Source organism: Apteryx mantelli, chromosome 1 (genome assembly GCF_036417845.1).
Source record: "Apteryx mantelli isolate bAptMan1 chromosome 1, bAptMan1.hap1, whole genome shotgun sequence".
NCBI classification, from domain to species: domain Eukaryota; kingdom Metazoa; phylum Chordata; class Aves; order Apterygiformes; family Apterygidae; genus Apteryx; species Apteryx mantelli.
Genome location: NC_089978.1, coordinates 195448676 through 195520764, shown reverse-complemented (window position 1 = coordinate 195520764; position 72089 = coordinate 195448676). Strand labels below are relative to the sequence as shown.

Below are 72089 nucleotides of genomic sequence, written 5' to 3'. Positions count from 1 at the left end.
GTGGACAGTGAGGTGGATTGAGAACTGGCTGAATGGCAGAGCTCAGAAAGCTGTGATCAGTGATGCAGAGTCTAGTTGGAGGCCTGTAGCTAGCGGTGTCCCCCAGGGGTCAGTACAGGGTCCAGTCTTGTTCAACTTATCCATCAATGACCTGGATGAAGGGACAGAGTGCACCCTCAGCAAGTTTGCTGATGATACAAAACTGGGAGGAGTGGCTGATTCACCAGAGGTCTGTGCTGCCATTCAGAGAGACCTGGACAGGCTGGAGAGCTGGGCAGAGAGGAACCTCATGAAGTTCAACAAAGGCAAGTGCAGGGTCCTGCACCTAGGCAGGAATAACCCCATGCACCAGTACAGGTTGGGGGTTGACCCGCTGGAAAGCAGCTCTGCAGAGAAGGACCTGGGAGTGCTGGTGGACACCAAGTTAAGCATGAGGCAGCAATGTGCCCTTGTGGCCGAGAAGGCCAATGGTATCCTGGGGTGCATCAGGAAGAGTGTTGCCAGCAGGTCGAGGGAGGTGATCCTCCCCCTCTCCTCAGCCCTGGTGAGGCCACATCTGGAGTACTGCGTCCAGTTCTGGGCTCCCCAGTCCAAGAGGGATGTGGCAGTACTGGAGCAAGTCCAGCAAAGGGCTACAAAGATGATGAGGGGACTGGAGCATCTCTCTTATGAGGAAAGACTGAGAGAGCTGGGCCTGTTTAGCCTGGAGAAGAGAAGGCTGAGAGGAGATCTTATTAACGTGTACAAGTATCTGAAGGGAGGGTGTCGAGAGGGTGGGGCCAGACTCTTTTCAGTGGTGCCGAGCGACAGGACGCAAGGCAACGGGCACAAACTGAAACACAGACAGTTCCATCTGAACATGAGAAAAAACTTCTTCACTGTGAGGGTGACAGAGCACTGGAACAGGTTGCCCAGAGAGGTTGTGGAGTCTCCTTCTCTGGAGATTTTCAAAACCCGCCTGGACGCGATCCTGTGCAACGTGTTCTAGGTGACCCTGCTTGAGCAGGGTGACTGGACTAGATGATCTCCAGAGGTCCCTTCCAACCTCAACCATTCTGTGATTCTGTGATTCTTCATTGGCTCAATTTTCAGGAACATGTATATCCCTCCTGTATTGATCAGCTAGATATGAACCATGCTTGCAGTAATGTGGGCTCTCCTCTATTTAGGCACCAGTCATAACAAAATTTATAGGAATCTGAACATACTCAGGACCTCAATTCTCCTCTGAAATGTGAACACTGATCAAATGATTAGGAGGGCAGAGAAGGACAGATAGACAAGACAGATGTATATACTTTTTTCTTCAGGAAATCATGCTGAAAATAATACAGGTTTTATGTATATTCTACCGTATGTTCTAAATAAAAAAGACTGGATTTAGAAAGATAACTACATTTTTCCATGCCAGCTGGACCATCAGGTTTCTAGCATGAGCATGCCAGTGACAGCACTGAAGTTTTGCTATTGCTTTCAGTGGGAGCAGAATCCAGATGGAAGTGGGCAAATACAGTGAACGCCAAGAAGTCAGATTGCTCAGGGGTATGTCTGGCTTTGATTACACTTTGTGTGCAATATATGCACCTTTGGGGGGCTTATATGCTATTAATAACCAGAGAGGTCAATTTCATGAATGGACAAATGGACTCCATAGGAAAATATTCTTGGTTATACCAACAAAAGCTAAGAGCATAACTGTGAGAAAAGTTGTCATACTACATTTAAAGTGACCATATATTTATTAAGCAAATAGAGTAGTCAGTTTTTTGTCACTGTGAACAATAGGAACAGATTGGACAATGCTTTTGTATAGTTTTTAGAATGAACTCCGGGCATATCTCACACTCTCATTCATTCATTCTGCCTGAAGCACTCAGGATGTCTCCACCATGTTTAACAGCAAATAGGCTGCGTAATGTGATTCTGCTGGAACCTGCTAAACCTGGGATCTGATTTATCAAAGCAAAGTGCTTATTACTAGTCTGAAGTTAAAGTTATTGGTTCTATTCTCAACGGAGATGTTATAAATCCTCAGATAACACTGAATTTTGTAGGTCACACAGGTCCCTTCTGAAGAAAAAATTCATAATCTTGCAGTCCCCATCAGAGTCCAATTTCTAGAAACAATTGTTCAGACAGGAGGAGACATTAATAAAGAGTAGTATCCCATCCAAGAGATACTAAATGGCACAGGGCCACAAGCACATGGAAAAGCACAAGAAACATTGTAATCATCCATTTTCATTTTGCAGAAGACATAATTTGCTATTATATGTTATATATGATAATAATAATGTAAAAATAGTGACAAAGAAAAATACTACAGAAGAAAAGTTCTTTCAGTGATTATGAACATGAAGACGACAGTGGATATGAGAACCAGTATAGAGTCATCTTTGCAAAGGGGTTTCTAGAGCTGAAATCAAATAGGCGAGGAAATTACTTTTTTAGAGATGTTTTCTGTGCTCTATTTTAGAATCAGCACTGATCAAGATTTAAACAAAACCTCAGGGTGTTTCACAATTATTGCCATGCAAAGAATGGAAAATTGTTAATGCTTCAATAGGAAAAATCTCAGTGCAGAGGAAGAGGGAGGGAGACACAGCCCTTCTTAAAATAGGAACTTCTGGGTTGCACCAAGTTCTGAAACAATTATCACACCACTGAGGCCCATGTTAGACCCTTATAGCTCCCAATATAATTGAAAAGGTTTATCTTCCTAAAAGAAGACAACCTTCACTGCACTACTGTATACAGCACTTCTTGTCATTCCCTCTGGGTTCTTCTTGGCTACTGTCCAAGAGATCACAGATAGCTGATGTGCTGCAGTACTCAGTAGAGTTTTAAGCCTTTTCTTCAGAGACCAGTGGCACGTACAGTTTTACCATTGCATTGTATCATTAAAAGGAGAATAAGCTTTGATGCACATTGCACTGGCATATCTTAGACAGGAAAAAGGTGTTTATTACAAAGTTGTTTTTATGATCCATTCAGCTCCTCAGAGATTCACCTGGTATTAGCCTCACACAGTTACCTTAATCTCTATTTTTGCTTGCAGAATACAGGCTGTATTCATAGCTGTAATATACTGTGCTAAATGCCATATGGTACAGGTCTACAAGGGGAATATACACTTGCTCATAAAGTGCTCTGGGAGATTTAAGCAATCAGCATGGATGCAGAGGACTGCCTGTTGGCTTTATGCATGTTCTTGTGGTTCCCTTTGGGTTTACTGACTCACACAAAACAATAACGAAAAACTATCTCCAGCTATTTTCAGATGGAAATGTGCTTTACAATTAGGGAGCATGTTAACATTTAGATTTGGATTTGAGGCCAATTCAGGCTTAAAGATCAAGTTAAAAATCAGACTCTAGAAAATTTTAACATGGATCTAGTGGTATTGAAACAAGATGCTATAAAATTTCGCTACAAAATAGCTAAAGTCTCGTGAGATCACCTGTAAAAGCAGCACTCCTTCCAAGTCAATTCAAACCCCGCAACAGAGAGCATTTCAAGAGCCTCAGATACCAGATTTCGGTGGTGGTTCAGGTGTTTCTTCCTCCTGCCAGAACCAGAGAGGCAGATGGGTGACATGCGCTCTGGCTTCCCAATGCAGCTTAGTAGTTTTCAGGAGAATGGTTGTTGCTTCTTTAAATGAAGTCAAAGAAAATCTTTTAAAAATAAGTAAGTACAGAAGGTTATTTGTTTTGATATATGTAAACAGCAACACTGCCATGAAAATAGCTTTAAGACACAAAAGATTAGAAAGGGCAGGTGCATAGAATGAAATAGATGAGGCGATAAATCATGTTACTGTCTCTGCTGCAGAAGAACTAAGCATGCCAAAGAAATCACAAGCGAGTGAAGTATTTCTTGTGGATGATGCAGCATGGCACCAGCTCACCATGCTCACATATGAGCAAAAAACTGTATTTAAACTCTTTCCCTAGATCAGCTTTTTCTCACAGGGTGCATCTACTTAAGCACCACCATAATTAAAATAAAATGAACTGATGAGTTAACTCAGCTATTTTTTCTCAAGGCTGTGAAAGAAAGACAATCATTGCCATTTCTATTTTTAAATTCCAGGGAGGCACTCTGATACTGCAATGACAGGACTACTACATAAAATCTGAGGCAGGTAAATGAATTTTGTAATTGAGTTCTAAAATATTATTATCAGGTCCTCCAGAAGATGTTATGTTAGTCCCATGTGATGGAGGCATGTTGCTTCATGTTACAAACCCCATATAATCTTACCATTTCTGTCCCTTCATCCCCTTGCAACATTTCCCCCTCCCACATGCAGGAACTGAAGTGAAAGGACTATTTACCAGGAAGATTTGTGCCTGGAAGGACTAAACTGCATTTTCTGCATTAGTGCTGTAAAAAAAGGGTGATAGTCCCCTTTTCCTACCACAATGTCTAACTGGGTACTACTGAATCCTGACATTAATTCATGAAGATTTCACAGCATTTTCAGAAACAAGTAGGCATAGGGGCCAGAAACTTTGGGGGCAAATGACATCACACTGTACCTTCTGTGTCAATTAGATACTAACTGAAGGTCCGAAAACACATATAAATTTTGTTCCTGTTATATAAAATAGGAGGAAAAAAAAGTCTCAAAAGGGGAATTTTGTCCTGCTAGTACATGTCATAGGTTTTCCTCAACTGCCTAAATTACTTCCTCAAAAATAAATGTCCTCAAAGCCCATATTATACAGATTTGGAGTCAGAACTAATTTTAGTATGAAGCTTTAACATCACTCTTTGAGCATTTATCATACATCCTTGATGTACCAACAATGCAAGTTAAAATTCTTAATTTTAAAGGATTAAATAAAAATATATATATAAAACAAGGCAAGTTTCATGTCTCCCTGGTTTGCAAAACCTAGCTGGTTTGCAAAGAGAAAAATATCTAGCATATTTAAATCCTATAATCTGTTGTCATAAGGATCCACATAAGGATCCACATTCATCTCAAGGTAAACAGTGAGGTGTCTTTTTGTCTCATAGCTTCCAAATCTGAAAAATTTTAGCTATACAAAGATTTTTTTAAAGTAAACTTCTTATGTATTTATATATCTCTAATTTGATTACTATAGAAATAGAGATATGATGGGTAGAATTAACTCACCATATACACCAGCAGAATGAAATTGTGTAATTAAAGTACTTTTTAAAAGCCACTTTTGAGTAGGGATCATGCCTGGAAAATTCTACCACACTGAGTTAAAGTCTCAGAAATCTGTGGGCATCTAAACAACATGAACTTTTAATGGAAATTGTTGTTCAGCCTTTACTACGCATCCGATCCAGCATGGCATTTAAACACAAAAGTTTTATCTTCATGAAAAACCAGTACAAGGAGTGCTGAATAGGAGTCGACTTGATGGTTCTTTAGAATATACAGACCGAAGAATCACAGCTGAATATTAAGTCATCAGTATACTGTTTGCACAACGCTTTGAAAAACTAACAGTAAATCATCCTGTTATGTAATAGACTATGTACATGCTGACAGGAAGGCTGTTTCTTAATAAAAGCCAGCTTCATGGTGGGAAACACCAAGCAGTTAACTTCTCTTTTAAAGACAACAGGTTGAAATAAACTCCATTAATATTAATGTTTTTAATGGAAGATTATGAATTGAATCCATTCAATAAATTGAATTTTGCAATTAATTATGTATTTTTTTTAATTGTCCACTACACTGAACAAGTCTAAAGCCAAACTTACAAGCATTAATGGTGAAAGCTTACTGAGCTACAAGCTGGCCATGAAATATACTGACAACTTAAAAGACACTTATTTTGGTCAAGAAAGTCTTGACTATAACAAACATTCACCCTTAATCGTAACACTGCTGAGATCACAATATATTTCATTACCTCAATGTCGCGGTCCGCGGGAGTAGCGGGAAAGAATCATACGCAGTCACAGAATGCAGATTCAATTCCCACTTTATTCAGCAATGTGCCCATCTTATATATGTTTGTGCAGTCGTGGCATGCAGGCACGCGGCGCCTTGGCCGCTATGATTGGTTAGCTGCTAAGAAGCACGCGGCGTTTGCCTTAACATGATTGGTTTACAGTTCCTGTTCACGCGCCTAAAGCGAATACACGATCGGTGCAAAGTTGCTGTTCACGTGGAGGGGCTTATCAGCCCCCTCCTTTTCTTATTTACCACTACTTATCTTCCCCTTCCGTAATGGTCTAGGAATGCTCAAGGACAATTCACATAGCCGCAGGGATCCTCACAGATCATTGTTGTGAAGCACTGCAAGGGCCCCAACACCTCAAGAGTCGAGCTGAGGATCTATCTGCGTTATAACTCACTGGCTTGTAGTATTAAACTGAATATACTTGAAGTACAATCTATGACAGGCAATAATGGAGTATATTTAAACTACAAACTGTGACAGGCAACTGTGACCTTTTCCTGGTTGTCAGGGAAGCATTGTACTCTTAGAAAGCCTGAAACATTGGTGAGACAGATCAACACAAGTCTATAAATCTAGTGAAGATGTCTGCATTAGTCTTTCCTCATATGATAGTGACAAGACAAGTTGCAGGCAGCAGTTGTCATAAACTTAATTTCTGACAATTTTCCTGTTAGGATGCATCAACTAGTAGACAGTCTGTTTAAGGTCTACTGATTCAGGCGTCAGAGGAAGACAAGATGGTGAGTTCTCAGGAAAAAAGTAGAAATGCTAGAAACAGAAGTAATACAACCCATAAAATATCTTCATATAGCTTTAAGTATATGAATATCTAATATAATCAAAGCTCCTTTCATAGCCTTCCACTTCAAAAGTTCAGAATGTCATGACCCATAAAATAACATTGCATGGGAAAAATTACATGGCAACATTTGTGGATGTTTTTTCAAGGAATATTTAATTTCTGAATCTACAAGCAACTCTTCCTGGAAACTTAGACATTTTATAATATTTAACCTTAACTACCTTGGAAAGAGATTGCAAACTCTAACCTGATTGTCCTTCAAGCCAAAGAAGCCCAAGAGCCCAAGAAAGCCCAAGAAAGGAATGACTGTGCTGAGGTAAAACTTTCAAACATGCTAAAGATCAGACTTTGCTGTCAATCCAGGGGAGCAGATGCTAAATAAGAAATGGACAGTCTGACCACTGAGTGTATCACACACAAACCTGCATCTGCCTGGTGACACCTTGATTCCAGTGGGGCTCTCCTATAAGTGTGTTTGCTGTATGTTTGGTAGCTCTGGGACAAAAGTGAAGAATGAGAGAAGATGAGACACCAAACAGAGATTTTTCAGCATGTCCAGGTATATTTTGTGACAGCTTTACACAAGGATAAAACAATTCTCAGAAACCAAACACCCTCTGGAAAAAAGCACTTTCAGTTTAGTACAGTGCTTTCCTGAAGAAGAGATTCACTCTCTGGATAGTGTTTTCCATTTAGTCATCTGAATTTAAGATTTATTCTAGTTAAGTTTTTTCCAACATAGAAAAAATATAATTTCTTAAATAAAGATTATTATAATTTTCTTACAATATTATAATATATAATTATTATAATTTTCTTTAAATACCTACTTTTTGGATCAAGGCCATAAACCTCATCTACACATGTTAGCAAAAAAATAAATGCACAAACACTAAAATTATACTAAAATGTAAAAAACAAATTAACATGAATAAACACAATTATATAAAGACTCATTTTTATATCTTTTAAATTTAAGCTATTATGCTAAGAGAATACATCTGCATATTGCAAGGTTTTTATCGCTTCCTTTGAAGCATCTCATTCCAGGCCCTCTCCACAATGGGACAGAGAGCTAGGACTCCTGGTCTGTTCCAGCAGGATAATTTCTGAATTTCTGGGAAATGTAATGAAATGTAAAAGGGGTTTACAGTCTTTTGTGGCAGATGACATTAAGATAAAGGAATGCATGTTACCAAGCACTTTTCATGTATTACATGCTGCTTCATCTCTCCAGCTGCTCAATATTTCCACTAAACTGTAAAACAAGTACCAGATGAAAAGGAAAATAGTAAAAGGGATTTGATGAAAACTAAGCAAAACCAATCATTCCTTAGAATCATGGCAGTGTGTGACACTAAGTGCTTTTTGTGCATGTGAGTTGCTTTTTCTTTTTCTTGTCAAAGGGCAAGTAATTGATTCCTTTTATAAAGGCTTTTTAATGCATTCCTGTCATTAAGATTGCTATTTATGACTCATTCAGGTTCATCTACTGCATTCTTCTTTCTTATTGCTACCTGGTATTTTATATGCAACAATTTCTGCAACTACTAGATTTGCAGTATTAAAAAAAAAAAAAAATCTTTCTCCTTTCATCCACTTTTCTTTTCATTCCATATCTTTCTGCATCATCCAGTATCACTCCTATCACTTTTTTGCTAGCCAGAGAGGAAAATAGCATCTGGTAATGTGATACATGTACCACTTTTCACAAATACGTGTTTTCTGCATATGGATGGGGAAATGAGCTTCAGTGTAATGAATTTTTTTTTAATACATTTATTCATTGATCCAAAGTGAAATCCTAGGTCTTTGTAAAAGAGAGAACATAAAAAATGGGGGAAAAATACTAAAAATCCAAACCAAATTATTTCGGGGCAGGTTAGGTTCTATCTGCTTTCAGCTGTTTTTTGAAGGAATGGGGAAAGGAGAAAGGGGGTGGTTTAGCCCTTAAAAACAATTTCAAAGCCAAAAGATTGTCTGAAACACAAAAAAATCAGAGTAATATGAGCAAAGAAACAGGTTTCAAAAAGTGAAGAATTTTAAGAACAAAAACATATGAGAGAAAACAGATCTTAAAAGACCAAAGCAAACTACACGTCCATCTAACCAGCAAGATGTCTTTCTCTCTCCTATTGCATGGTTTCAGTGAGACTCAGCTTCCTAGGAACCCCAGCTCCCACCATCATAGGGCCTGGTGAAAGGTTCGTCTCTTAACTTTGAATGAAGTTCTTTTTCCAGATTTAGGAAAATGTCATTTAAAAGGTGATGGAGCAGTTTTTGCTCCTGACAACTACCTTAAGTTCCAGTTACTTTCTCAGTGTTTATAGCACTTTGACCTGTTAAGATCAAGAGCTGGCAAAACAGAGCTTGCAACCTGTTGGAGAGAGAATGAAAACCCTTCAGAGCTGGTATTGTTTTCCCTATCATCTTTTAAGGCACACTGGTGACAGGTTATATACAAAATAACTGCAGCGCTTTCCTGTTTTTAATTCCAGCAAGCTAATATTGCGCTGATATAGTAATTCTGGAAATCCTAATAATCTGCATAGTGATAGTGCAACTTTACTTAACATAAAATGTTTGTATCGATTATACATCTGTTTTGTTAAATTATCACAGTTCTTATGGTAACATTGTTATATCATTCTATTTCTGCAATAATCCTCTATACTAAAGCAGTATTCCCCTACAGTAAACAGCCTTTTAACCAGATCCACACACAATACTCATCAGCAGAGTGGAGTCCATTTTTTCAAAAGTGAAGTCAGTAAGACAGATAACATAGCTATAAACAACAAGATATAAGCATCAATCCATACTATATGCTGCAAACGCACAGTGTGACAACTTAAGATTAAATGTGTAGGACTAATGCTGACCCACAGGTTAGCATTACCCAAATCAGTATAGCTGATTTGGTAATTATGGCTTATCAGAAAGCACACAGTTAGATGTAAATATACAGTTCAATAGTGAGTCTATAGTTTGTAATATTGACATGTGCTGCAAATGTTTTGACTGTAGCTAATGATCTCTTCAGTTTGTTATTTCTGGTATTTTAGGCAGGACACATACCTTGAGGCTGTGCAATGGTAAAAGAAGCCACTTGGTCACTCTCACTCATTCATTCCAGTAGAATTTGCATTGGAATTAGCCTTAGAAACTGACTTCAGCTACTCATTTACTTTTACACAAGAGTTAAACAGACTAGATGTATTCTATGTACTTTGGCCCTGTACATTCTCTGCTTAGTAGGCCATTTATTTGCTTATCTCTCTGTGTATCACATCATAGTTAGTCACTGACAGGTTGAGTAAATCAGCCTTTGTCCTAAGTCAGTTCTAATATAAATCCTATTAAAATGAACAGGACTAGTCCTTTGAGAGGGTTTTTATAACAGTCCCTCCTGTAAAACGAATTACAGAACAACCTCAATTACCTGAATGTCTCTTGGGACACCTGAAATCTTTGGATAATTAGGGCTAATTGGGTGGAACTGGTTGGCTGCACTGATGCTGCTGTACACATAGCCACAGTCTAAAATGCCCTGCTTCAAGAGCTAAGAGACTTTTCTAGCAGAAGAGCTTGACTTCACAAGAGGTACATTTGTTGCAGTGGGGACTAACAGCACAGGGAAATTTAAAGTTTTTCTTTTCTGGGATGTCCTGCAGCCTCGTATGCCCTGGGACTGGGGTCAGGATAGCTTGTGTTGCATGCATCTCCACTTAAGAGCAGTGTAGGGAGGGTCCCCTCCATTTTTTTCCTTCTTCTTATCTACTCAGAGTCTAGCCCAGCTACATTAGCAGGCAGTTAGAAAGAGAATTTTCTAAATATAAAGGTGTCTTTTTATGTACATAAACTTTTTCTTTCCCTTTCTTTGCCCTAGAAACTGCACCAGTTCCCTCGCTCTACCCCAGACTTCCTCTTGGCTGGCTAGCAGAAAGCCTGCTAGAAAACTGGAAGTACTTGCAGAGATTGGGAACATTACCCATTCCCACCCCCAGTGGTAGCATATCACAAACTCCTTAAGAACCTACAAAAGTATAGGGCTTAGATTTGTCAGGCAAGGGCGCTGAATTGACAAAAAGCAATACCTAGGATACTCATTCATTGAAATGTGGGTTTGATGTTTTAATGTTTGATGTTAAAATAAACATCCTGTCATATTCTTGTCAGGTTAGAAGAAGAACAAGGAGGAGGAGAGCATCATCTGGCAGCCACAAGCAGTGTTATCAGAGTGTTTGTACAGTGCAGAAGGTCCAGGCTGCGTGCTGGGGAGCTGCTCTCGCAGTGCTGCCTGCAGGCATTAATTTGGGGAAAACAAAAAGAAAAAACAGCATGAAAAAAAACTTGAAGTTTATTCTCTCCTGTATTGTCTCCTTTCAGAAACATTGTAGTTCAAAAGAAAGTAAAGCAGTTAACAGTTCCTGAGCTCTGCCATTCAACTGCATGGGCCTACTACAGAAACTGCTACTAACCACTGACACACATTCTCCCATACTCCCCTCTTTGAATATACCAACAGCTCAGTGGTAGTGTTAATATCTTAATTCTGCAGGTACAGGTTCTGCAGGTACACCAAAAAATACAAGGTTCCAACTTTGGACTTAAACCCTAACAGGGCATCAGTTGATCAAAATTCTGTGTCTCCCAACAAGCCCATTTTAAATAATGGAACTTATCAGATTTATATCAATGAAGATAACACTACTTGCCCTAAGCATTGCTAAGCACTGCAATATACAACAGTTCAAGCACTTCTGTTCATGACACTAAATGCTTTTCTAACAACAAGGGCACAGACATTGAATTAACAAAAAAGGAGCATTTGTTCACTGAAACTGTAGGTTCATGTTCTGGCCTAACCATTTACATCACATTCTTGTCAAGCTAGATGAAAAAGGGAAAGGGCCTACACAGACAAAATGCAGGCAAAAATGTAACTAATCAAAATAAAACACCAGTTCTGCTGATTATTTAAGAATTATTTTACCTGATTTTTTTTTTATTTTACAGAATCACAGAATCGCTGAGGTTGGAAGGGACCTCTGGAGATCATCTAGTCCAACCCCCCTGCTCAAGCAGGGTCACCTAGAGCACATTGCATAGGATTGCATCCAGGCGTGTTTTGAATATCTCCAGAGAAGGAGACTCCACAACCTCTCTGGGCAACCTGTTCCAGTGCTCTGTCACCCTCACAGTGAAGAAGTTTTTCCTCATGTTCAGATGGAAAAATCATTAAAAAAAAAAAAACATTTAAATCATTTAAAAAATCATTTAAATCATTTATTATTTATGCCATGTGCCCCCAAGATATAATTGTATATTTACTTCCTCTTTTAATATTTCACACACAGGACTTCAGTCTCCCCAGCATTACATAATTATTTTTTCTAGTCATAACTGTTTTTCCTTGCCTCCAGTTATGATCTCAGGCCTCTTTCTTGTGCTAAACCTCTTTCTCCCTTTTTCTGGACAGCCAGGAAAAGGTCAGAAATCTTCCAAATACAATGAGGGTTTGCATTTTAATATTTCATCCTTCTGGCAAGGGAATTGCTTTCTGTGAGAGTCCAGATCTGATTCAAAGAAATTTTACCAATCACTCAGCGATATGAGGTATGTTTGAGGAAAGCCACCAGATTCCTCATATATTCTGCAGCTCCTTCATCTACCTGGTGCCAGGGGAGGAAAGATGATGGTTAGTGAGGCTGGTTTTCGGCTCCTTCTTTGGGCTGGCTGCTTTCTGCCTCTCCAGGTTCTGGCTCTGCCTTCAAGCAGGAGTTTGGAGGCTTCGCTCGCTGTGACAGCTCCCATGGAAGCACGTGCCACATGGCACCCGCCGTCACCCTGAAGCTTGCCTGGCGCTCGCTGTAGGAGCTCTTCTTGGGAGCTTCTGACTCTGCTTTGAGGCAGCACTTGCTGGCACCTAAAACGGAGCTGTCATGGAGCTTTCAGTGGTCATACCTTTATTTCCCCTATTTTTATCCAGGTCACCTAAATCAACATGTTGTTCATTAAAAATACCTTCGTTTTTTCTTATATTTACTGCAGCTCCTCCTGAATGGCATCTACAGCTACAGCAATTCTGGTAGTTCCCTGTTTTCTTATTAGCAAGTGATATTGGGGTAGTAAAATGCTGCAGAGCTGTATGATGCAAGAACACAGTGTTATACTCCCTGAAGTATATTTGTTTAGTGCTAAGGCAGGCTATTCCTCTCAAATATTACTCTCTGAGGTTTGGGCTAATTATGCAGAGGTAAACAGCAAAATTAATCTTGTTCTATGACTTGTTACTCCAATCTACAGTATATCTACTGTTACTCCTATCTACAATACTTATTTGCATATTTTTGATTGTTTATATAGAATTGGGGGTATGTATGTGTGTACACATATGAAAATCATCTGGTTAAAAAAAAAGCCCTAAAATACACAAAAACATGCTAGGATGGTTATGTGCCTTGATGAATATACCCTACTGTGTTTGATGGCAGCTAACCCTCCAGTTTTGGTTCATTCTTCTGCTGCATTATACACTACCCATTGAGAAGAAGTGAATCTTAGGACACAGGACTGATTTTCCTGCAGGGAAGGAAGATGAGATTTAAGATAGAAAAGTGCTGACCTGCCAGTATGGTTATTTGCTCCATTGTCATTTTCGTGGTCCAATCTGTTCCCGTTATCTATTTAACATACTTACTGGCTCCTACTGGTTTAGTATCTAACCCAAACAGCATTTATTATAAAACCCTTTGGGTCTGAGAAGTAGTATTGCTCCCATTTTCACAGATGGAGTAATGAGAGACATCCTTTGCAGATTAAATCTGAGCTACAATAGCTCTATGTTATGTCCAACATTTTGCTCTTTAGTGAATTCTGAACTCTTAAATTCCTCGATGAACAAGCAAAGTAAGGCAGCGTGGTGGTGGCAGGAATCTGAAATGTGGCCACACACAGCACTTGGCAGCACAGGGCTGGCGATGAGGTTACAGCAAGCGGTGCTGCCCACCTTTTCTCTCTTACACAATTGCCTGCCATATACACCTGGGCTTCACTGGTGGATATAAATTCTTGTGCTAAGACAGGATAAAGCCCATGTAACTACTGAAATGAAGCTAGTTAGACAGGAATAAAACAGGGATGAGACTATAAGGACTCTGAAGCTCTCTGCTAAGTGCACATGGCCTGGAACCACACAGAGACCTTTCTGAACAACAGCTGGGAAAAATCACATTCGGCACAAGCTTTTTACTACTTTCAGCCTGCTAGAGCTGGTGTAGCAAGCCTGAAGATTAGAGCCATTACAGGCAAAAGAAAAAAAAATGCAGCAGACAAGGCTGCTGCACATTAACTTGTGCTCTGCTTATACAGTGTTGGGCCTGATGCCTCTGTGTGGGGAGAGAGGCCTCTTATGCACCAAAAAGCTTCGCTGGAACTTACAGGGAAAGGTACTGGCCTTTAGATATACAGACAACAGATCAAGAGGTGTTTGGTCAAATTGACACAAAGTCTTATTATGGCATTTTCTACTGACCCTGGGAAGAGAAGCCACAAGGCTGTGTGCTTGATACTCAGAATCCTCTGTATTACATAAAAAGCAATTGAGGTCATCCTGGGTTCTGTCTGCATGGCGAACATAAACCCATTCCCTTTTAATACAATACATACATGGTATTCTGAGTCTCTTCAAGATCCAAGAAGTCTTTAATGAAGAAGCTGAGGAATTTTATGCTCCGCCTTTCATGCACCTGCTCCCGCACGATTATGTATGTCACCTAGTATGTCACTTAGTAAACTTTCCAAGTGCAGTTTAAGTCCAAAACAGCTGTAGGCATTGACAGTATAAACCAAGCCAGATAAAGGCTTTGTGTTAAATCCCAGCACAGGTTTTCAGAGGTGTTCAGGGAGCCATTCTGCTCCTCTGGGAGAAGATCAGACTTAGCAGAGGCTACTTACTGTGGTCTCTGACTCCTAGAAAGAAGAGTGGAGTGTCACATGAAGGATCAGGTTTGATGTTTATAACTTAGCACTAGGAGATTTAGAAATAAGATGACTTGTGTTGTTTGTGTGGATAGATTGTGCTGGGATTTTTTTTTCCCTCTTCCTCTTGTTTAAGCTGGCTAGTACCTTTTTTATGCATGTCTATGATGTTTCAGATGTATGAATGTCATGTAATTATAAGATAAAACTCTGTGGAAGGAAAATGTTTCCACTTTGTAGCCCCAAAGCCTGTTTCAAGTGACCAAAACATGCTTCTTTTGTTATTGGAAGAAAGACAATATTTAAAATGAAAACTAATTTACTCTACTCTGGTAGTTCCAAACAGTCCTATTTGTACATAACTTGGTGACCTAATCTACTTCAGTTGCCTAATTCATTACATTCCTCTCTCTGGTTAAGCTGTAACAGTCAACTATGAAAAAAATCACTTCAGTGAATTTACTCTTGGTCTATTTCCAGTTCATACAAATTGATGAATGATGTCAAATTTCTAATGGCCCACTTTGTTAATCAGCAAGAGTTTTGCTGAATCTGGCAATTGTCACTAACGTCTGATCTTCTATTCCCTTATTGTCGTTAACATATTTAAGTATCTGCTTTCCCTCACTTCTGTCATTTTTGATAGATAAGGCATTCTAATAGCCTTAAAACTGTTATCCCTTCAGCTTTTTCACTAATGACAGTGTACCAGCTTAAATTTACTGCATTTAATAACACAGTCTTTGATATTCTCTGGCTAATTTCAATTTACAGTTTCTCTTTTCCTCCCACCTCTCCCAGAAAAATATCATGTTTTGACCCATGTCTCCCATTTATCTCTCCTAAAATGCAATAGCTAATGCCTTTTCACTGCTGTTTAAAATGTCCTCTGAACCATCCATCATTTTAGGTCAGAGCTGTACAGTGAGCCAGACACAGCACAGCTCTGTGACTGCACAGGATCCACTACAGTGTAGGGCCAGTCAATAAAAGCAGCAAAAATCTGCAACATAACAAACAACCCACCAGATTGATTACAGCAATGGAGAATACTAATGTCTTAAATTAAATACATTTGACAGTAGCCTAAACTATTTCTCACATTTGATGTCAGGCTGTATGTACCTTCAGCACAGGCCATGACAGTCTGCAGAACAATAACACGGATGGAGAGAGCCTTGGACTAAACAGGGGGAGAGGAGGGGAAGGGGGAGGAAGGGCTGTACAGCCATTCAGCTGTACAGCACAGACATTGATGTAGAAATATGTTTTGTGTCAGATGATGCTAATGAAAAGAATAAAGCCTCCTTATCCTTGCTGGTCTGTGTCTGGTTATTACTCTGATTTCCTCAGTAAAATCAGCACAGCTAACTTATCTGCCCTGTAGTTCACATATATCCCATACATTAAACCTGTCATGACTGAGAGATATTGACTCTTGTAATATTTGCTCACCTTCCAAAAATTGCTACAATGTGATATATTTGAAGTCATGAACTAAGACAATTGCTATTATTCAAATATATTTCTAAAGCACACAGACTTTTTCACAATACTTATTTGCAATTTCTTAACATCCAAGTTAATTTTGCTGTAATATAATCTGCACATAGCATTTGCTCACATATATAAAAAAAACTTCTGTATATTGGCAAGGATCCATTGGACTTAAGCATTCAGCCAGTTCTCAGATGAGTAAGCCCTGAGCTTCAGTGGTTCCAAACACATGAGCAGGAAACACAAGCCAGGCTCTTCTGAATTTGTTGAAACCTTGTTCTGCAGAGCCTTGTTTAAGGCTTTGGTATTGTCCATAGCTAAGGAAGACAATATTTTTATTCTTTCTAAACAGGATGAGGAAAACAGCTATATTATTTCAACAATAATGTAATTCCGCCATATAGCTAGATCCTTTCCTGTTTATCCTTCATGCCTGTTTGTACTTTGATAACATAGGACCAGCTTCTGGCTTCCTAGTCAGCTTCAGTGGGATGTTATTTTCCTACTAGTTTCACAGAAATAAATGAATCTATCAACAGAGAAGTATGCACTAAAGAGTAGGAGTAACTAAAGCACACCCTCACCCGTCATTCAAACCTTATGAAAACAGAGGCAAAACAATCTGTAGGGATCCCTGGGAAGAGAATTACAAAACATCTATATAGATGAGTATAGAACTGACTATTTCCTTGTCTTTTTGTATATTTTCATTTATGCATAGGTTTTGTTATTTTAGCTGCTGTTGTGGAGATAGAAAATGAGGAAAGATAGGAGTAATTTACCAAAAATAGGTCATCTTTTTTTTGCAAAATCAATTTATGATAAGTTGATAGGTAATTTCTCTTGAAAATTCAGTGTGGTTAAGGTTGTACTTTATGCTTAGGCTCTAGATACTCTCAGTGCAATAAGAAGAATTATGTACTTGTATAAAATCTGCTAGCAGCATCCTCTGAGCCACTAAATTTTTTTTAAAGATCCTGCTTTTCTTCAGCAGCAGGATATCTTATCAAGGGTGATATGGAATAAGGATACCTGTTGGTGAGTATGTACCTTGAGCGTTAGAACAGAGGAACCAAACGTTTTGAAGAAACAACAGGAAAGTGGGATTGGTCATTACAATGCTCAATTTCGATGAGATTAATCTCATCTAATTTAGGCACTCTATAACTTAGTCATTTAGTTATTTAGCTAATTGAATAGAAGCTCTTTTCCCACTGACAAGAGGATAACTATTAAAATTAGCTCATATTTTTTAAAAGTATAAATGAAGAGCAATCCTGTAAGGCGGATACTTCTCTCCTGATCCGAATGTAAATGGGGCCACTAATCTCAGTGCCAAATCTTCTACCCATGCTAGATTGAATCTTGGGTATAAACTTAGAACAAAGCAATGACTAATTTATGTAGGTTTTTCCATTAAGTAGAAGGCTGAAGTATAATTACCTTATCTAATCTAGAAACAACATTAGTTGCTTACACTCATTAGCTATTTTTGTTTGTTTACTAGGTATGAAATAATGCGGTAAATCTTTTAACATTACTCCTCTGAATATAACATACAACTCTTTTGGCAGTGAAGGAAATAGGTATTTTCAACCCATGCCTAATCTCAGTGACTGCTTTCTTTCTTTCATATGTACTTTTGTGTGCTCTTCACTTCCTTTCATAAGCTGTTATACGTGTAGTTCTCAGTCTTTGTCCATGTCTTCCTTAGCCTAGCTTACAGTACACTATGCCTGTCATGAGCTGGCACAGCATCTGTAGAGAACAATCAAATTGCCATGTTCATCCTGTTGAAAGAACTGATTAAATCTACACCATTTACTTGTCACCATTTACTTTACACCATTTACTTGTGTTCTCATCATAACCTTAGTCAAATGGAAATAATTTGTATAATTTCTGTTCACACAGTAATCTTAATGCTGGGTTTTGTTCTCATTACATTTTTTATCAGACAGCTGGAATTCTGAGACCTTTTTGTTCTCATTAAAATTTATTAGATGAATGGATTAATTGTTTGCCGTGTCTGGTCACTTATGATCTTTGCAGGAAGAATCAGCCAAATATTTCTGAAAAGGGGGTGGGTAAGTTGTTGTTGGGTCTTACAGTTGTGTTTGTTTTAAACTTCTTTTTTTTCTTTCCCTTTTTTAACTTAATTTCTGAAGAATGTCATGGGTTTCAAAATAATGAGCATTTTCCCCCAGGCAATGTCTCCTTGAGGGAGATGTCATATCTGGCTGTCACAGTCACCATGTATTACTCCACATGATGGAAGATGACACGACTGAGCAACCAGTGGCAACATATTACCCAGTAAATTTGGAGAAAGAAACATTTCCTCTGAGTGCATTTAAGCGAAGCTTTTCCTGTCCCTTAGATCTGAAGTATGTGTTCTTTAGAAAGGAAAAGGATCAAATGTAAAAACAGTAAGAACACTGAGGGTCACTAATGAGTTCTGCAATTCTATGTTTACCTGAAAGATTTATTTTAGACTGAGGAAATAAATAAAATATCCATCTTTTTTTTCTAAGTCAGGAACTTAACTAAGCCTTTTGTTAAAGGAGAATATAAAAACTCCACTCGCTCAAACGCAGGCTTGGGACAATTGGCAAGGAAGAATTTCAGGCCCATACCTTGCAAATATGAACAAAAGCTAACACTCACCTATTTCCATAACTAGAGTGCAAAGCATAGCTATAGTATTAGGGTTCAAGAAATGTCTGTATTGAATCATGTGACCAGTGAAGGTGCAATACTGCAACTGGGATGGAATTCATCTTATCCTGTATGTGAGTGAGTCACTCGAGACTTCTTTGATAGTCAGTGGAGATTTGCCTCACCCTAAAGCAGATAATTAAAACAGGTCAAATGATTCATGCTCTAGAAATGCCTGTGTTTCTCCTTGGCTTGAAAGGGCTAGCTGAGAAGCATAGCTTAAACGGAGATATCTAAAGTTAGGCGAGATGGGTCCTATCACAATGTATTACAATGACTTGAACCCATTCCAGGAAAGAGGAATATTTTACTCTCACACATATTACCCATGCACACATAGAATCCAGGAGCCAGACTTACCCTCTTCATCCTTTACGAAGTCTAACGCATATTAAAATCCTAGTTTCGGTTAGAATTGCTGGGAGTTTTATCAAACTGAAGAAAAAATGCTGAATGTAAGAGAGGGAAAAATACATCTTTCCATTTTTATTCTGCATTTCCTCTCAAGGTAAAAATCCTAGCTGGAGTTAAGCCTTAGCACACTATTAGTTTTGGAGGAGGCAAGGCAAGGCTTATACCTAAATTGGAGCTTATATCTAAACACTGTGAAGGAATTCCTTTGGATTTGTATACATTTAAGATTCAGAGTGCTTAAAAGACCATCTCTTCAAGCAGAGAGGCTCAGGAAAGGAGATTTTTTATGTCAGAGACAAAAGCAATTTAAAAACTTTGAAATAAATATCTGATAATCTTGTTTAGGTTCCAGTCTATACCTACGACTTACTAAACAGATTGCTGTTTTCTGTGTTCTGGTCAAAATCTCCACTCCATTTGCTTCCAAGCAAGCTTCCCCATCTACAAATACCACACGCACCTAATCCTGAAATGACATTAAGTCTGGTACCTTGCAGGCCCATTAGTATGTCATTGTATTGGAGTCTACATGGCTGTAAAATTTCTATATAGAATGTGTTTCGCCTGTGGGCATCTTAAAATGTCTGTAAATATCCCCGTGATGACCTTGAAGTTTGGCATGCAGCTCATTAACAAAAGTAATGTAACTGCCCACTGCCCAAGGAGCCTAAGAGCCTCACACAAGAGCCATGCTGAGTCAGACATCTCAGATGAAGGATCCAAACCAGCCAGCACACCACTTAGAGAGCTGCCTTAACTAGCAACAAGAAATGGTCACCATCAGTCAGTGTCCGAAATCATGCACCTCCTCAGGCTTCCGTCTGCTCAGATCCACAGGCCTTTTCCAAGAGCAGTGCCTGGGTTTAGCCCTGCATCCCAGGAGACCTGCATTGAGCTTTCACACTCTGGAGGGATTCAAACCCATCCATCACTCCAAAGAAACAGCTCTGTCCTCTGGCTATAGGGCAGCTTGGCTAGAAACACACATCCACCTACCAGAGCTAATGCAAGGAGTGTCAGGAGCACCAAGGCCCAGGGCACCGGGAGTCAAGGGCCGCAGCAAGGCAAGCGGGGACCGTGGCCTCCCTGCCTGGGGTGTAGTCCCAGGGGACCTGAGCAAGAAGAGCAGAGCAGGTCCGGTGATGGTAAGCAGGGTCAGCCAAGAGTCCAGATGGCTAGGGCAGGGCGTAGGGACGCACAGGTCCACAGTCAGGCCAAGAGGTCCCCATATTGGACAGCTTTCTCACACAGCTCTTCCCACAGCGGTCAGCTCCATGGCCACTCAGCTGCACCACATTGGGGCCGGTCTGAGCCAAGTCAGCCAAACCCTGGGGTCGGGGATGCACCCAAGGCTCAGATGAAACAGTAAGGAAAGATCTCCACTTCTCACCCTAGTTTTGAACAAAACTGCACCATTTCTATGCTCTGCTCTAAGTACCTGTATTTTCATAACGTGTGGTCCTTCTTTTTCCCTCTGCCATCCACATGGACGCAGGGACAGAAGCCACCTTGGCACAAAAGGGCGATGCCCACCACCTACTTATCCGTACCCTTGAGCACCTGGAGGGAAGGTTCTCTCTGAAGGGCACCAAGGGGTCGCTTGGATGTCAGTACTGCAGAGGAAAAGCCAGGAATGAGAGCTAATAAAGGAGCTCAAATTCTTCCCATCCCACAATAAATCAATGCCTGGACTGTGTTCTCTAAGATTCCCTGGTCTCAAATATGTCCCTCAGGATCCTGTGAAACACGGAAGATGTTGTAAAACAGGAATTTCATAAAGAGAAGCACCATCCCAGTATAATCCTCATCTCAACAACATAGCAGACAGAATGCATATATTGGGAAGGAGCGAGTGGTATCATACTTTGTCTTTCTTAATACTGTCTCCAGGCTGCAAAATGAGTAATAATTAGATGCAAAAATCTGTCTCTGTGTAATGCTAGGGTTAATATTTTATGCAGAGTTTTAAGTAGGAGTCAGGAAGGAACAGAATGATATTGTCTGCCAAATCAGACAAAATTGATCAATGCAGAATATTTTATATGTAAAGAAAGAAACACATTGCTCACTGGAGGGTAAAAATAGGATTCACGTCATTAGAATACTAGAAATAATCTAATTTGTATCATAGATCATGTCACCATAATTACAATATTTTTAAAAGGTATGTAATATAGTCTTATTCTCTGTCTTAGGGAATTTTGTTGTTTTACTTACTGTCACTAGTAGGCACATGTTCCAAGTTATGCTCCTGTAGCTTTAAATAAAATGGACAGCTAGTACTGCATAGAGCTATTTAACAAGTTTCAAAACATTTAACTGCATCTGTGCAAGAAGCAGTCTGAATATAAAGATTTACTCTGAATATTATGAATCACTGCCAATATTAGCAAGCCTTAAAGTGCTTCTGCTCCTGATTAAATTACTTTGTCGCCTTAAAAAATGGTATCATCTTCTGAAGGGAAAACTTTCTGAAAGCTTAGATACTGGTGTCTCCTGGCTCCTCGTATCTTCCTATGTGCACTTATCACTTGACTTCTGCCAAAGCCTGCCTTGTGACCTGTACCCATCAGTTACAGTGACAGCTATCCTACTTTTGTACTGTGAATAGCTGGCAACCAGAGACAATCCTGTTCTGGAATGTCTAATGCCACCATGAGCTCAGTGCCTGTGCCCTTCCAGGTCTTAGCCTCTGCAATAAAGGGATTTGTCATGTGTACTACTATGGCAGTCTTCTTCCATATGAAAAGTTGTGTTGCTTCTAATGCTGCTGTTTGTGTGGCAATACATGCTATATGCACTTGCCCCCATAAAGCCTGTAATACTACGTGGGGTATGTATTTCTATATAGGTATGGCCTTAGAATAACACTGGTGAAACACAATATGTCATGTACAGTTGTGTGATGTACTTAGGCATGCTGAAACAAGTTGCTTTGAAAATATTGTGAATAGATAAGCTCCTTTTTTTCTTTTTTTTTCCTATACATGCTGCTATACTTTTAGGAATGCAAGTATCATCCCATCTTTTTCAAAATCTGGTTCCTCACATCTACATACTTACCTTCTTATTTAATTTATCACCTTTGCTGTAGTTTACAGTTTACAGCCACTGGAGTGCTACCAATGTACGTTTCTTTTTTCCAGCAGGAAAACTACATAACTGAAAATTACAGCATGTATTTTGGTGTTGTGATAACATTCCTTACCTTGGAAGAGGCATATAACTCCTGCATCTCTAGCCTGACAGCCAACTGGCTCCTTTTCAGGAATGGGGCTGTCACAACATAGAAGTCTGGGGAGTACTGCAATGTTCGTGCATTATGACAATTCTTTCAAAGTCATGCTGTGCTAGTATGCAAATTAGTAACCAAATGGGATTTTCAGGAAGACAGACCTGCACTTATTTTGGCTTTGAACCAACAATGTATTTAATCATTTGTTTATTTTTGAGTGTGAGATTGGAACCATTAACTTCAAGTGAAAAGATCAGCAAATACTTAAATGCTTTGCTAGATCAAGACTACCAAGACTATGAATTGCACTATGAATTACAGTGCTGAAGAACTGATCATGTCTTTCCACATAAAAATCCGAGGAAAAGCAAAAGAACTGGGAGGGGGGAGGTGGTCTTAGGAAAGAATTTCAACAGTGAAAAGCCAAGAGGAGTAGACAATGTAGGAAAATGCGGACTTCTTAGAATGGTTGTCTGAGGTTTCTGTGCAATGGCTGATCTCATTCAAATCTGTGAGTGGTTGATGACTACACCAGACACAACCTTTTGTGCACAAAAGAAATCTCTAAAGATTTGCAGGAATATGAGGATAAAAACAATGGCTCTTACCAGGCTGCTGCACTCCCTATGGAGCCACTCACTCGCTTGAAAATATGCAACCCTATAGTAGATTCTCAGCTGATGTAAAATTACATGCTTCTGTGAAGCTGGATCAATTCATGCCATCTGGGAATCTGCAGGAGGGTTCAGTAAAGCTGGAGAAAAAAGAGGAGATTTCATCACAAGACTTTCTCAAGGGAACTTTAATGTCATAGTCCTAAAAGATCTGTGGAATTCTGGATAGGTAGATGTGCAGTAGCACAGACCACAAGTAAAGTTTAAAAAAAAAAGCAGAAGCAGAAGCAGAGACAAAGTTGGCTTAGGCAATGGAGGTTGATGAAATATTTGTGTAAGATATTACAATACCCTCAGGAAGTGTATGCAATGTTATTGAAGTTGAACAGGTAATCCTGGAATTTCCAGTCACATATCTGCTGGAAAAGGGACTGAAAATCTGAAGAACTGAACTTGATTACAGTGTTCTCATACTGGCAAAGAATTTGGTATTGTCTGCCTTGTGCACCCAAATTGCTCACAGTGTCAGAGATACTAACACACAAGAGTCTTCATTTTCATCTTAGCTGCTTTGCTTTACCCAAGGGTTATGAAGTTCTTTGAATACTGTAATGTAATGTAACAGGAAAGGGGGAAAGGAAGCATAAAATTTTGCATATTAGAGATTAGCAGCTAATATACAAGCAGCCTGATCTTGTAAATGAGAGAAACAGAGAGAGATGTCATGCTTATCTTCTGTTTTTCTTTTATTTCTCAAAACCTATCTATCACCTGTGCTCAAGTTATAAAACTGTTCCTCTTAATGACTTAGCAGACAGAAAAAAATTTCACTCCTACGCACCTCATCTGTGGTAAAAGCCTGCAAAACTCGTGTCATTGTGTTTTGGCATATAAAGGAGAAATTATATCCCATCGTTATTATGAATGCTGCATTCTGTACTAAAAGTGGATTTTCAGTATTGCCAAAAATTTCCTGTAGTAGTTCCAATAAACTAGTCTAAATATTCAAAATCTATCACTGATATTCTGGAACAGCCAAACCTCACTAATTTACACTAAAGATTAGGGGGCTCAAATTATTGACTATCTGAACAAATGCATTAACAAAGCAAGGTAATGCATCACCAAAAGTTGTTTGTTAATTTATTTAACAAGAACAGTTTAGTTCCTTATGCAATGATTTATAACTATTAAGCGTCAACTAGATATTGGGGGGGGGGGCAAAATGTATTCACAGTGGCAAATGCCAGTTTGTTAAAATTGAAACATTCTGCAGAAGTATATGCACTCAAGAAAACATTTGTGGAGAACAACTGCACACCTCCCTAGCTCTTTGGCACCCTACAAAAGGTCAGTCTGCCCTACCCAATTTGGTGCCATACAGCAGAGTTCAGTGCCATCCAGATATCAGCTTGGGTCCCAGAAGCAGAACAGCTATGTTTGCCCAAAACCTCTGCTCATGTTAATTAGCTCGGGCAATACTGAGTGGCATACCTGTAGTGTTTGGGGGTCCAGAGCAGGCTGGTTCAGGTGACCTTGTGCAGTACAGATGCATGCCTGGAGATAGCCAGCAGACTGGCAGCTCCAGTTGAGGACTCTAGCAGAGATCCTGGAAGTCCTGAGTGCACCATCTGGATCCCCTTGCTGTATGTATTTATATATAGTGATAGTGGGATTCCCCCAGCTCCACCCTGGCCTCATGTACTACCCTTCAGGCTGATCTGGACTGCTCCATTCATTGGGAAATTAACTGAAAACTTATTTCCATTTTTTTCTAAACTAAAAACTTTAGTTTAGAATTCTTTTTCAAATGAACTGTTTCAAATCCACATTTTTTAATTCCTGAAATGATAGAATTCTAGCATGCCCTGCTAGAATGATAATAGCACTTCTAAGTCCTTTAACAGACTAAAACTTACCATTGTAGAAATCATGAATTTTCTTAATGTGCCTCTGGTCTAAATTTGCTCCCTTAGGAATGTCCCTAAATTTACCATGTGGACAGTGAGGGATCTACTGGAGCACACCACAGCTCCCATCTGGCATCAGGCATCTGGGTTACCTTTCAGATGGATTAATTATTGGAAATACATCTTCAAGAGGGATTGGAATATAGAAGAAAGGCTGGGAGAAAACTCACTTCTGTGTAAAATAATGAATTATGCAAAGTGTAAATTAGTAAAATTCTGCTTTAATGCCTCCCAAGGCATGATTGCTAATCTGGCGTAATAGTGAAACAGCAAAATAGAGACTGCACATATAAAAGTAAAATGGCAAAGCTGGTAAAGAAACACAAATGTTGAACTGGTACCATCCAAGTACCTAGTGCGCATAGGGGGAATGCACCACTGAACCTGCCTGCCCTTCTTTCACTGAGTTTGTAGCATAAAGCTGTGGCGACTTACAGCCCAAGGGGGGGGGGGGGGGGGGAATCTGGCCTGATCAGCCAGAGGAAGCCGAGGGGAGCCGGGCAGGGAGGTAACCGGGGGCGTCCCACCGGGGGCAGAGCCCAGCCGCAGCGTCTCCCGCCACCGCCCACTCGCCACCAAGCCACCAACAGCTTTCTACCGCGGAGCAGCCGCAGGCGCCGCAGTGTGGAAAAAGAAACAGCAGCGCTGACACCGGCTGGCACCAGCTGGACCGGCAGCACTGGCACGCGCCGCCAGCTGCGTCCTTATCGAAGGAGACTTGGGGAGAGCTTGCAGCGAGGTTGCAGTGGCACCAGGGCGGCCTCAGCCGGGCCATACCTCACCAGGCAGCCCCTCACCAGGCAGCCCCTCACCGGGAGGCCCCTCACCAGGCAGCCCCTCACCAGGCAGCCCCTCACCAGGCGGCCCCTCACCGGGCGGCCCTTCACCAGGCAGCCCCTCATGGGGAGGCCCCTCACCAGGCAGCCCCTCATGGGGAGGCCCCTCACCAGGCAGCCCCTCATGGGGAGGCCCCTCACCGGGCAGCCCCTCACCAGGCAGCCCCTCACCAGGCAGCCCCTCATGGGGAGGCCCCTCACCGAGCAGCCCCTCACCAGGCGGCCCCTCATGGGGAGGCCCCTCACCGGGCAGCCCCTCACCAGGAGGCCCCTCACCAGGCAGCCCCTCACCAGGCGGCCCCTCACCGGGCGGCCCCTCACCGGGCAGCCCCTCACCAGGCAGCCCCTCATGGGGAGGCCCCTCACCGGGCAGCCCCTCACCAGGCGGCCCCTCACCGGGCGGCCCTTCACCAGGCAGCCCCTCACCAGGCAGCCCCTCATGGGGAGGCCCCTCACCAGGCAGCCCCTCACCAGGCAGCCCCTCACCAGGCAGCCCCTCATGGGAAGGCCCTTCACCGGGCAGCCCCTCACCAGGCGGCCCCTCACCGGGCGGCCCTTCACCAGGCAGCCCCTCACCAGGCAGCCCCTCATGGGGAGGCCCCTCACCGAGCAGCCCCTCACCAGGCGGCCCCTCATGGGGAGGCCCCTCACCGGGCAGCCCCTCACCAGGAGGCCCCTCACCAGGCAGCCCCTCACCAGGCGGCCCCTCACCGGGAGGCCCCTCACCGGGCAGCCCCTCACCAGGCAGCCCCTCACCGGGAGGCCCCTCACCAGACAGCCCCTCACCAGGCGGCCCCTCACGGGGAGGCCCCTCACCGGGCGGCCCCTCACCGGGCAGCCCCTCACCAGGCAGCCCCTCACCAGGAGGCCCCTCACCAGACAGCCCCTCACCAGGCGGCCCCTCACCGGGCGGCCCTTCACCAGGCAGCCCCTCACCAGGCGGCCCCTCACGGGGAGGCCCCTCACCGGGCAGCCCCTCACCAGGCAGCCCCTCACCGGGAGGCCCCTCACCAGACAGCCCCTCACCAGGCGGCCCCTCACGGGGAGGCCCCTCACCGGGCAGCCCCTCACCAGGCAGCCCCTCACCAGGCGGCCCCTCACCGGGCGGCCCTTCACCAGGCAGCCCCTCACCAGGCAGCCCCTCATGGGGAGGCCCCTCACCAGGCAGCCCCTCACCAGGCAGCCCCTCATGGGGAGGCCCCTCACCGGGCAGCCCCTCACCAGCCGGCCCCTCACCGGGCGGCCCTTCACCAGGCAGCCCCTCACCAGGCAGCCCCTCATGGGGAGGCCCCTCACCAGGCAGCCCCTCACCAGGCAGCCCCTCACCAGGCGGCCCCTCACCGGGCGGCCCTTCACCAGGCAGCCCCTCACCAGGCGGCCCCTCATGGGGAGGCCCCTCACCAGGCAGCCCCTCACCGGAAGGCCCCTCACCAGGCAGCCCCTCACCAGGCAGCCCCTCATGGGGAGGCCCCTCACCGAGCAGCCCCTCACCAGGAGGCCCCTCATGGGGAGGCCCCTCACCGGGCAGCCCCTCACCAGGAGGCCCCTCACCAGGCAGCCCCTCACCAGGCGGCCCCTCACCGGGCGGCCCCTCACCGGGCAGCCCCTCACCAGGCAGCCCCTCATGGGGAGGCCCCTCACCGGGCAGCCCCTCACCAGGCGGCCCCTCACCGGGCGGCCCTTCACCAGGCAGCCCCTCACCAGGCAGCCCCTCATGGGGAGGCCCCTCACCAGGCAGCCCCTCACCAGGCAGCCCCTCATGGGGAGGCCCTTCACCGGGCAGCCCCTCACCAGGCGGCCCCTCACCGGGCGGCCCTTCACCAGGCAGCCCCTCACCAGGTGGCCCCTCACCGGGCAGCCCCTCACCAGGAGGCCCCTCACCAGGCAGCCCCTCACCAGGCGGCCCCTCACCAGGCGGCCCCTCACCGGGCAGCCCCTCACCAGGCAGCCCCTCATGGGGAGGCCCCTCACCGGGCAGCCCCTCACCAGGCGGCCCCTCACCGGGCGGCCCTTCACCAGGCAGCCCCTCACCAGGCAGCCCCTCATGGGGAGGCCCCTCACCAGGCAGCCCCTCACCAGGCAGCCCCTCACCAGGCAGCCCCTCATGGGGAGGCCCTTCACCGGGCAGCCCCTCACCAGGCGGCCCCTCACCGGGCGGCCCTTCACCAGGCAGCCCCTCACCAGGCAGCCCCTCATGGGGAGGCCCCTCACCAGGCAGCCCCTCACCAGGCAGCCCCTCACCGGGCGGCCCCTCACCGGGCGGCCCTTCACCAGGCAGCCCTTCACCAGGCAGCCCCTCATGGGGAGGCCCCTCACCGGGCAGCCCCTCACCAGGAGGCCCCTCACCGGGCAGCCCTTCACCAGGCGGCCCCTCACCGGGAGGCCCCTCACCGGGCAGCCCCTCACCAGGCGGCCCCTCATGGGGAGGCCCCTCACCGGGCAGCCCCTCACCAGGCAGCCCCTCATGGGGAGGCCCCTCACCGGGCAGCCCCTCACCAGGCAGCCCCTCACCAGGTGGCCCCTCACCGGGCGGCCCTTCACCAGGCAGCCCCTCACCAGGCAGCCCCTCATGGGGAGGCCCCTCACCGGGCAGCCCCTCACCAGGCGGCCCCTCACCGGGCGGCCCTTCACCAGGCAGCCCCTCACCAGGCAGCCCCTCATGGGGAGGCCCCTCACCAGGCAGCCCCTCACCAGGCAGCCCCTCATAGGGAGGCCCCTCACCAGGCAGCCCCTCACCAGGCAGCCCCTCACCAGGTGGCCCCTCACCGGGCAGCCCTTCACCAGGCAGCCCCTCACCAGGCAGCCCCTCACCAGGCGGCCCCTCACCAGGCAATACCTCACCAGGCAGCCCCTCACCAGGCAATACCTCACCAGGCGGCTCCTCACCAGGCGATACCTCACCGGGCAGCCCCTCACCGGGCCATACCTCTGCCGGCAACCCAGGAGGAGGGCTCCTCTCCGCCACGGGGCTTCACAGCGCTCCTGCCTCCACGGGCACCAGCTAGCTTCAACCTATCCCCCCTCCCCTGGCTGTCTTCTTTATTAAACTGGACATATGCATATACTGTAAATAAACGAATTCGCCTGAGAAATTACTTTCTGTGTCACTAACTTCTCTACAGTCTCTCTTTCCAGAGGCCTGAAAATGACTGGCAGTGAGCAAACAGGCAAAAATAATTAACCTATCTGCCCTTCCAGCTGATCATCTGTGACCACCCTTCCTTTCTGCTGGCTAGGAGGAACAGGGTTCTGAAACGGCTTTTTTACAGTTTCGCAGTGGTCACTGCATGGGAAACAATGAGAACTACTGATGCAGAGAGAGCTTATAATTAACTGAGACCTTCAGAAAGCCAAGTCAAAGGGTCAGAAATGAGATCTGAGCCCTTATCACATAACCACTGAAAATGACCCACTTGGTGACAAAGCCCAGCCTTCTGCTAATAATAGTCTGCTCTAGAAGGATTTAACACTTAGACACTAAAGTATTTTGAACGAGGGGATTCTGTTGCAATGCTCACATGAAATAGTTAGAACAAATGCAGGTTTGCCCTTCCAGTGACCCAATCGCTTGGCTTTAAAGATGTTCACCAGTGATGTGTAATACAGCTTCCCATCCCAGAACAGCTGTCTGCCTCTAAGCACCTTTTAACATTATTTATTAAAGCGGGCACTGAACTGGTTCCAAACCTGTGTCACAAAAAATTCTCTCAAGATGCCACAATTCTTTCTGCAGTCAAAAAAAGACATAGATATCTTTGTTCCAAACCTTCTGGAGATTTTGACCAATGAATTGTGAAAAAGGTTGGAAAGTATTTTATAATAATTGTTTGAAAGTTGATGCTCTTCACTGACAGATATATGCTCTGCCCTAAGCTGATCTGCTGTATCCCCATTTTTCCTCATAATTATGAAACTAATGAGAAAGATAGCACCTTTCCTCCAGTGCTGACTTTGGAGTTGTAACTTTTCCACCCCAATGTTAGGCAGAGAAAAGGCAGAGGGGATCAGCAGTCATGCAGCATGTTCTGGAGCCAGGGGGACTGTGTTGTGGGGACATTGTTTATGTGATGGGGTTCATGAACAGCTCTCGTGGGAAGTGGGGCCTCACTGGGTTGTGGAGGGTGCTGCTTTTTGGAAGCAGAAGGAGTGACCATGGCAAGCAGGAGGTTTAGTCAGTGCCAGGTGACTGAGGAGATAGTTTTCCTGCAGGGGCTGGGGGCATCAGTGGCACCTTTTGCAGATTTAAGGAGACTATCTTGGAGAAAGAGATGAGGAGGAATGCTGATTTGGAGGATTTGATACCCAGGTTGTGTGTCAACCAGGGTGGGGACAAAGGGATGTAATTCCTAAACTATCTCAGTGAAAACAGGACAGGTAGCCAGCCTGTCCAAATGCCTGTGACTGTGGGAACCAGAGCAACTTCACCAGTTACCCCTGCTGGAAGCTGTCTCACTTGAAAGTTGCCTGGTTTTACTCTGCTGTGGATTGGCCTTGTTTCCAACTCATTGAGTTTCTGAGCCTGTGTTCAGCCTCTGCATGATTGCTCTGTGTCTGAGGTGGCTGGGATTTTACTTCAAAAGTGGCAAACCTTGATGCAATATAGGCTGTTGTTCCCTGAACATCTCTGCCATAAACGGAAGCACAAACTTAGTTGTCCTCCTTTTTGCAATGAAGCATACAATTGAGGCAAATAACTCACATTTTACAGACTCTGTTTATTGGCCTCTTTTTGACATTTTTCTCTGGAGTACTCCCATTTCTAACTTCCTCTCTTGCATTCTCTATTTCTTCATACCTGTTTTAGCCTCCTCTTTTTAGACTGCAGCACCTGCTAAGTTACTTGTGTTGCTATCCAGCAGAACTTGAGCATATAATGTACAGAATAAGATGGAGTCCACTATTTTTAATCTTAAATGATTGCTGGATAGCTAGTCATCTAGACATAAACAATTACTCCAGAGCCTTTTGACAGACCTGGCACAACTAATTTTTCAGTAGTAGATAATAGTGATTAGTGACCTGTGCAATAAAATGCATCACGAGGAAACCATTGAACTTGTATACTCTACTGATTCCTATATATTGTACTTCTGCAGAGAAAGGAGAAGTGGCCAGCCAGTGAAAACCCAGGAAATATTCAGATATATTAAGCTGATGCTAGATAATATGGAAATCTAGTGGTACTTCAGCAGAAATGGTGGTTCGCCCATAGCTGAAGCTCACCAGAACTTCAGAAAACAAACAAATGACAATATAGAAACAAAAATTTCCAGTGGGAATAGGAGAAATTTGGCTGCATGGCTAGGATCCCTATTGCTGGGATGGGATTCGGCTAAGTCAAAGGCTATTGCACTCAAGGTGCTGAACTAGGCAGACAAGCAAAAGGCCCTAGAGGAAGAGTGGCAAGAACTGTGAAAGTCCCGCTTTCATGGATTATTATTCTCTCTTTTTTGTAGTGTGGTTAAATCTAGAGACATCCTACTGAGCTCAGGTCTGAGGGTAGGAAAGTCAAAATGTGTTAGGTTTCTCTGAAGAGGTTATTCTTTCTTTTTACACAATGCTATATCCATAAAATCTCTCCTGGGTGACAAACACAAGCAGCCTGGTGAAGAGGCTGACAATAGATATCAGATGCCCAGGAAGAGCACTGGGGTTCACTGCTGGTCTACACTGTGTTGCCTGGAGTGGCTATGTGTGGAGAGGAGCTTTTTGATGTGTCATACTACCCTGAAATGGGCATGTTATTTGTGATGAACAAGGCACTTCAACTATCCCTGTGTGGCTTTTTTATGAGAAAAGACACTTGTTTTTCTCAGCCTTGCCCCCTCCTTGGAACAAGGAGAAAAAGTTATTATATTCTGGATCAGATCCTTGGTGAATTAGAATTAATTATTACAACAGTGAATTCATTTTTTTTGTTTTGTTTTCTGCATAAACAAATGGGAGGGGATATTTTTCCTAAGTAAGTGGTTTACGAGCATAATTCCCTTTGAAAACAAACAATACTTATATTCCAAAGCTAGCTGCACATTTTAAATAGCCTAACAATTTTGTTATGTAAACATATTTATTCAACTATGTATGTACATACATACGTATGTATATAAAGAAATCCGCAAATACTGCAAGGCATATAGCAAGGACCACTGTGACTGGACATATACAGCAAAAGGCAAGAAAGGCTCCAGTCTTTGTTACTAAGAAGAAATTGATTGATTTGTGATAGTCCCCTTTAAAATCTTGTTAAGTAGAAACTAACCAGACAAAAAAGTAAATACGTGGCATAACAGTGGTACCCAGAGACAGAACAAAGAAATGCACCCAGTGATTTCACATCATTTAGAAAATATTTCTCAGAATATTAATATTTTCATTACTAAAAGTAATCCTTTCAGTAGACCATGTAAAATTCATACCCTGTATTTTCTTTCTTCCACTAGCATAACGTTATTCTGAGTTGTCTGCAAATATAGAAATCAATGTTTTAAAAACCTGATGCTGAAAACCAAATTTAACCTACACTTTCCGGTTTTATACCGTTTGGATGATTCTTTTTTTAACTGCCTTTTAAATATGTTGATAAAATGTAACTACCAGTTGCAATCCTGAAATTTAGGGAGGTGTTGCACTGTCTTTCACTAGATACCTTAGTGTTCGTCATTTATTTGCCTTATTTGCCTCTTATCCAATTACAGAAAAGATAGTTGTCCTTGCAATAATTGCTGAAGGCTAGTAAAATAACACAGTGTCAATTTTTCCTCTAGTTACAGGTCAGGCCTGTTTCAGGGGAAAAAAATGGAAATTATTATAATTGTGCAATAGCACAATTCACAGCCTTTTGCAATGGGCTCTATACAGACATAGCAAACCAGTGTAGCAAACTATTCAATACCCAAAGAACAGAGTAACTGTGTATTCCTCAGAGTACGAGATACAGCCAGTTGAGCACCAGCCAGAGAGGAAGGGTTGTCTTACTATTTCCAGCTATTCCTTTTAATTAATTATGAAAGGGCCAAGAGAAGAATTTGACACCTGTTTATGTCACTCTTACAGGTACAGGACTGTTTCTCAGCTTCTCTCAGATACTTAAATGGCCATTTACAATCAATGGCAATGAATGAAGGGTGAGGCTCAAACCAATACAAGTTTTACTTGTTAAATGAGCCTTTTACTTTCATCCTGTGATCTTTTTTCATTTAAAACTAAGTGGCTTGAAAATTTTTTGTAAGGGTGGATCGTCTTAAGAGTATTGAAAAACACGTCCCCTGGACAGAAAAAGCAGCGGAAGTTGGATTGCAAAAAACAAACAAACAAACAAACAAACAAATATAAACATTACAAGGCTTTGACGCAATAGAATATAAGGAAATAAATGCTTTACTGGAACAGGAAAACTGCCAAACGTAAGGTGGAGGTGAAAGACCATCATTCCTTATTTACAGCACGACATTTAAAGATAAGGAGAATGCTCTATCCCCAGCTTGGCACAGTAGGTAACCATGTTCTGCAGTAAAAAGCAGATAAAATGGGGTAGATGATCTGGAGCAGGCAATGTGGCTTACTTACTTGGACTACTTAGGTGCGTAAATATGTAACATTTATGTTTGATGGGTTCATTATGCATTAACTCATTAATTCATCAATTTATTATGCAAGATTTAGTACCCCAATAATAGAAATGCACATTCAAGACATCTTTGCTGCTGTTCTTTTCCTTCCTTTCTTTCTTTGCTAGGCTTCTTAAAATTCAGTTCAAGTTCTTGTCTTGCAGCAACAGATTTTTAGAAATAAAATGCTTATCCCAAGAAGGAGCATGGAAGAGACATCAATTGCTTGTATTGTGCAGCACTTGGGCTATGGATATTCAACCCTTTCCACTGGAGCAGTGAAAGACTGCCACTTTCGGCTGTTGGTTACTGCCCCTCTGTCAGAATTACTACTCCACAACTGGATGTAAACAGAGAGTAATTTTGCAAACAGCAGCCAGTATCCCCATTTAAGGCTATCGCACAAAGCCTGTGGATTGTTTTGTGTAGTGCTTCCTTATTTGCTTCAGGCAAAATCCACTTGATGGCTTTAAATAGTCAAGCCCATCAGGGAATGTTTACATGAACCACACAGGTGAAAGGCAATACCTTTCACTCTGAGTGGAAGGCAACAAGCAGCAGTTCGGGGCAGTATCATCCTAAATCACCACAGATGCATGCTAAACAAGCACCTGTCAACAGAGACATCTGGAGTTGGTGTAGCAATTGGGCAGTAGCCATCTGTGAAGTTTTCATTAGGGGAAAACAACTGGAGAGGTGAGCCACTGGAACTCAGCGGGGAAACATTTCTGTGGACTCAAATCAAATGAGGCAGGACTGAGAGTTTGTCCTCACTGCATATTGATGGATAGGGTGAGGATACCACTAAACAAGAACACTTGCTTATGGGAGCAAATATAGCTGTGGCAACGTAATCTAATTATGCTAAGAAAACTATACTGCCATGTAATGTAGAACTACCATATTACCTAATCTCCAGTGCTACTTTGAGCTATGATTTGAATATTGCCTCTAACCTGACTGGCTTCCACACAATGCTTATGTATCTTGGGGAAAAATGCCTGTCTTGGAGCAAAGAAAAATGCATTAACAGAAAAACCTGCTTATTAAAGGTAAATAAAGTATTGTATAATATTTTTCAACCACTATAACTTACTGGAGAGTATTTGACCCTTTCAGGAGTACTCTGGAAGACTGCTCCTGAGGGTTGCCCCAGTAAAATACATAAAAGACCACTCTGAGACCATTTTTCAGGACACGTCTGAAACACTCCAAGAATATTTATACTTGGTGTCATGACTACTCCTCTGCATGGCATATGTCCCAAAACACTTGGGACTTATCTGCTACAGCCTTTTGGCACTTACCATCCATGACCAAGGGCAACACAAGATGTGTCTCAGTAACATGCACTGAGAACATGGATGAATTGCTGAAGCTTCTTAATGATTGCTTTAGGACCCAATACCTCAACAGTAACATAGATGGACACTGTTCCCATCAAACTTGCTAACTGATGGGATCATACCATCTTTCAGATGCAGGGTGACCAATAGCAGGCCTCTAACTTCTCTTGTCAAGAGCTAGAACAAGCCATAAATAAAGACAGACATTTCCAAACCATATCCTGGTACAAAAGTGGGTGGAAGCTCAAGAAGCTGGTCACATATGACTCCTATAGCTCAGCAGCACTGTAGTTCAGTGAGGGGGACTCCTCTAAGGCTATCTAGCACCAGTTCTCTGCAGATGGTTTAACTACCTGCCTCCTCAGCACAACTGCTGCATTTTGGAGCATGCCTAATTGTGCTGGGAGTAACCCATGGAACAAACATTCCCATCAAAATATGACTTTCTATTTTAGCAGTCCTATAGTGTTATCTTTCAGGATTCATCTCCACCTTAGCAGCAAGGTGTTCGTACAATCAGATAATCAGTGTTTGCTTAAATTAACACAAAAATCTATTAAGTTTCATAAAAGCACTGATTTTGAACAGTCCTGTAGTTTTATGTAACAGTGGACTTTCTCTCCCTTCTTTCCAGCTGGCAGCACTTCTTCCTGTTGCACCAAAGCACCAGGACAGAATTTTGGGGTATGTGGAGTCAGAGAGGTCTATATATCCCAGAGGGGAGTGGCTGAGGCAGAGAGCTGTGCTGGGCTCATATAAAGTGGGGTGTAGTGACCCTTTGTACTGCACCCTCCAACATGGGACACAGACAGATTGGGGAGCAGGGACCTGGGCAAAAAGGGAGAACTGTGTCCTCACCCTATAATCTCCAAAGCCCAAGTGACTACTTGAGCAGAAGTTTTAATAGCTCATAGTAGTATTGTTCCCCATTGCTTTGAACTGTGTCTACCTGATCTGCCAGAGAACTTCTTAGAGGTGGAATTCTGACAGCCATTTTCTTCAGGACTTAATTTCCTGTTACACGCCATATTTACAGAAATCCCATGACATATTAGAACAACTTAAGCAGAGACAGAAACAATGGAAAATGTAATCCAGCCAAGGAGTGTGCTTTATGTGGAAAAAATGGGAAGAAATGGTATCTGAACTACATCTCCCATGAGGCATCACAGGACATCATGCAGAGAAAGATTCACATTAAACTGATAAAACAGAAGATGTTTTAATTTGATATGAAAAACTAAAAAGCAACCATTAGGGCCTTTTAAAATGAAGAATTTCTTTTCAGTTTTTCCAGTTTTTAAGTCAGTATCACAGGAATTCTCTTATAGGCATTTTTTAAAGCCATTTTTCTGTTGAAAATTAGAGAGTAAAATAAATCCAGAACAGTTCTAGTGAGTTTCTTAGAGCTGAAAAATCAATTGAAAAGATGACATCAAAAAAACCCGTTGAGAAAAGATGTACTTTACGGTAACAGTAGCCAGACAAACTACGTACATCTTCAGCTAGTCATCATTTCGCCCTACTGCTCTCAAAGAAAAAAAGAAGTCCGGGCATCCAAGAGGACTGCGAGCTATTGCTGCAGCACCACAGAGAAGCACATCGTGGCCATCAGACAGCATCGCAGGGCAGCCAACCAATATGTTGCTGCCACTAGATGGCAAAAAGTGCACACGGAAAACAGCAACAAGTTTCTGAGAGAAGAGCAGTTCTCTTCACTAACAAGAGTTCATTTCTTCCCCGGACCTCCCAGGCAGGAAGGCAAGGAGGCAGGGCAGATGTCATGCCCGAGGATGCACTGTTCCTCTGAGAATGCTGGATTGGGTCCCACCTCTGCCTAATTATCCACCTCCCTCCTAGTGGTTTGGGTTTCTCTTGACCAAGAACCTGGTTATAGCAATCCTAAAAGAAGCCCTGAACATTACAAGTGGAAGCACCCTGTGTTGTAAAGCTAACAACAAAAATAAATAAATAAACAAATAAATATGTCTGCAGCTGGAGCCCCTGCAGAGGGCATGGGGAAGCTTTGAGGACCAGGCTCAACAGAGTTGGGAAGACTGGCTGCAAGAAACTGCAGAGCTCTAGGGAGGGAGCAAAAGAAAGGTAAAGGAGGAAATTCTTAGCCAAGAGTTCAATACTGAATGACTTTTTTTTGTAAATCTACTTGTTTGCTTGTGGAGTGATTGTAGGACACACCCCGCACTATGGACAGAGACTTAACTAACATAAATTCATTCCACCCATCCCAGCCCTGGAGATAGACTGCACCATGGGAATCAGCTGGGAAAACTCAGGCACCAAACCCTAGTCACTACAGTGATGGTGTTACAGGATTTATTTCCCCTGTGTACTGGGGAATGAATTTCCCAGCATACTTTCCCCCATCTATATGGCACCATCTCCATTGAACACTAGGCTAGAGAGTGATTCCTACTGCCATTGCATCTCTGTGATCTCAAAGATGAGCTTTCTTTGGGGGCTGAAAAATGACATGGCTCACATGCTACATGGCAGTGACAGCTTGTGCTATACAAGCATGGGTGCTACAAGGGACCATGTTACTGGTAAGCTTCATTTTCTCCAGCACGTTACTAAAGGCAGGGCATATTCATCCTCTTTTTGTGCCTACTAACTTTCTTTACAACAAAAAATAAACCCATATGTCATGGGTTTAACAGACTTTGCAAAGTACAGTGACACAGCAAAAGGCAGATTGAAGAGGTCCCATTCCCATTTGCCCTAAGGGCACTCTGTGCTCATTGGCAATGGGCAGGAATGTCAAAGGAAACATGTCATGCATTAATCTTGAAGTGGTTTTCCATTGCCAGACTGATGTAAATGCTGCTCACTCAGTAGACTAATAGTTAATTAATACACATTTGTCATCCACAGTACCCGAGGACTAAATCGCACCTTTCTTGTGCTGACTCCTGCACAAACACAAAAGCCTGAGCTTCTGACTGTCTGAAGACACCGTTTCAGATTTGCATCTTCTTCTGCAGTGCTTGTCCTCCTTGCACACTTCTTCCTCAGGGAGGGAATAGGACCCTTGGCACAACCTGAGCATACATGTAGGAGCACACTGCTCTGGCAGGTGGATTGCCATATCACCAGTGAGTGTATTAGATGTCACTCTGTGCACCAAGGGAAGGTGAGAGGACTCATGGAAGACAACCTGCATAAAATGCGCAAAGCACATGTAAGGGGAGGCAAATGCCAAGGGAGCCTCCTCCCATTCTGGTGCTTGGATGATGCTAAAAAATGCCAAAGAAAAGTCCTGGTATTGGTGCTCTCTGAAGAGAGGAGCAATGTGCCGTGAAGGCCTATCCCTTCCCCAGATGAGTGCAAATAAATACATCCCCAGCACATGCATTGAATGTTTTGATGTTTTGGTAACGGAAAAGAAGCTGTTACAAAACATAATACTCTGTACACTTTTCTGGCTGTGTTTTAATGTATTTTTCCACAGCAGAGAAAGAAACTAAAGGCCTTCGACATTTTTAAAGAATAGAGTAACTAGGAAGAACAGAAAACATAGTTTTAAGCTCTTCTAAGATCAAATGGTGACTGAAACGCACTGTGGCCATATTGGGGGGTGGGGGGATTAGGGAAATAAAAAACTGGGATTTCATGGAAAATGGATGGAAATTGGGATGGAACTTGAGGGAGACAAAGTACCCAAAATGAATTCTAAGTTTTCATTGGATGTATTTCAAACCAGCAATGCTCCTGGTGACGATGATGGGAACCTTCCATTGACATGTCTGTACTGCTTGCAGCTACGAAATCAGCTTGTGCAGCACTATCACAGGGATACTTACGGCCCTCTGCACTGCATGGGTGACACCTGCACACCTGCAGCAGCTAGTGTGATTGCAGAGCTGTACCTAAACTATCAGTCCAGGCTGCCAAGACAAATTTGGATAAAATCCCACTAGTAGAAGTTTTTTGCTCTTACAGCTCAAAAAGAAAGGGCACAAATGTCTCCAGTGGGACTCCATTCTCAAGTTGCAGGCTCAGTTTTATCGAGAAGGACATGCTACCCAGTTTAATGAGCCTTTTGCCTGAGTCTGGCCTTATTTGACCTTTCACTGTAGTCTTCCTTTGACCACATTCACCAAGAAAAGTACTGTAGAATGTATGCAACTTCTCCATGCACAAAGACACAAAGATGGGAACAACTTTCTTAGATGGAAAATCGTGTTGTGAGACATGATGCCAGCAGTGACAAATGGACAAATTAATTGAGCCAATGGAATCTTGATTTCCATTCCAAGTCACAAAGAAAGAGGCTTGGGGAACTTCTCCACTTCCCCGACCATTTCTTCATCTCTTCTGGGCATCCTCAGGAGAGCTGCTGAGAAAGCACCCCATAGGCATCAGTCAGTAAGATACCCTTCTTTGGGTGACAGGGCCAAACTATCTGTCACCGTACTAACACCCTTGCCACCATTAGTTCATGCCTTCCCTTTGTCTCTCTCTGGACCAGTACAGGTGGTTGTGCTGCCCATGCTGAACCATAACTGTAGAAATGCTCCAGCAGGAGAAAGGGAATATTTCTCCATGGAATCAGTTTTCTGGGGTTGGCTCCCTCCACTGCTGCACAAATGCTTTTGTCAGTCTGATGCAGAAGGCAGCCTGAGGGAAGGAATGAGCAGCCAAGACTGGCAATTCCTTACACCGCTGCCGAAAGTCACACCACAGCCTTGGCCAGAGTGAGGGGACTCCTGTGACACTGGTTGTTCACCAAGTGTCACCAGCTACCTCCTAACACCTGGGTGTTGATGAGGTGCAGTTGTTCCAGCCTCTCACTGTGGTCTCTTCTAACAGCTGTAGTGATCTGCTTTCAGTTAGATTCACTCAGCTTGCCACAATCTGACACGTGGCCACATTTTGATCCCTTTGGCATTTGTTTTTCCTATGTCGCAACTGGAGACCTGGAAGCTGAGAAGGACTGCCATGCTCCAGGCCTGGCCGAGCAGCAGCGAAAGCAGCCAGCTATGGAGGTCAACCTAACCATTTGCTATGTCTTCAGACACAAGGAGCTACTTCAGCCTTGCAACCTCGGCAAACCGCTCCTGACGCGTGCACCAAAGCACACATGGCAAAACACACATTGAAATAATATTCCATCACTTCTCCCACCCGTCAAGTCTAGCGGTGTTAATGAATGCCTGGTCTGCAAGACTAAAATGGCCTTTGGAAGAGACCAAATTTATTCCAACAATAATTAGTGCCTGTTCTTTAAGTAACTGAGAATGAGTCGTCTACTAAGTAACAACAGCACTGTAAACTCCCAGTAGGAAGCTCTATGACATTGTGTAATCAGATGAAATCTGGCTGCTTAGCAGTCTATTCAAAAACCGTTCAACACCAGAGCACATCATTCACATATACTCATTAATCTTCTACCTTCATATCTCTTCTCCTCATTCTTCTTGTTCCTTTGTAGGAAGCTTTGTCTTGGAGGAGACTCAGCAACTGTCCTGTAATGGGAAGCATTCACATTACAAATTGCTGCGTTTTCGGATCACATATCACTGCTTTTGTGAGCCTGCCTCTTTTCCATTCTCACCTCCTCAGTGCGGCCTTGTGACCACACTTCTCAGCAAGGCACCAAAGCAGTTTCCAGCTCCCCTGAGTTTTCAGATGCAGAGAAGGGACCCACCTGCAGCAACGCAGTTTGAAAACGGTGCTCTCTTTCCCCCTCCACTCCTGAGGATTTTTACTGCAGGAAATCTGCAGGATTTTTACTGTGTGACCCTCAAGTTTTGGAGCTCGTGGGTCCTTTTTACCCATCTCCTGCTCTCCTGGGACAGATGTCCTGCAAAGCAGTGGGCACTGGGCCTTGCGCGCAGATCCTGGTTTGCACTGCTTTGTGCCTGTGGTTTTGGGGACAGGTGCAGGCTGGCAGGACTTACTGGGTGATTGTTCCTGTGGGTGCAGTTTTGCTAGATAAGTGACATCACCATACGCCCCCTCCACCAAAGATCGGGGTCCTCCACGTGCCATCTCCCTTCAGGCACAGCGAACTGGAGAACCCCCACACTCCCTCCCAACACTCTCTCCACTACGTGTCTCAGGGGATTGGAGGGGCTGATTGCTCAGGCAGCACCGCACTGCTCAGAGACATACAGCCCAGGAGTTATTAACAGCCCAGACGGAAACAGTGGTGATAAGCAGTTCCCACCCCACAAAACACACACACACACAAACTCAAAGATGCAGCCACTGCAGCCCAGACCAGCACATCACAGGCCCAGGGAAACGGGGTACTCATTCCCATTGGTCAGCGTGGCAAGTCACCAAGAAACAACGCTCCTTACCTAGCACTACCACACAACAACTCCCTCAACTGACATTCGCTACCCTCCACCTTCCCCCCTGGCATTTGCTGGCAAGGGCAAAAGGGGGTGCCGTACCGTCTCACAAGCAGATCACCATTTCCAGTCATCGACTCGGCACAACTAGCAAAGAAACAAAGCGGATCAATGTTTATTAACTCACCTCTCACACCAGCAGGGGCTTCTGCAGCATCCGCAACTTGACGACCACCAGTAGCCTCCTCTCCCTTCCGTTCGGGTGATTCTTCCTAAAAGAGGCCAGCCAAAAGCGTTGGAAAGAACAGAAACAAGCAGCCTCTGCACAGGCAGGCAACACCTTGCAAAGTACTTCTCTCCTCTGTACCCACACAGGGAAACGTTCTCACTTCTCTTCTACCAGGCCTGCAGTTTTTCCTCGGGAACGTCTTTGAGTAGACAGCAATACCTAATGTCACAAACGCCCGGCTCTGCTTCTGCAAAGCTCCTGAGAAGCACTGCCTGCACGCAGTCTGACCCTGGCTTCACCTACGTTACAACATCCAGGAGCGCACGCACCCTTTCCCCCTCCTTTGCGCCAAGGAAAACCAACAGCTGCCTGCTTCTCAAACAACCTTAGTCAAACCTCCTTCTGTTTCCTCACTTTCACTCTTCAAACCACAATCACATCTTACTATGTCTCTGAAGAGCTACTGCAGCAACATTTGCGACAATCTCTCAAAGGTCACTGAAAAAAAAACGCAACCAGCTTAAAAATCAAACATGCCTGCATCTCCAGCAGTACAGCCTGCGTTCCAGCACCACACTCGGAGTCTTCATCACAGCGCAGTCCCAATGCCATACACCACAACTGGGGGAAAAAAAACCAAAAAAACAACCCCCCCCCCCCCCGCCCCCCAGAGTTGAAACAGGCAGCGTGAGATCACATGCAAGCCTGGAATGTCATCCGCATCCGGCACGAGAAAAAAAGACCCGCTTGAGCAACTCCCCGCCAAGCACACTTGAGGAACCTGACAAGGAGGAAAGGAGAGCCAGGGGATGAAGCATTTCAGCAGATTTTGAACAATAAACGCCCTTCTTCCATATCAGTCAGAATTCTATTGCCAAAGTCACTGGAAACAAAGAGCAAGGTCTGGAGGACAAAAGAATAGGTAACCCAGGAGCTGATCAACTTTTATGGTCTCGAGATCTGACTCACAGGAAGAAAACCATGTGGCCATTTATCTTGTCACCTACTGCTCTTTCACCCCCCCGACCACAAGGCTGCTGCATGCTCTGCCACGGCTACAAGTCTTTGAGGAAACAGCTCACAGCAGCAGAAAGGGTGGCAGGCAGGAGACCGCTCTGCAGGAGAAAACCACCTGCCTGGAGACTGAAGTCCAGACAGGTCTTCCCTGCAAATGAGTCATCCCATGGGAAGTGTTGCCTGTTGAGACACTTTACCTTAGCAGCTGAACTGCGGTTTTCTTCCTCAGAAGCAGGACAGCTGTCATCACTCTCCTCTTCCTCCAACATTCTTGAAAAGCAAAGGCAAGAAGGACCCTGTCTCTCCAATCTTTCCTCTTTTTAGGCAGTTAAAGGATTTGGGAAAAGGTATTGTTCAAGTCTCACCCTCCAAAGTATCCGTGGGAAACGTCGTCTCTCGCTGTTCAAATATTAATTGACATGATTAATTCTTAGCATGTCAGACCTTCCAATGTCAACAATGCCTACAAGCGTGTAACACGGACAGTTCTACAGGCCACACTGGAGTGGAACATTCAGGCAAGACGGCATGAACAAAAGCATGCCCCAAACCACTGATTTTTCTCATCATACTGAATTCTCCCCCCCAAACTAAGTAAGCAGGCAAATTCAACACTGTCCTCATATTTCCTTCTAACGTTCCTAACCGAAAAACTAGCCTGGCGCCAAGATGCTATGTGAGCAGACAGTTAGCAAATGCTGGCGCGGGCTGAACAGGATAAGAAGTGACTCAACTGCTGAACTCTTCATACCACGCATGCGAGCATACGCCACAGGCAGAGATTGTTCTCTCTCTCTCTCTCTCTCATTCTCTCTTTGTCCCATCCCCCTCCACCAACCTGTGGTTGAAAATGCCAGGTACTGCACAGTATTTGTAATTTTTTTTTCTTTTTCTTTTCTTTTTTCTTTTTTTCTTTTTCTTTTCTTCTTTTCTTTTTTTTTTTTTTTTTTAAGAAAAAAGGAAAGCCCCCATCTATAAACATGGGGGATCCAATAGGCAACAACCCTCCGAATGGACGGCTAACACGCTAATTATAGAAGTGCCCTCACGGCCTTGCAAGACACGTGTCCAGTTGGCAACACAGAAGTGCATTTACAAAACTGTGTGCGCTACTCCATCCGAGACCTCCATTGAAGTCAACGGTGAACACGGTAAGCTTCAACAATACAAGCCACCAAAAGAAAAGGCCGTAGGGATTTTCCTCATCAGCTCCTCCACGGTTAAGGATCCTACCTCCGCTGGCCAGAGGACAGGCACCCAATGCAAAGCCAGCAGCTCCTGCTCCGGGAGGCGTGCTAAGCGCTGGCACGCCCTTTGTGCCGCCTGCAGAAGCTTCTCCCACCTTTTCCCCGACTGCAGAGTCTACCAGGTGTTGACTAACACTGTATACAGAAAGAAAGGAAACACACTGATTTTCAGACTTTGCATTGCTCGGATGCGAGCTCAGCATCACAAACGTGAAACCTAACGGAGCATTTGCGTGGAAGTCGAGGACAATTTCCCAATTCACACTTGACACGGGAACAATATGTACCAGAAGAGTCCTTTTCGCCCAGCTGCAACAAAGGTCTCCACACACCATTAAACCTTGCTGCTGTTACCAAGCATGCCCATAAACCAACACGGACATTCGGACAACTTAGCAACTCTAACGGTGACCCAAAGCACCTACCGAGCATGTCCAGAAGTTCTAGCGTAATCCTCCGCTGTCCATCCAAGAACGTCTTCCTGGGAAAGATCAGCACCATGGCGAAGAAGAACTTCTATCACGCTCATGTCCCCAGCAGAAGCAGCAAGCATAAGGGGGTCCTAGAGCATCCAGAAGACGATAGGAAATCTATCAGCCGATACAGACATTTCGCTGGCATTATTTGCAGCCCTATTTGCTCCCAAAACAATTACTTCCCCCTTTCCCACAGGCTGAAGGAAAGCAGAGCCAACTACACAGAAGCACAGGAGAACTCAGGTCGGAAGGGGCCTCAGGAGGTCTCTCCGCCTACCACCTCCCCAAAGCACGCTCAGCTACGAGGCCAGACTGGGTTGTTCACGGCTTTACTCGGTCGGTTCTTCAAAGCCGCTGAGGAGGGAGGCTGCACAGCCTCCTCGGGCAACCCGTTCCGACGCGTCACTGTCCTCGCAGCCAGCAAGGTTCTCCTCACATCCAGTTGGAACCTCTCTCGTTTCAACGCGTGCCCGTTGTCAAAGCAAGTGTCAGGACAGAGAGACAACGCTGCCCGCGAGACAACACTTTCCTACCAACCATGCCTGGGTTCTAAAAACCCGCTCCTGCCCAGCAGCAACGCTGGAGAACTAACGGCAACTCCCCTGCCTTGCGGCGACCAGACACAATGCTTTCTGGCAGTCCTGAAGGCAGAAGCCAGCCAGTGAGGCGCAACAGCAGCCAAGCGCAGATCACTTTTCCAAAGTCACGCAGAAGCAACTGCTTCCGTGTGGCTACTTACTTAGGCCTTTTAGAGGCTCACGCCCACGCCTCTCATCAGTCAAACTTTAAGAATACTCAGGAGACCCACGCCCTGTTTGGACAAGCCCTTCACCTTTCAGACTGATCTCGAGCGTGCACGTCAGCTCCTTTTTTAAGCAGGAACTCCACCATCTCTTCGTGATGTTCGGACACGGCAAGAGCAAGGGGAGTGTATCCCATCTGAAAGCATAAATCCCCTCAGTTAGAAAAACACAGAGAAGTGAAGCAACCTTTTCTTTCCAAGAGCGGCCTTACCCAAACTCTGCGCTTACCTTATTCCGTGCATCAATACGGGCATTGTGCTCCAGTAACTGCCCTGCTAGAGAGGTGTTAGGAGCAATGGCAGCGAGGTGAAGGGCAGTGCTGCCGTTAACATCGGCAAGATTAGGGTCGGCACCGCGCGCTAGCAGAATGGCAACGCATTCTTCTTGCTGGCACTGTACTGCCTGGAAACAACACAAGAAAAAGGGAAATGTTTTTTTCAACAATTAAATTTCATCTCTATCGGAATTTCCACATCTTGCCAACATTGGAAAAATAATAATGTGTTCAAAGATTAGGTAACATATGCCTATTCAATGGCTGATCACAACACAATCACTACGCATATCTAGGTAAAGAATCATGCAAGAGGTATCGTTCAGTCAATGATTCATAAGCATTGCGTATAACAGGATAACTTATCTCGTACCTTCATCAATGGTGATCTGTCATCACTGTCACAAAGATTTAGCTTGCACTTGTTTTCTACTAAATACATAACAACCTCCAAATGTCCATTAGCGCAAGCAAGATGCAGAGGGGTCCTAAAAATTAAATATATTACATTAACATGATAGACAACTGAAGAGATCATTTCTGTCTAGGTTATATGGAAGGGCCACAAGTTTTGCTTTGAAAAAACAAACCTAAAGAAGGTTTCTTATTACATTACCAATGACAGCCGTTTCATACCTGAAGCCTGATACTGGCTTCTAAAAAACCCTTAACAGCATACCTATGTTAAGAATACACTTTCTTAGCTGTGGAAGTGAATCTGAACAGATTCTTACACCCAGGCAACTGGCCACTGCCTCCAACAGCACGACACACACAGCCCAGCAAGGACGACCAAGCCTTGGGCACCTTAAGCCTACGGCAAGGGACCCTCTAGCTTTCGCCAGCACCGCTCACGTGACAACAGCGTGCCAGAGGCTAAGGAGGTGGCTTTTAGAACACCATCGCATCAGCTTTGTGCTGTGCTTTTCGGGAATTCGTGCCTTCTGTCCTTTTCCCGAGCTCACTACTGCAGCAAACACGAGGACACGCTCACTCCAGAGCGCCCTCGGTAACACCTAGCAAACCAGCCAGCAGAAACCTTCCCCCACAACACTGCCATGCCCACAGCAACAAAGCAGCACTCTGTCTTGCCGGCAGTTGTAGCTACCCTTCTCCTACAAGCTCGACCACGGAGGAAGCCCTCTCCAAGGCAGCAGAGCTGCCTTTCCACCAGCCCTCGCCAGCTGAAGGAAATGGCACTAAATTTTTTTCTTCAAGTCAAAGCCTTGCCTGGAAGAAAGGTGGTCCTTCAAAGTGCAAAACATCTTAGTTCTGGTGGCAAATATTGTTAAAAAATTTAATAGTAGTGTTAAGGCCTAGCTGATTAGAAAATGGTTAAGCATGTTTGTACTGGAAAGTTCTGGAAACCATTGGGCTATCGCCACATGCCTTGTTTATCTGTAACTGCAAGGCAAGAAGAAAGCTGACCCCACCCAGAGACAGTGGAGATACCCAACGGAGAGTGAGAAGACCCCAGAGCTGATATTTCTATTGGATCGGACGATCGCATGAGGGATGGGTAACTGAGACTGTAGAGGTATAAATACCCACGGAACTTCCCATTCGGGGTCCCTCTTCCGAGGCACCCAGCTTGAGCTGTTCACATTACTTAAATAAAGAGTTAAACAGAGAATTCTCAGCTCAGCCTGTTAAGACTCTTGGAAACCCAGTGAGTATACAATATTTTCGTAACAATTATCCAGCCCGCTTGCACTGAAAGAAACAGTCACCCTGCAAGTCCTGTCACCCTGCACGTTTTACCCTCTACCACAGACTGAAAGCAGCACAAGCTGGGCTCTGTGCACAAGGCACAACACCCACTGCTCTGTGGCACCCGTCTCCCAGCAGAGCAGAAGATACACTAGACAACAGGCAGGATCTTCCACCCTTGAGGGTCATGCAATAATAAGCCCATAGTTCTTCAGGGGCCGAGAGTACCATTTGGGAACTGCACTGCTGCAGGTCAGTACCTTCTCTGAGTTTAGGAGAACTCAACTAATCTTGCAATTGTTTCTGTGCCCTGCCTAGAGGCAAGGCTACAAGGGCTCACTGATGAGGTGGGAATGGAAAGGGACAGGTACACAAAAGCAGTGACATGTAATGCAAAAATTCAGACATTTGTAATGTGGATACTTTCTGTTACAGGGCAGCTGATGCGCCTCCTCCAAGAAAAGGCTTCCTACAAGGGAACAAAGATGGGGACAAGAAAAACACACCAAACTAGAAAGGACTTGTGATATCTTGCTAGAGACAGGGAACCAACAGCAGCAAGGACAGGGTCACTCAAGAGTGACTTATCTAGAAATCCCCCTGTGAATATGGAGCATCCCTCATCTCCGAGTAAATACCTGGCTGTGATTATCTGAAAGCTAACCAACATGGCATGCTAGCAGTTCACTGCAAACAGTTCACACAGGCAAATGACAACCAATGCAGCTGATGCAACTGGGCAGCCAATGCAACAATGAAGGAATACATGATCTTCTAAAAACTGCTTCTACCAAGCAGTAGGAAATGCCATACATCTGAAGAAACCACTGTCAGCTTTGCAAACAGAAAACTCTCCAGAAAACCAATCTCATTTCTGCCCTCCTCAACCAAGCCTCTCAGTCTGCCAACAGGAAAGACCTCTCTGTTTGGAGCAAGGGCCTGCTAGAGCTTCACTGAAGATTCACTACAAGGAACAAGCTGGCAGGGAGCGCCAGAGCTTTCAATTCCCTGTCCGAGGAAAGCCAGACCTCCAGCAACACCAAATCTCTTCTGTCACCCACTCCTGGTGACCCTAGCTGGATGCCACTACTGTTGCCACCACCACAGCTGCAATCCAATGCTGATCACCCACATGATAGACGAGAAGGGTTTATTACGCCTAAGCAGCTTCACAATAACCCTGCAATAAGACCACGGGAAGTGACAGATAGGTGACACTCACTTCAAACAATACTTGAGCAGACCCAGCAATTACAAGCTAAGTAATTAAAAGCGCTAGAGGTGACTCTCTCACTTGACAACGCAAACCTCTGTTAGCGATAAAATGGCTTCGTCAGGAGTAAATTATCTAGCACACCTCCCAGAAGCCTTCTGCTCCTAACTGATACTCTCTCAAGTGGGTTGTTTGGGAGCCCCTGGTAGCTACAGAGCCCACTTTGAGGAAAGTGCTTATAGATTTGACCTGGTATAGGATTTTGCTTCTGGAAGTCCCGAGCAGCAGAATGATTTTTTTACATGAAGAATGCATGTATTTCAGCCATTACCACCCATGTTTCCTATTCTTCACACCAGTTTCCAGTGCCATGAACCTTTCCAGTCCCTGCATCCCCAGGATGCAATTCTGAAACACATGATTGCATTGGGTGGTCACTCAGAATGCATATCGCACCAACAAGTGCTAACAGGGAATAAGTGGGCCTGCAACCCTCTCAGAATCTTTCTGTTTCACAGCTTTTTAGCACTAGCATTTTTATGCTAAAAGCATTACACTGCTCCATTCTACTTATATTGTCTGTTTTCTTGGCCTTCACACTGTGTTACTTTATTTGCCCATTTAGAAAACTGACACTGGCATGATACACAAGAGGAATTTTTTCCAGAAGCAAAGCTTTCTACAAAAGATCAACTGAAAACACAAAAACTAACCAAGTATAAACTTCAGACCAAGATCTGCTAAGACCTGATGACTGAGTCAGCCACGGTGAAAGAAAAGGTAGCTAGAAGGAAAAAAAAAGAAAACAAACAAAAAAAAATTCAGCAGCTATTTTCTGTGAACGCCATTTGGCACATGACAGGATGAATGGCACAGTCAGGTAAAGCAGGCAAGAGCTATACACTCAAGCCACCTTACACAACATCACCCATCTCAAGCTACATAAACAAATACTGGCTGGCAGCACTCAGTTACAAACCCACTGCAAAGACCTGTGTGTTTCAGCGCTCTTCCTTGCATCTGCTACAAATCTAGCTGTTTCAGGGCAAGAGGTTAACTAGCTGGCAAAAGTCTAGTCTTCAGGACAGACAATCTAGGGGCCGGCCAAACTCCTGAATCAGGTACAAATCCTGGGTGCTAAAACTTCTTCTCATGTGCGCTCTCTGACCTCTTTTTTGTTCTTTCAGGCACCTGACACAAAACCAGGCTCAGTGCTAGCCTCCAGGAAGCACTTTGTCACAGAAGACCCACTGAGCTGACAGAAACATCCTTATTGTCACATCACCAGCAGAAAATACTTTCATTCCTGTGCCTTTCGCCACTGCCACACAATGACACATATGCCAGATCCATTACCGGGTGCCTTTTCGCACGCCCTGACTGGAAGGGGCTTTGCTCAGCTTCCGCTAGACTAGGCAGTCCCAATTTGGCATGTTACTAACTACAGAGGAGAACGCGTTTTTCAGGAAAAGGGCACTGGGCAGCTGCTGCAGTGCTGGCCCTGCAGTACTGACTGCCTGAATGGAAGAGAGACTCCCAGCCACACATGGACTTTTAAACAGGGATGTCACGTCACGCACCCGTGATCCCAAAGAAGCCCCAGCTGCACACCTCTACATGACAGCCAGGCTGGGAGCAAGCCACAAAGCAGTAGGCAGACACAACTGGCGCACACAAGAGCACAAAGGCAAAACCTTTTTCTCAAGTTCCTCGGCACAAAACTGATCCCACACAGTAGAAGATATCCTACACTTTCAAGGGAAGGCGCTATGTCATGTTTTCAAAATCAAGACAACAGGGTTTACTTTGTGAGATTGTTTATGGACTCAAGAGTTAACTTGACAGATAAGTAGTCATGGGACCGATTTGTCTTCTTACACCAAATTACTGCAATAAGAACAGCATGTTTTCAGAATGTCATGAACATTTTGACTCACTGATTCCAGAGAAAGCATTAACGTTTTGCATTAACACACAAGATCCAAAAGCCTCAATGTGGGGTTGACTGCATTATGCTTAGATGGATCAGCTGGACCTATACTGCAATGCAAGCCTTCTATTTGAGATATAATTACCAAACATTTTCTCTGCTTGTTTCAAACACCAACATCATAGCACCTGTCAGAAACAACAGGGTCTCCTGTGAGTTACTGCCCAAATCTTCAAATCCAAGGTATAGATCAGCTGTACCAAAGCCTCAGTGCAAAAAACTGAGTAACTGCCACCCCAAACCAGGCTGTTAGTCTTGTCATCACATCACAATCACAAAAACCATCAGGCAACTTTGCATGAAGCATCAATATGCAACACATTTATTCTGTGCTATAACTCTTGCCCAGCTGCACTGCTTACCTCTCCTTAAGCTATTCTCTGTTGAGGCCCTGCAGCTATCTTGGCTCAACTACCAAACCAGCACACCGAGCCCTCAGAGATGCACAGAGAGGCACATCACCGCCCTTTGACTTCAAAGTGTGACTGGAGAAGACTGGCTGTGAGGCTCCATCCCCTGCCCACCTTTGTCAGGCTGCTGCTCCTGCAGGTAGGAGTGCTGCTGGGGAGGAGCTGGTCATCTCACAAGGGACTTCTCAGTTTCTTTCCACTCCTGCTCCCCCAGGCAAGGAGAAACTACTCCGGGAAGGAGGAGGAGGGCATTAAGAAGGCCAGGGGCAAAGGACTAGGACAACACTCACACTCAAGGCAGAATTGGAGGGCTTCTACTAGCACAAGCCCGCCAGCTTCCAAAGGATTTCCAGACACTGTCGAGCACAGGGCTCTGGTGCGGAGCCAGCCTTCTCGCGGCTCACGAAAGCGGCCGCTTGTCGCCAGCTGGCGAAAGCCGCTGGGGGCTGCAGCGGCGCCTGGGGCCTCCCGCAGGCGCCCGCGCCCGCGCCCGCCGCGCTCCGCCTCCCCCCACGCTGGCAGCGCGCGGCGCCGCCCCCTCACCGCTTCGCCTTGTCCCGCCCGTCGATGCTGTATTTCTTCAGCGCCTGCCGCGCTTGGGCCAGGTCGCCGCTGGCGGCCGCGCGGTGCAGCTTGCCCAGCTCCTTCTCGCGGAGCTCGTAGGCACCAGGGTTGCAGGGCGGGGAAGCGCCGCCGGACGGCGGCGGCCCCTTCCTCTTCCTCCCGAACCCGAAGAACCTCTTCATGCTGCGGCGGGGCCGCGGCCCGGGACAGCTGCTGCGGGGCCGCGGGCTCGGAGCCCCCGGGCCGGGGGCAGAGGCGCGGGCCGGGGGCAGGGACGCAGCAAGGCTCCCAGCGAGGCACGCGCCGTCGCTCCGGCAGCGGCGGCCACAGCACTGAGGTCCGGCGCCTGAGCTCTGCGCATGCGCAACTAGCCCGAGCCGCGAGCGGGGGCTGTGCGGGCGCTCAAGCATAAGCGCCGCCGCCGCCTCCGCCGCCGCCGCCGCCTCCGCCGCCGCCGCCTCCGCCTCCCACTGGCCGCCTGGAGAGCGCGGGCGGGGCCAGCCCAGTGCGCCTCAGGTTAGTCCGCGCTTGCGCAGCTCCGCAACGGCCGGGCCGGGCCGGCGGTGCCTCATCGCCATGGGGCTGCAGGTGGCGTCCGGCGCTCGCCGTGGCGCGAGCCCCTGCAGTGCTGCCGGCGGACCGGGGCCGGGGCCGCGGCCGCCGCCTGGCGCGGGAGCGGGAGGGTACGTTGCCCCCTGCCGCTGGGGCGCTCCTGCGGCGGCCGGGGGCGGTCGCCAGGCCAGGCCAGGCGAGCCTGGAGACGCCTTGGGCCTGGGAGCTCTTCGCCACGGCCCTGCTGTGCCCCGGGGCCGGCGCCCCCTGGCCCCGCTGTCCTCTGCGCTGCCCCCGGCCGGCCTGCGCGCCGCGGTGAACGGGGAGCGGGGGAGGGTTTACAAATCCTCCTTCTCGGGTTTTTCCTTTCTTGCATCTTTAGATAGCGCAGTTAGGTCTAGATACTCTCCTGATGCCTGCCATCTCAACACCGGCCTGAAATCATAGCCTGGCGTTGCTTAAATATCCAACAGTATGTCAGCATGCATGTCTTCAAGGTCAGTTCTTGGTCTGCCCGTGTGAGTTATTTAGTAGGTGGGTCAAAACACGAGGGACGTCGTTTATTTCTCCTCAGAAATAAGGCTGTGAGCTTGGGTCAGGCAAAGCTGACACCTCAGTTGTTTCTCTAGCCAAATGCTAAGTGCACCACTGTGTAAATTACGAAGTTGTGACTTCCGAGGTTAACCTGTCAGCAGATAATTTGGGAGCCTGGGGGATTATGTACTCCACAAAATACTCTGGTGTAGCTCTTCTAAAGGTAATGGAGGCGTTAATGTAAATGGCAACTGCAATTCCAAGCTAACCCTAGCTAGGCTTTGTGCTCAGAGCACACCATGTAGATTGGGGTAGTAGCCTTTTAAAAGCAAATTAAGCAACCTGAAAAAGTGCAAGTAATGCTGAATGAGAAAAATCTCCTCACAGTTATTGGCAAAATAATTATTAGATATTAAGCTCATGTCCCCGTTTATTTAGCAGTACTGTTGATCTGAGTATTGTTTCCAGGCAATTGGTTTGGCTAAATAGATGCCTAAGGAACAAACAGTGAGGGTTAATATCATAGGAAATATGGTGGAGGAAGACTTTCTAGACATCATTTAGTGCTCCCCCCCCAACTGTATCAGAATATTACTTTCCAATAAATGTGGCTGATTTGGCACCTGCCGCAAAAAAATACACACACACATGCACACCCACATGAAGATCACACCTACAGTATAGATAATTTGGGGATCATTCTCAGTATTGTGCTGCTAGATAGTTCAGAGTTGTGAAGCCTTACTATATGGCACTGTGGTAGTTGTGAGAAATGTTATAATACAGTATTTCCTAGGCTATCTGGCTAATGGAACACCTTACTAAGTTTATGACTGGTGAAGTCTGTAAACAATTTTTCCTATGTTTAGAAACTGCTTGTTGCATCTGAATTTTTATGTGAAAAACTAGGAGATGGTAAACAAAAGCTAATTATAACAGAGAGAGACATTTCTCTGTGATAGAAACATGATTAGCAGTGAAAGTATTTGTTGCCATAGGGCAGGATTACAGTGCCAGCTTAGAGAGGGGATTCAGCCCTTTGAAATACTTCCTGTTCCTTTATCACTGATAACAATACAGCTATTAAAGCCTTCATGTTCCTTTTCGGAATTAGTCTTCACAGCTTGATTAAGCCTGTTTATTGCAGTGGTGTTCTCCTGAACCAAAGTGACTGATCTACAGTTAATTAGTTGGTTCTCTGTGCATTAGCACTCTGCCGTTGTTTCAGACCTGGTCTCTAGAAGGAAGAGCTAAAATAAGAAAAGCATCAGAAGGTAGAGCTAAATTTAAAATAGCCAAACCCATAAGACAGAAAAAGCCTTTTGCTTAAACTGCAACCAAGTAAATCCAGTTTGCAAAACCTAAATTTCGAGAGCGTTGTTTTAATCAGTCCAGCTGATTAAGGGAGAAATTGAGAGCAAAATGCATTTTTTCTTCTCATAGGAAAACTAAAGCATTATGCTGTGGCAAGTACTTTTGGAGAGTCAGACCTGTGTAATGTACAATTACAGAAAATCTTGTCTCAGTTCTGGGCTCGGTTTTTCTGAGTTCCACTGTTGGATATACTTGTTTTCTTCCAGACATCTTAAAAGAACAGCAGGTTTTTAATTTATGACATGGCAACACAGAGTAAACATTATCTATCCCTGTGTTCCTTCCAGGAAGAAATAGTTCCTTTCAAATCCTTTTTTTCCAAGTGGACACCTTCTCAGCCCCCAAAGCTTCTGTTTCTTGCAGGAGAGCCCCAACCGAGGTGGGGACATGTACTCCCTGACAAGTGTCGAACATTTCAGAATGGGATCAATCAAAAGTGGTGTGTTGATTAGAGAGCCAGCTGTATTAGTTGATAGGGAAATTGTCTGGATGGACTCTGTAATAATGTGTCCTTGAACATCTTGGAATAAGGGCATAGTCAGACCTGTTTTCTTACTTGCCCAGGGTACTTGCACATAGAAAGTAAGTACTACATTTTGCATGGTTAATTTTTTTGGTCTTTTCAGTTCTCTGTTGGAATTTGCACCAATATGTTTGGAATGCTTAATATTTTCATTTAGGTTATGGAAAAAAGGAAAAGATTACAGTTTCATGCTTTAAGGATAAGTGGGGTCTGATGAAGTTCATAAATACAGACATACAGGCAAGACAGGAACTGGTAATTCATTATTAACCAGAAAGGATGCAAAATGAATTTCTAAAATCTGTTACTAAACCAATTATTATCAGCTGTTTTAATTTTGCCAGATTTGTTGTCTTTGTTCATGCTATTTGTTTAATCTCTTTGTATGGGTGATGTTGCAGATTTCCAGATTTTCCCATTCTTTTTTTTTTTAGTTCATTTTCGATAGTTCCTTTTTTGATTCTGTTTTTTTTAGATGTTCTATCTATAAAAAAAAGCTCTATCTCCTATAACTTTTCCATTGTGTTGCTTTGTCCTTTCAATGTGTTCTACATAGATAATCTGTAGCTTTCTCTCAGTACCATGTAATAGCTACTGTTTCTATTCCTGTGCTGATACCCAGCACAAGACCCGTGTATGACAGTAAGCTCTCAAAATGGAGCTTAAGTGTGGTTTAACTATTGCATAAGCCTTGGTATTTAGGTATTTAGCAGAGTTAGTCTGCTAAAGGTGTCCCTTTCCTTGCATATGATTTACTGTAGCTGGATAATTCAGCCACAGTCTCTGCTCTTCCCTGTGAGGTACAAAACGGTGGTCTAAAATTCCCTTTTTCAAATGTGGATTTTTTTTTCCCCATTAAATCAGCCTGTGCATTTTGTTTACCAAGAAGGCAGAATTTCAGTAAAGACTTGTTGGGCTGGTAAACAGGTGGTGCTAGTCACCTGGTGGTATGTTATACCTGCTTTGCAACTGCTGCTTATAGGAGGGATGGTGCAAGTGAGGAAAAACTGCCTGGGCAGACTGCAGTCCTCCTGTGTTGCTTGCTCTGGGGCTTTGAGGAAAACCAGGTGGTTACATGTATCTTGCAGACAGTGAGTAACTATTTCTACTCTGTATAGTTGGAGCCTTGGAGCTGTGGTGCTTCTGTTAGGCCACCTCTCGACCCCTGTCCAGTCAGTGGCTGTACTGAGTGGAGGGGCTGTTTTTCTTGTTCACCATCGTCTGACATGGTGCTGCTGTTCTCACGCTATGTCCATTCACGCACACGGAGTTTACTGTTAAATACTCAGTAGGATTAATGGTTAGCTGTCTATTGAGAATGCTGACAGGACTTCTTTAGAGTTCATCTAACTGATGAAGAGGAAATGTTATTTTCTTTTTAAATACAGTAAAGAGTTATTGTGTAACAGATAATGCTTATTAGTATGTTCAGAGCCACTTAGATTCACTGTATCACACCCCATTTTAAAAACAACTTAGGCAAGCACAGGCCTATTGCACCTGTTTACAGTTACTATCAAACTAGACTCTAAATGACATTGGGTTATAGTGGAGGCAGGTAGATCATAATTGGCTTTATAATTGACATCTTAGTTGATAACAAAACTTTTGTCTTCCTTCTTGTAATTAAACTATTTGCAAGTTATAAACCATAAGAAAGAAATGCCTCCTAAAAAAGTGGGACTGTAATGCACTGAGAATTGGCTTCAATTCCCAAAGAAATAGTGCCATTACTATTAATATGGTTATTGCTCAACATTTTTTTTTAAATGATGCCCTATGAGTGTATACCTGCTACTTGTTTCAGATTGCTGACACTGTTGTTTATTATCAATGATAGAAAACCATCTTTGATTTCACAGAAATCCCGATTTAGGTGATGTCAGTATCTGCTGAATAGAGTTGAAATAGGAGAGATATCCCAAAATGAAAGCAGAACAAAACACAAAAATTCCCAGCCACACTCTTTATTTAGATTGCAATTAAATGTTTGAAGTGCATTAGTAGGGAGTAGGTGTTAGTTTGTAAATTGATGTGTGCATTTCATGGAGTTTAGATTTTACTACTCATAGGTTTGAGACAGGAATAAAAGTCACCAGATGCTCCCCTGGGAGGCTAGCCAAGGTGCTCTTAGGCTACTGAAAGGCAGCAGAATGCTTTGATGAGATATTTGAATGAAGATTTTTTTTCTCTCCTGCATGTATGCTGAGTGTGTTGCAAGGGAAAAAAATAGCAAAGCATATATTTGATAAAAGGAGACTGCAGCTGGCTGTTGATTACACTGCTATTATTGGTCAATAAGATACTCAAAACAAGTATTGTTACTGATGAATTTAATTCTTCCTCCTGTTAAAGTGTTATCCTCCAAACCTTTTAACTGTTATAAATGCTGTTTTTGTTCAAAGTGATGTAACAAGTCTTTAAAGGCAACTGTTTCTGTCCACCAGTGGCTTACAAACCATTCATATAGCTGATACGATGTGGTTAGCTGTTAAGTATTACCTGCCATAGTGATACAGATATAAACATGGGTCTATACAGTTGAACTCTAAGCCTGTACCTGAAGTTCCTAAACTAGGAGTCCAGCATCAGCAGCCTCCTTCCACCATCAGTGGAAGAGGGGGCATCTCCAGGGGGTGATACAGATCTTAGGGGGGGCTAAGTTAGCCTCTAGATACCCACCTATCTTTATTGACTATAGAAAGAAAATGTGGTCCTCGCAGACATACCTTGGCAGGTGCCTAAAATTTGGTGGGATGAATCTTAACATAGAGTTCAAATAGTCCTAAGAAGCTTTAAGATATAAATACCTGAGGAAATAATTTCAAAAATTAATTTTTTGGGGGGACGTAATTAAAGTGTCCATCCTATAAGCATTTATTCATCACTTATTTTGAAATCTTCTACAAATTAAAATGTACATAACAGTTTCAAATTCAGAAAATTAATCTGGATTTTTTTTTTTAACTTGTCAAACCTACCCACAGATTGCTGGGACATCGCCTGCAATGCATTCTTTAACTATTAAATTAGATCTTCATTTTTAAAATCCAGCTAGCAGTGCAAGTGTACTGTTAACATCATGGAACATTCCCAGATTTTTGAAGCCTAAGACTGACAGATTTTGAAACATCTGTTGAATTCTTTTATTCACAGTCTCCTGATTTTTTTTTTTTTTTTTTTTCATCTGCCTGTGGCAGAATATCTTAGGACATGCTCACATGAAATTTTATTCAGCATAGGCGTATAAGATTATAAGATTAGTCAGGTTGGAAGGGACCTCAGGAGGTCTCTAGGCCAACCTCCTCCTCAAAACAAGGTTCAATCATGACATCAGACCAGATTGGCCAGGGCTTTATCCAGTCTGGTTTTGAAAATCTCCAAGGACAGAGACTGCACAACCTCCCCAAGCAACCTGTTCTGCTGCTTGACTGTCCTCATGGTGAAAACAGTGCTACTGTAGTATGTAACAAAACTAAAAAAGGCACTTTAAAAACAAGAAAAAAGGTATAAGGATAAATAATTATTTGAGTTTATCTTCTCTGGTGTAAGTGCAGACTCTAACCTTATTTAATGTAGCGCACGTTCATTTTTAAAAAAAGCATGCCTTGACTAAGTGTCACAGCAGAAAGCAGCCAGGAGGCTGTCATCTCCACATTACTCTTTGTGTTAGCTTAAGGCTACAGCTGCCTTGTAAATCATAGTCTTCTCCCAACAAGGTTTGGTGCATTCGCACAGTGGATGTAACCCATTAAGCACTCTGAGTCCAGAGCGCTGATATCACAGCTCTGCCCAAATGTGCTCATGAGAATAGAGATTTAGTGAGAAACATTCTGCAGGAGAGCAGTAGAGCACTATAGCAAATAACTCAGTAGGCAGAAAGTTTATTATGTATTATACACTTAGGCTGCTGATACGGTTAGTGCTTGTACTTAGTGTTTGTGCCAGCTACATTTTAAATGCAGATAAACAGGAGTTTGGAACAGCCTGAGATGTTGTTTTCAATGTCTATTGTGGAGAGAGCCATGAACGTTCCCAGTAAAGTGCTCTAAAAGCTTCAGCTGATAAATGGTTCTTCCATGACCCTCATATACAGATGGCTAGCTTTCTTCTTAAAGTTCAAACTAGCTTAATTTTTTTAAAGACTGAGACTTTCTGAAGCTGTCTTTGCACACTGGATGTTTAAAATCAAAACAGCACCAGACAAAAAGAAACCAATGCCAAATTAACATATATATGTGTGTGTGTGTATGTATGTGTGTGTATATATATATATATGCATGCAGGTGATGTGCTCTGGTGTGGCATAGCATTTGAATGGCCTGCTAAGCAGCCAGATGTCCTTTAATTACACATCATCACAGACCTTACTACAGCTGCTTATGTAGTTGGCCTTTATTGGGAGTTTACAGTACTGTTGTTACTTAGCAAACCTCTCATTATCAACTACGTGAAGACCAGGCACTATTAGTTCAGAAAAATTAAGATTCTCCAAAGGCCATTTTGGTCTTACAGTGCAGGCGTTCATTAACATTCACAAATGTGAAGGGTAATCACCTGGAGAAGGAGGATTATTTCAGTCTTTTTGCCACATGTGCTTTGGTGTATGTGTCAAGAGTGGTTTATCGAAGTTGTCATGCATAACTATCTCCTTGAATCTGAAGAGATAGGGACCAGTTAGGTTAACCTCCATAGCTGTCTGGCCAGGCCTGGAGCATGATGGTTCCTCTGTACTTCCAGGTCTCCAGCTGCACCACAGGAAAGAGAAGTCCAAAAAAGATGAAAATGAAGCAACATGTCAGATTGACAACCTGTGCGGATTTAACTGAGAGCAGATAACTACAGTTGTAGGCAGAAAAAAGGGTGAGAAACTAGAACAACTGCACCTAATCAACATTCAAGTGTTATGAGATAGCTGGTGTTGCTTAGTGAGCAACTAGTATTGCAGGGGTCCCCTCACTCTGTCTGAGGCTGTAGCATGACTTTTGGCAGCAGTATAAGGAATTGCCACTCCTGGCTGCATCAAAGTCCAGTACTCTCAGACCAGTTTCTTTTAGATATTCCACACATGCAGGGTGTAATGTTTCATAACAGATTTACTTCTTTGATGATATTTGACTTTACACAGGATTTTGATTTAGCAGAGTGATACAGCAATATACTGAAATCACAATACAAGTGTAAATTGCGAGTAGCAGAATATAGCAATTGAAATATATAGTTGAGTCAAAATACAAATGTGATTCCCATTACTGGTATTCACAATATGCTCACTGTCACAACGCTGGGCATTCCCCATCCCCAATAGGAAGGAATATGTGCTTGAAACCAGCTCACACCCACTCCACAAAATTCTTTTGTTAGTTGAGATTTTACACTCCGTGTTGGGCTGAAGTATGTATGCACCCCCATACCAGTCTGGCTAATTCAGGGAGACATTCACACTCTTCTGATGAACTCAAGGAAAAAGACTTACACAATCAGTTAATCCATTTAACTGTGATAGTTGATCACTCGACTGATACAGCCCCTTGTCTAAAATAAAGACCCCTTTGTCAGGTCCCCTTTGTGTTGAGATAAATTCAAATTTCTTTGCAAGAGCTGTGGTCAGTCGAACCCTGAATTCCTTACTGAGTTTCCTGGACACATAGCCCTTGTGTGCATCCTCTGAGCCTTCTTGCAATGTACAGATTGATTGGCCAGGAATAAGCTGCTCCTTGATTCTCTCAGGCTCCCTTCTGAATTTGGCTGCAGCGCTGCCTGGCGAGAGGGCCCTTGCCTCTGCTCTCCCGGACTGAGGCCCCGCTTGTTTGGGCCTGGAGCGGCCTGTGACCGCTGCTGCTGCGAGGGTTTGCAGAGCGCTTCCCTTCCTGAGGCTCTGGCGCACTCCGGCCTGGGGCGTTTGCTGTTGAGTACAGTAAAGGGTATTTTGGTTCTTCTCGTTGCCGGCGTGTTGCTAGAGGAGCCTGCTGACCTGTCGCTGAAAGGAATGAGGATTCCCGCCGGGATTCAGCACTGAAACGACAGAGTCGCAGAAGGGCCGAGGTCGGAAGGGGCCTCGGGAGATGCTCTGGGCCAGGGCCCTGTCAAAGCAGGCTCGCGCAGAGCAGGTTGCTCAGGGCCGTGTCCAGCCGGCGTTTGAGCATCTCCGAGGATGGAGACGCCAGCACCTCTCCGGGCACTGACGGGCCCTGAGCAGCCTCACCTGGGGCCCCCGTTATATTGAAATGGAATTTCCTCTGTTTCAGTTTGTGCCCATTCCTTTTGTTCTTTCACCAGTTACTGCTGAGAAGGGTCTGGCTCTGTTGTCTTTACCACCTGCCCCATCAGGCATCTTTGCACACTATAAGATCCCCCCCAGAGCCTTTTCTTCTCCATGCTAAACAATCTCAGCTCACCCGGGTCAGGTGCTCCAAGCCCCTAATCATCTTCGTGGCCCTAATGTTTGCTAATTACATAAGCCTGGAAGTTGCATACCCTCTGTTTTGACAGTCACTTCTATGTGTCGCTTTTTTTTTTTTTCCTGTGCTGTGGAATATGTCGGTCTTGCAGCAGCTGCTGTTGCAACTGTTCTCTTACAAAGCTGCAGAAGTAGCCTCAGCTGAGGTTGGCCCAGTGTACGGCATTTATGCATGTTTCAGCTAAATGGACGTTCTACTCATGTATTTAAGGCTAGAGCGTAACCGTACGTTGTTATAAATTCCCTGTGACGTTTTTCTGTATTGTTTTAGAAGTCCAGTTATGAACCAGCTGGTGAGTTACAGATCATTTTGCGATACGGTTTATTGTTGCTCAGCAATGAGAATGCTACACTCCAGCTGACCAAGAGTTTCTCATCAAAAAATTCAAACCTCAAACCTAGATGTTTTCCATTTGTATTACATATTATGGCTGGGTTTTAAAATGCTTTAGAAGCTAATATTAGAAAAATGTAACTATTGAAATATTAACTATATTTTATATATAATTCTAGGTACGGCGGGAACTGGATGAAAAAATCACTAAAGAACTTGAACAAGGTAATTTGTTAGAATATGTCCCAATTTAATTTTATTTCCAGTTTAGTTTTAGCTCCAATTTTATTTCAAAGGTTTTTCAATTTAGAGTTTTGTGTGGAAATTTCCTGGCTACCAAAATATTTGTCCAGAATATTTTGCAGTTGCCTAAAAACAAAACAAAAAATCCCCCCAAACCAAACAAACAGGAAGAAAACCAGCCCCTCTTCCCCACAGAGATAAACTTGGTTTAAGCTGAAGTCGCTTTTCGCTACAGTTAATCGTTAAGCACAAATGTTGAACACAAAAGAAGCCCTGCATTAAGATTTTTATATACTTCAATCGCTTCTCCTCCTATACACGTTGATTGCATTCAGCGCTAAAGCATGCCATATACGTTCTCTGGTGTTAGTTCTTGATGTATGCTGTCTCATTTATTGCTTGCATTTGTTGTTTATACATTGCAGTCTTTTGGGGGTCAGCCAGAAAAATACAAATCAGTAACAAAAGATATCTCTTTTTAGAAAAAGATCATTTAGCAGCTTTTAAGAAAACATACAATGATTTGATTGCTTATAATATACAGCATAAGCAAAACATACAGGTTCTATAATATGAAGCCAGGTTTCCATAGAATAATTCCACCTTTTCATAATGATTGTTCCTCCAGAGTCACGGCTTTGCAGTGACTGGGTCTGTTTCAAAGCAGGTAGCCCCGGAGAGCGTTTACTTCTATTCCAGTAGTCGTCAATCCGCCAGCAAGTGGCCAGCCGTTTCTTTATAGCTGCTCTTTCCACTTGTTTGGACGGACACAAATCTGTTGCATTGAATCTGTTTGCATTTTGAACGTAATTACATGCCCAGGAAGAATAATATTATTTATTTGGTTTTGAGACTTTGTGTGAATATGGGTGAATATGGTGGCTGGAAAAAGACAGCAAATGGCTTTTTGAATATGGTGGCTGGAGAAAGACAGCAAATGGCTTGTTGTTGTTGTTGTTGTTGTTGTTGTTTTTGCTTTCATTCAATGTGTGCTTTCATGGAAGGAAGCATTTTGATAGAGCAAGCTATATAGACGCCCATCAGAGAAGGATATATTAATAGTATGCTGGGAGGCTTGTCTTGGCCTGACTGCAGTACAAAAGTATTTGCCTTTTCAAAGGCTGATTATTTTGGATTTTATCCCAGAAAATGCAGAAGCTGTTTTAAAGTGTAGCATTCCAAAAAAGAACTGCTGTGAACTTTTAAGGAAAATGGAAACTTGAGTGTAAAGAGGTCTGCGGGATACTAAATCTACCACTGGTGTAAGCAGAAGTCATTTTTGAGTTTCCTGAAGGCTTTTTGTGTGTAGCCTCTGGAATTTCTTTCACTAGCTTTAGCAATATTGTTGACTAATAATCAAACATGAAAAATCATATTTATTTCTTTGTGCCTGTCCTATTGACTGTTTGTTTCCCTTGGATGTTTTTAAATCTCTCTCCAGCTCTTCACCCTTTGCAGTTACCCACTTTTTTCCAGTGACTTATTTGGCACAGTCTACTGTAAAACTAATGCATGGAATCGTATCTTCTTTTTTTCTCCCCAGCCACTGCTGAACTTGAAACTGGATCTGCTGGAGCTTTCCCCATGGTATCTACCGATGGATCTTCAAAAAATGTAAATGCAGACCAGGATCCACTTTCCAGGGCAATACAGGAGTACCGTGATGTTTTAACCAAAAATTATTTGATTTGATCAAATACTAGGGAAAGGCTGTGTAAATTATATGGTTTACTTAGCATGTTAATGGTTTTCCATTAGATAGTTTAGATGTGAAAAATCTTTATTGCAGTTTGAATAGAAACTCTAACTGTAGTAAATGGATGTCAAGCACACTGCACTTGTCTGTAAAGAATATTGCAGGGATATAGTGTTTGTTTATTTTGCACTCACAATAAGAAGCATATCTAGTTTTCGTGACTAGCAGATTGACTAATCTTGATTCCTGAGCTTGACAGAACTGCTGAAACGTCTCTTATTAGAGCAGATGCATTGTCTTGCCCCATTCATGTTCTGTGCTTTAACCAAAGCATTCCCTTTGTCCTTCTTCATCCTTTTCATTTTATGTGAATTTAAGGTTTCTAGTGTTATTTTGATACTTAGCACATTATCTAATCTGCTTTATGCCTGCTACTTCCATTCTGATGCAGTGAATATTTAGGTTGATTAACTGCAAGTTTCACCAGTGCTCAAGCTGGAGAATAGGGCATTTTACATTGCTGTCGCTTTTTTGGGCTTCAGGTTAAAAAGTACTGTTGGCAGGTTAAAAAGTACTGTTAGCTTTTAGCAGTGCCAAGAAAATTGATGTGTGGTCTTTTTGGTATGTTTGTTTCAGTATCCCATGTTGATTTTTGTATTCTATAATGCTGCGGCTTTAGACATTTGCAGTCGCTAGATCAACATCTATGCTGCTCCGGAAACACTTTGTAAAGGAAAAAGGAAGGTTAATATATCAACCCTCAGTTTCCTCAATATTTTCCAAAATTTATGTGACAGGATAGCCAAGCTTTTTGTTGCTGCTGTAGTGGCTGATGATGCGATGGCTGTAACCCTGGTGAAGGGCAGTGCTGTGGGGCATTTGCATCAGAAACACATAGGCAGTTTGACTTACTCAGGGAGTTATGCACTGAAGATCAGCATTTGCCATTTCATGTCTCTAAAAGTTGTTAGTGATAAGAAGATGCTAAAACGGAGGAAGCACTAATTTCAGAAAGTTAAGAATGGTTATACTGAATTGAATGCAGACTGAAGATATTTGGTTTTACCTACCAATTCAAGGACTTAAGTTCCTAGGCAGTGAGGAAAAGCACCAAACGCTGCCATCACTCTCTGCTGCTTTTTTATAGGAGGACAGAGTATTATCTACACAAAACTGTTGTACTTAATTCAAAATATTCTGTTCCAACTTTGTAGTTAATAAATTTTGTATTCTAGCAATTCTGTTGTGTTTTTTGTTTTATCCTGTTCCTGTTCTTTGCTTTCTCCCCTCCCCTACTTATGACTGTACCCTCTTACTCCCTCTGCTTGTCTCTCTCCCAGAGTAGTACCTGTCGGACTGCTGCCAAAGGGGGAACGCTGGTAGGAGTCTGGCCTGTTGCTGCATTTTTGGGAAGCGGCTGCGTTTTGTCCCAGGATTGGAGCTGTTCAGCCCTAACCAGCACGGGTGGTGAAAGTCATGGCTTTGAAGGCTTAGTCGGGCTTTCTTCCTGGGCAGGCAGTTAGCCCTTCTCCCTGCCTCCCTTGCTCTCCCTCGCCTTGGTCTGACCAAAACCCACTTATGCAGACACCTCCAGGGCTGAGGGAAGAGAGGCCTCTCGTCCAAGTGAGAGCTCTCCTCTGCTGCCTTCAGCTGGCTTCACAGCTGCTCCTTCAGCCTGTCCTGGCAGGCAGGCCAAGGGCCAGAATGCAGACTGTGTCCTTTTCCTCAGTGGAGCCTGCAAGCAGGAGTGTGTTGAGACGGGCGCCTCGAGTTCAGGTCTTGCTAACACTGAGGCACTTGACTCCTGCTGCCAATGGGAAGTGTCAAGTGCTGCACTTGGGGACAAATAATCCCATGCACCGGGGCAGGCTGGGGGCTACTGCCTAGAAAGCGGCTTTGCAGAGAATAGCTGGGAAGCTTGTGTGGGCAGCAGTAAGCCAGCAATGCACCCTTGCGACAAAGGTGGCGAACAGCCATGGGGATGGTGGTCGGGTACCAGGGTCCAGGAGCAAGGGCTGGCTGCTCCTGGCAGGGATGGGGAGCCAGGAGCTGAGGGCGGTGTGGAGTCAGGAGAGAATTTGGGAGGAAAGGAGTGGGCGGGCACAAAGGAAAAACAGGACGTGACAGACAAAGCATACCACCCTTTTGCAACGTGAGTAACAGACTAGCTGGCGAAGGCCGGGAAGTTTTGTCCAGTTGCACGGCGGAGGAGGGAGCGATATGAAGGTATCGCAGCCCACCCCTGCCTGCAAAGGGTTGCATACCCCAAAATTTGCTGACCACGGACTAAGTGTTGACCTACAGTCCCCCTAGCCTCATTATGCCTCATTTACCTTATCAAAAAATACACCCTTTGCTGCATGGCAATATGTGAATAAGGGGGGCATACCCCACAACAGTCGCGCAAACCCCAATCTAGCCAATGAAGTATGACTGCCGCACTTCCACATCCCACCTCAGCAACTATAAAAGAGAGGACGGCCCACTAAAGTTTTGGGAAGGGAAGAAAACTGAACCCCCCAACTGTTCACCGGAGATTGCTGACGAGAGACCCTCCTTCTTTCCTCCCCCAAACAGGGACGCCTCTTTGGTAAGACTCGCGCCTCCAACAACGTCGGACGTTACCCGGGGAAATACATTATTATTGAAAGCGCTTAACTGTTAGTTTGAGCTCAAAGAAAGAAAATTTGCTGCAGCAAGCGCACTTATCAGCGGCAGTTCCCAACCTGTTGTATCTGTCGCTTTAATCGATTCTTAGTCCTTTCTACTTTGAGAAACTGGCTCGGGGAAAGTCCTTGAACAAGGGGCTCTGGCAGGCAAACATGAATTACCAAGACAAGGAGGGGCCTCTCTTCCCTCCCTGCACGCGACAGGCGGAGATGTGGCCGCCAGGGCAGGGGCCTTGACAGCCAAGGCCCAGCCCCACCGTACGCGAGCGAGGGAGCAGGGCAGTCCCGGCGGTGGCAGCCAAGCTCAGCTGGCAGCCCGGATCGCCAGGGAAGTTCGAGCTGATGCGGCAGGGCCGAGGTGGGGCCAGGAAGTCAGGCCGCAGGTGGGGTCCGGGTTCAGGCCAGCGCTGGCAGCCCTGCCGCGGCACAGGCTGCTCAGGGCCCGTCAGTGCCCGGAGAGGTGCTGGCGTCTCCATCCTCGGAGATGCTCAAACGCCGGCTGGACACGGCCCTGAGCAACCTGCTCTGCGCGAGCCTGCTTTGACAGGGCCCTGGCCCAGAGCATCTCCCGAGGCCCCTTCCGACCTCGGCCCTTCTGCGACTCTGTCGTTTCAGTGCTGAATCCCGGCGGGAATCCTCATTCCTTTCAGCGACAGGTCAGCAGGCTCCTCTAGCAACACGCCGGCAACGAGAAGAACCAAAATACCCTTTACTGTACTCAACAGCAAACGCCCCAGGCCGGAGTGCGCCAGAGCCTCAGGAAGGGAAGCGCTCTGCAAACCCTCGCAGCAGCAGCGGTCACAGGCCGCTCCAGGCCCAAACAAGCGGGGCCTCAGTCCGGGAGAGCAGAGGCAAGGGCCCTCTCGCCAGGCAGCGCTGCAGCCAAATTCAGAAGGGAGCCTGAGAGAATCAAGGAGCAGCTTATTCCTGGCCAATCAATCTGTACATTGCAAGAAGGCTCAGAGGATGCACACAAGGGCTATGTGTCCAGGAAACTCAGTAAGGAATTCAGGGTTCGACTGACCACAGCTCTTGCAAAGAAATTTGAATTTATCTCAACACAAAGGGGACCTGACAAAGGGGTCTTTATTTTAGACAAGGGGCTGTATCAGTCGAGTGATCAACTATCACAGTTAAATGGATTAACTGATTGTGTAAGTCTTTTTCCTTGAGTTCATCAGAAGAGTGTGAATGTCTCCCTGAATTAGCCAGACTGGTATGGGGGTGCATACATACTTCAGCCCAACACGGAGTGTAAAATCTCAACTAACAAAAGAATTTTGTGGAGTGGGTGTGAGCTGGTTTCAAGCACATATTCCTTCCTATTGGGGATGGGGAATGCCCAGCGTTGTGACAGTGAGCATATTGTGAATACCAGTAATGGGAATCACATTTGTATTTTGACTCAACTATATATTTCAATTGCTATATTCTGCTACTCGCAATTTACACTTGTATTGTGATTTCAGTATATTGCTGTATCACTCTGCTAAATCAAAATCCTGTGTAAAGTCAAATATCATCAAAGAAGTAAATCTGTTATGAAACATTACACCCTGCATGTGTGGAATATCTAAAAGAAACTGGTCTGAGAGTACTGGACTTTGATGCAGCCAGGAGTGGCAATTCCTTATACTGCTGCCAAAAGTCATGCTACAGCCTCAGACAGAGTGAGGGGACCCCTGCAATACTAGTTGCTCACTAAGCAACACCAGCTATCTCATAACACTTGAATGTTGATTAGGTGCAGTTGTTCTAGTTTCTCACCCTTTTTTCTGCCTACAACTGTAGTTATCTGCTCTCAGTTAAATCCGCACAGGTTGTCAATCTGACATGTTGCTTCATTTTCATCTTTTTTGGACTTCTCTTTCCTGTGGTGCAGCTGGAGACCTGGAAGTACAGAGGAACCATCATGCTCCAGGCCTGGCCAGACAGCTATGGAGGTTAACCTAACTGGTCCCTATCTCTTCAGATTCAAGGAGATAGTTATGCATGACAACTTCGATAAACCACTCTTGACACATACACCAAAGCACATGTGGCAAAAAGACTGAAATAATCCTCCTTCTCCAGGTGATTACCCTTCACATTTGTGAATGTTAATGAACGCCTGCACTGTAAGACCAAAATGGCCTTTGGAGAATCTTAATTTTTCTGAACTAATAGTGCCTGGTCTTCACGTAGTTGATAATGAGAGGTTTGCTAAGTAACAACAGTACTGTAAACTCCCAATAAAGGCCAACTACATAAGCAGCTGTAGTAAGGTCTGTGATGATGTGTAATTAAAGGACATCTGGCTGCTTAGCAGGCCATTCAAATGCTATGCCACACCAGAGCACATCACCTGCATGCATATATATATATATACACACACATACATACACACACACACATATATATGTTAATTTGGCATTGGTTTCTTTTTGTCTGGTGCTGTTTTGATTTTAAACATCCAGTGTGCAAAGACAGCTTCAGAAAGTCTCAGTCTTTAAAAAAATTAAGCTAGTTTGAACTTTAAGAAGAAAGCTAGCCATCTGTATATGAGGGTCATGGAAGAACCATTTATCAGCTGAAGCTTTTAGAGCACTTTACTGGGAACGTTCATGGCTCTCTCCACAATAGACATTGAAAACAACATCTCAGGCTGTTCCAAACTCCTGTTTATCTGCATTTAAAATGTAGCTGGCACAAACACTAAGTACAAGCACTAACCGTATCAGCAGCCTAAGTGTATAATACATAATAAACTTTCTGCCTACTGAGTTATTTGCTATAGTGCTCTACTGCTCTCCTGCAGAATGTTTCTCACTAAATCTCTATTCTCATGAGCACATTTGGGCAGAGCTGTGATATCAGCGCTCTGGACTCAGAGTGCTTAATGGGTTACATCCACTGTGCGAATGCACCAAACCTTGTTGGGAGAAGACTATGATTTACAAGGCAGCTGTAGCCTTAAGCTAACACAAAGAGTAATGTGGAGATGACAGCCTCCTGGCTGCTTTCTGCTGTGACACTTAGTCAAGGCATGCTTTTTTTAAAAATGAACGTGCGCTACATTAAATAAGGTTAGAGTCTGCACTTACACCAGAGAAGATAAACTCAAATAATTATTTATCCTTATACCTTTTTTCTTGTTTTTAAAGTGCCTTTTTTAGTTTTGTTACATACTACAGTAGCACTGTTTTCACCATGAGGACAGTCAAGCAGCAGAACAGGTTGCTTGGGGAGGTTGTGCAGTCTCTGTCCTTGGAGATTTTCAAAACCAGACTGGATAAAGCCCTGGCCAATCTGGTCTGATGTCATGATTGAACCTTGTTTTGAGGAGGAGGTTGGCCTAGAGACCTCCTGAGGTCCCTTCCAACCTGACTAATCTTATAATCTTATACGCCTATGCTGAATAAAATTTCATGTGAGCATGTCCTAAGATATTCTGCCACAGGCAGATGAAAAAAAAAAAAAAAAATCAGGAGACTGTGAATAAAAGAATTCAACAGATGTTTCAAAATCTGTCAGTCTTAGGCTTCAAAAATCTGGGAATGTTCCATGATGTTAACAGTACACTTGCACTGCTAGCTGGATTTTAAAAATGAAGATCTAATTTAATAGTTAAAGAATGCATTGCAGGCGATGTCCCAGCAATCTGTGGGTAGGTTTGACAAGTTAAAAAAAAAAATCCAGATTAATTTTCTGAATTTGAAACTGTTATGTACATTTTAATTTGTAGAAGATTTCAAAATAAGTGATGAATAAATGCTTATAGGATGGACACTTTAATTACGTCCCCCCAAAAAATTAATTTTTGAAATTATTTCCTCAGGTATTTATATCTTAAAGCTTCTTAGGACTATTTGAACTCTATGTTAAGATTCATCCCACCAAATTTTAGGCACCTGCCAAGGTATGTCTGCGAGGACCACATTTTCTTTCTATAGTCAATAAAGATAGGTGGGTATCTAGAGGCTAACTTAGCCCCCCCTAAGATCTGTATCACCCCCTGGAGATGCCCCCTCTTCCACTGATGGTGGAAGGAGGCTGCTGATGCTGGACTCCTAGTTTAGGAACTTCAGGTACAGGCTTAGAGTTCAACTGTATAGACCCATGTTTATATCTGTATCACTATGGCAGGTAATACTTAACAGCTAACCACATCGTATCAGCTATATGAATGGTTTGTAAGCCACTGGTGGACAGAAACAGTTGCCTTTAAAGACTTGTTACATCACTTTGAACAAAAACAGCATTTATAACAGTTAAAAGGTTTGGAGGATAACACTTTAACAGGAGGAAGAATTAAATTCATCAGTAACAATACTTGTTTTGAGTATCTTATTGACCAATAATAGCAGTGTAATCAACAGCCAGCTGCAGTCTCCTTTTATCAAATATATGCTTTGCTATTTTTTTCCCTTGCAACACACTCAGCATACATGCAGGAGAGAAAAAAAATCTTCATTCAAATATCTCATCAAAGCATTCTGCTGCCTTTCAGTAGCCTAAGAGCACCTTGGCTAGCCTCCCAGGGGAGCATCTGGTGACTTTTATTCCTGTCTCAAACCTATGAGTAGTAAAATCTAAACTCCATGAAATGCACACATCAATTTACAAACTAACACCTACTCCCTACTAATGCACTTCAAACATTTAATTGCAATCTAAATAAAGAGTGTGGCTGGGAATTTTTGTGTTTTGTTCTGCTTTCATTTTGGGATATCTCTCCTATTTCAACTCTATTCAGCAGATACTGACATCACCTAAATCGGGATTTCTGTGAAATCAAAGATGGTTTTCTATCATTGATAATAAACAACAGTGTCAGCAATCTGAAACAAGTAGCAGGTATACACTCATAGGGCATCATTTAAAAAAAAATGTTGAGCAATAACCATATTAATAGTAATGGCACTATTTCTTTGGGAATTGAAGCCAATTCTCAGTGCATTACAGTCCCACTTTTTTAGGAGGCATTTCTTTCTTATGGTTTATAACTTGCAAATAGTTTAATTACAAGAAGGAAGACAAAAGTTTTGTTATCAACTAAGATGTCAATTATAAAGCCAATTATGATCTACCTGCCTCCACTATAACCCAATGTCATTTAGAGTCTAGTTTGATAGTAACTGTAAACAGGTGCAATAGGCCTGTGCTTGCCTAAGTTGTTTTTAAAATGGGGTGTGATACAGTGAATCTAAGTGGCTCTGAACATACTAATAAGCATTATCTGTTACACAATAACTCTTTACTGTATTTAAAAAGAAAATAACATTTCCTCTTCATCAGTTAGATGAACTCTAAAGAAGTCCTGTCAGCATTCTCAATAGACAGCTAACCATTAATCCTACTGAGTATTTAACAGTAAACTCCGTGTGCGTGAATGGACATAGCGTGAGAACAGCAGCACCATGTCAGACGATGGTGAACAAGAAAAACAGCCCCTCCACTCAGTACAGCCACTGACTGGACAGGGGTCGAGAGGTGGCCTAACAGAAGCACCACAGCTCCAAGGCTCCAACTATACAGAGTAGAAATAGTTACTCACTGTCTGCAAGATACATGTAACCACCTGGTTTTCCTCAAAGCCCCAGAGCAAGCAACACAGGAGGACTGCAGTCTGCCCAGGCAGTTTTTCCTCACTTGCACCATCCCTCCTATAAGCAGCAGTTGCAAAGCAGGTATAACATACCACCAGGTGACTAGCACCACCTGTTTACCAGCCCAACAAGTCTTTACTGAAATTCTGCCTTCTTGGTAAACAAAATGCACAGGCTGATTTAATGGGGAAAAAAAAATCCACATTTGAAAAAGGGAATTTTAGACCACCGTTTTGTACCTCACAGGGAAGAGCAGAGACTGTGGCTGAATTATCCAGCTACAGTAAATCATATGCAAGGAAAGGGACACCTTTAGCAGACTAACTCTGCTAAATACCTAAATACCAAGGCTTATGCAATAGTTAAACCACACTTAAGCTCCATTTTGAGAGCTTACTGTCATACACGGGTCTTGTGCTGGGTATCAGCACAGGAATAGAAACAGTAGCTATTACATGGTACTGAGAGAAAGCTACAGATTATCTATGTAGAACACATTGAAAGGACAAAGCAACACAATGGAAAAGTTATAGGAGATAGAGCTTTTTTTTATAGATAGAACATCTAAAAAAAACAGAATCAAAAAAGGAACTATCGAAAATGAACTAAAAAAAAAAGAATGGGAAAATCTGGAAATCTGCAACATCACCCATACAAAGAGATTAAACAAATAGCATGAACAAAGACAACAAATCTGGCAAAATTAAAACAGCTGATAATAATTGGTTTAGTAACAGATTTTAGAAATTCATTTTGCATCCTTTCTGGTTAATAATGAATTACCAGTTCCTGTCTTGCCTGTATGTCTGTATTTATGAACTTCATCAGACCCCACTTATCCTTAAAGCATGAAACTGTAATCTTTTCCTTTTTTCCATAACCTAAAT

The 72089-nt window shown here is 44.0% G+C and overlaps 2 protein-coding genes and 1 long non-coding RNA gene across 4 annotated transcripts; 1 reads left to right on the top strand and 2 right to left on the bottom strand.

Annotated features, from left to right (window-relative positions):
* Window positions 1-25949: 25949 nt before the first annotated feature.
* On the bottom strand, window positions 25950-34944 carry LOC136992272 (collagen alpha-5(IV) chain-like). The gene is made up of 2 exons (XM_067298272.1): window positions 34938-34944; window positions 25950-28951 (listed from the first exon to the last, which is right to left on the bottom strand). Exons 1-2 carry the CDS (start codon window positions 34942-34944, stop codon window positions 25950-25952), a joined length of 3009 nt encoding a protein of 1002 aa, XP_067154373.1.
* A 9323-nt stretch (window positions 34945-44267) lies between these two features.
* On the bottom strand, window positions 44268-51635 carry ANKRD7 (ankyrin repeat domain 7). Of its 2 annotated transcripts, none has more exons than XM_067315239.1 (5): window positions 51209-51634; window positions 45716-45830; window positions 45297-45470; window positions 45098-45204; window positions 44268-44351 (listed from the first exon to the last, which is right to left on the bottom strand). In XM_067315239.1, the coding sequence occupies exons 1-5, from the start codon at window positions 51409-51411 to the stop codon at window positions 44315-44317; spliced, it is 636 nt and encodes a 211-aa protein (XP_067171340.1). In that variant the 5' UTR covers window positions 51412-51634; the 3' UTR covers window positions 44268-44314. The 2 variants fall into 2 exon arrangements, with proteins under 2 accessions (XP_067171340.1, XP_067171349.1); XM_067315248.1 differs by having other exon boundaries at window positions 44296-44379; window positions 51209-51635.
* A 33-nt stretch (window positions 51636-51668) lies between these two features.
* LOC136995278 (uncharacterized) lies at window positions 51669-64183 on the top strand. Its single transcript, XR_010886825.1, has 3 exons — window positions 51669-51745; window positions 61186-61231; window positions 62793-64183. It is a non-coding gene; the product is annotated as an uncharacterized lncRNA (long non-coding RNA).
* Window positions 64184-72089: the final 7906 nt, after the last annotated feature.

What these genes read in the sequence shown, in the direction of transcription:
- ANKRD7 (XM_067315239.1), bottom strand. Translation starts at nt 51,411, where the DNA reads ATGAAGAGGTTCTTCGGGTTCGGGAGGAAGAGGAAGGGGCCGCCGCCG. An exon ending in ACAGATCACCATTGATGAAG is followed by an intron (nt 45,471 to 45,715) that starts GTACGAGATAAG and finishes TGTTGTTTCCAG; the next exon opens with GCAGTACAGTGCCAGCAAGA. An exon ending in GCTCGAGATCAGTCTGAAAG is followed by an intron (nt 44,352 to 45,097) that starts GTGAAGGGCTTG and finishes TGGATGCTCTAG; the next exon opens with GACCCCCTTATGCTTGCTGC.